General features: G+C 47.7%; 2 protein-coding genes across 3 annotated transcripts; one reads left to right on the top strand and one right to left on the bottom strand.

Moving 5' to 3' along the window:
* Nucleotides 1–904: 904 nt before the first annotated feature.
* LOC125715965 (Hermansky-Pudlak syndrome 6 protein homolog) lies at nt 905–4,113 on the bottom strand. The gene has a single exon (XM_048988137.1). The coding sequence runs from the start codon at nt 3,572–3,574 to the stop codon at nt 1,055–1,057; it is 2,520 nt and encodes an 839-aa protein (XP_048844094.1). The 5' UTR covers nt 3,575–4,113; the 3' UTR covers nt 905–1,054.
* A 97-nt stretch (nt 4,114–4,210) lies between these two features.
* On the top strand, nt 4,211–33,719 carry armh3 (armadillo like helical domain containing 3). 2 transcript variants are annotated; one of them, XM_048987745.1, is made up of 26 exons: nt 4,211–4,345; nt 5,715–5,825; nt 6,241–6,297; nt 6,518–6,664; nt 7,159–7,266; nt 7,768–7,860; nt 8,860–8,934; nt 9,301–9,387; nt 9,792–9,848; nt 10,139–10,182; nt 10,558–10,618; nt 12,431–12,477; nt 13,608–13,683; nt 13,792–13,885; nt 15,088–15,189; nt 16,514–16,572; nt 17,063–17,128; nt 17,992–18,061; nt 18,551–18,611; nt 19,434–19,522; nt 21,657–21,739; nt 22,726–22,852; nt 23,703–23,778; nt 27,750–27,828; nt 32,256–32,372; nt 33,012–33,719. In XM_048987745.1, exons 2-26 carry the CDS (start codon nt 5,724–5,726, stop codon nt 33,102–33,104), a joined length of 2,070 nt encoding a protein of 689 aa, XP_048843702.1. In that variant the 5' UTR covers nt 4,211–4,345; nt 5,715–5,723; the 3' UTR covers nt 33,105–33,719. The 2 variants fall into 2 exon arrangements, with proteins under 2 accessions (XP_048843702.1, XP_048843700.1); XM_048987743.1 differs by having other exon boundaries at nt 4,218–4,353.
* Nucleotides 33,720–57,544: the final 23,825 nt, after the last annotated feature.

Raw genomic sequence — 57,544 nt, forward strand, 5'->3', positions numbered from 1 at the left:
CGAACGCATGAAGATCAAATGATCCGCACCGGACCACAAAAACGATAGCCAGACCCTTAGAAAATGGACACAGTTTGGCCCAGATGTTTAAAAATGTTTTGGAAAGTTCAGTTTTGATGAAGACAGACGTACATAGTACGTACTTCATTCATCCATTAAGGAGGGTGCGTGGCTCAGGGGTTTAGAGTCACCCCTCCGAATCCCAGGGCTTGTAGAATGACTTTGCCATTAGCTCCTTGAGCAAGACCCTTAACCCCAATCGCTCGAGGGACCGACCCTGCATTCTCAGTTGCAAGTCCCTTTGGATAAAATCATGTGCTAATGAAATGCAATAGCCTCCAATGTTTTATTTTTTTGCATATGCAAAATTAGAAACATACAGCCTGCAAGTAATGACTCGGGCAGTCATACAAGCACTGCAGACCACGGAGAGTCATTAAAAAATTTCTCCTGTAACTGTGTTTCAGCCTGTAGTTTGCCGAATCTATTAACAATAATGCCATGCAGATATTACTGCTAGCCAGCAAGACTAAATATAGCATAATTATTCATTTCACAAAATAATAGATTTTACAAAATGAATTCTAAAGTGCTTTGACTGAATTTATTTAAGAATATATTACGCTTCACCCAAATTCTTAAATGTGATTAAAGTAATATACCTTCGGTAAAACTAGTAAAACCCAGAAACATGGAAATTACATGTTTTTACTTTTTAAAACATTTTTAAAAGCAAAAACACAGGTGGTGTTAGAGACCATTTTATCCATCTTTCCCCTCGGCTCCCCTAAAAATCAGTCTCCTCTGACTCCTCCCCTTCATTTTGCGATTGAATAGTGTCAAAATTGTAGCAGGAAGCATTTTAGAATCTTTACTGTGGAGTACACTGCTTTTGGCAACAATGTAGCTATGGAGATTTTGTCTTTAATAAAATGTAATGTAATACAAGGTCTCTCAACTTGGTCCTCGGGGACCACCAGACGGTCCACGTTTTTGCTCCCTCCCAATTCCCCGGCAATGGCCTAAACTTTCTTTATAAGCTGAGGTGTGAGCTCTAGCCATCAGGATTGGCTGCCAGTCGTCCATTTGCACTTTCAGGCTGATAAGTGGCACATGGGTGACCAACATCAGACTCAACCAACACCTTCCTGGGTTGCCTTGGGGGCACCGGGGGGGGATGGCCTCGGGGCCAGAGGACCCTCACACACCCCTGGTTGACCTTGGTCTCTCTTTGGAGCACCTGGCTCAACAGGGGCCTTAGCAGGCCTAAGGTAAGTTGGCAGTTTTGTGTCCGGAAAGGGTCAGGTCCGGACGGGGAAAGGCTCTCCAGAAGCACACCCAGGATGCCGGTACTTGTGATGTCCGTGGGACACAGGGCCCATACTCGGTCTAGGTAAGGGTCCAGGTCACGATGCTGGGAGAGTTCCTGTAGCAGGGTCGTAAAGATTTCCTTGTTCAGCAGTGGGCTCTGCTGGCAGAACCGCTCTGCCAGCTGGAGAACCTGTTCCCACTGGCGTCGGTCCACAAGGAGCCGCAGGGCTTGCAGGATCCCAGTGGGCCTGCAGCTGCACAGCAGCAGTTCCACCTCCAGGCCCTGGGTGTCCCTGCCTAATGGCAGCACCGAAAGGGCCCGTTTGTAGAGAGGGGTCTCGTCAGGACTGGCCTTCTGCCTGGAGGAAGTGGACAAAAGGTCACCACTGCACTGCTGTGCCAGTTCCAGAAATCTGGGGAGCCACTGAGGCTGATATCGAAGAAACATCTGGCAGATCAGCTCAAACACTGGCACTGGCACAGCTGGAAGAAAGCCTTGATGTGTGGGCCAAGCCAACGGCTGAACACTGGACAGGATAGTCCCCCATAACTCAAGTGGAACCTTGGCAGAAAAGGATCCTTCTTCATTCAACGTAAGCTGTAGGATCCCCTGTGTGGCCCGCCATGATTCAGATGGGAACATGTTGAACATGAGGTTCAGGTGGAGCACATCCTCTCTGTCCATGTCTGAACGAAGCAGCCGGCCAACCTCCTCACACACCAACACTTCACAGCAGCTGCTCTGGTCCTTCTCAGATGCTGCAGTCGCTAACATTTTGATGCCATCCAGCAGCATGAAGCGTTTCAACTCAGGCTTCAGGAAGCCGAGTAGCTGGCCGTAGTCATGGTCGCTTCCATCCTGTACTTTCAGGAAGTCACAGAGGATGGAGGACAATAAGAAAGGAGCCTGGAATTTCCTGTCAGCTACCAGCGTCTCCACTGTAATTTGTCTGTCACTCAGGCTCCTTTTCTGGTAGTGCCTACAAGACTCCTCAAAGACAGCCTTCATAAGGACGTCATCTGGCCTGACACAGCCTTGGTCCAGCACATGACTGAAGTCTTGATCCCGGCATTTCACTTGGAATAGCCCAGCTTCTGTCAGGATGTGTGGCACCTGGCTGTCCTGGCAGTTCACAAAAAGCATCCCATCTGTTTTCAGGAGGATCTTCTCCAATTTCAAGCCACACTGGGCATCAATCAAATATAAGGTCCTCCCCACTATCACAGCCAGCCAATTATGGTAGATATTCATGTCGATCCATTTGCCACCTATGGTGCCACAACTGTCCGCCAGTTTGTAGACTTGTCTCAACGTGCCATGACTGTCAATCATGTTGATCCAGCCAGAGCTCAGCAGAAAGGACAGGCTGTCACACCTGGAGGTAGAGGCAGCACAGATTTCTAGATGGTTGGAGGCCAAAGGCAGCACGAGGGATACGAGCTCTGTGAAATTATAACCATCGCTCATAGCACATGACTCCTTCCTCAGTAGAATTCCCCTGGAGATACTGCTGATGGCAAGTGAGCCACACTGTGGGAACCATGTCAGGAAGAAACCAGAGATGTTCCTGAAAGCACCTCCCTTTGGGTCTGGCAGGAGGTGCACATTGTTTCCAGAGGCAACGGTCATGAACCGAGGACTGTTCTGCAGAATGACCTTAACCTCCCCCAAGATGGCTGCCCCCTCCTCCAGTTCATAAGATCTGCTGCAGACACGGTAACAGAAGCAGTTCTGATGAACACTGATAGCTGATGTTGTTTTGGAGGGTGGGGTCTCTTCACACCAGACAATGATGTTGCCGCTGACACAGATGGACCTCACTTTCGCTTTAGGGATCTGGCACAGTTCCAGAGTCTGCAGGAAATGCCAGCCTTCCTGCTCGCAGTATTTCCAAAAATCGGACTTTCCATTTTCAAAAACGACAACGGCTGTATCTCCAACCCGATCTCTGTTACTATTGTTCAAGTAGACAACGTCCACGATATAAACTGATCTCGTACGGCTTAACACTAAAAGTTTTTGGTTGCGTGACTGAGTATGTCGTATATGCTTGTCGAAAGTTAAAAGGCCACTTTTCGGCTCGCTAATAATTATATGGATGTGGTGCCCATTTGGACTAATTCGGATGTTGGATAATCGACTATGAATGTTATTGGTATGGCAGATACTACTGGCGGAGTTCTGTTTTAAAAAGTCAATCAAAACCCTACCTTGGGTGAAGTCACTAAAATCTGTCTCTTGATGCAGAGTAAGTCGCTTCATTATTTGGCAACATTCGCCTCAGAAAGTATCAATTAAGAGAACTGAAAAAAACAAGAGGAAGCATAATTTCCGCATAAAGGCCAATAACTACCTCGATTACATGAATATAGCATTTCGAAGCATATGTCTTTTGCAAACCGCAACTTTTGAATATTTCTGTTGATTCGTTTGCTGGATCCGGTACGAATCCACAGAAATTCCAAGACTTCTCTATCTGACACGACTATTACATTAACGCATAACAAGTACCGGCCAACTCAAACCGCACCCCGCCCCCCCTCCGAACCCGAAGGAGCATTGGGACCTAGCGGCGTGTGCTGTTGTTTTGAAAACTTCCTGCTTTTCCGTCCATTAAAAATGACGTAAAGACGGTGCCCCGCCCTTTGAGGTTTACGTACACAGCCGGATTTCACTGTTAACTCGTTCACTGCCATAAGCCCTGACGTGTCCATAGATGAATTAGTTGTAAGTTCAATATTCATTTTACTAAAGTGCAGCGGCTGCATGTTCCACTTTTCATATCTGTGTGAGTAGCAGTTTACAAACAAAGAAAAAAACTAAATAAAATGACAGCGGTGCTTTAGATCACGGTATAATTTGCCTGGTTTGTAAAGACGCAGACACTCTCCCTAACCGGGAGGCACTAGGACCCAGAGACGGGCTGCCCCGTCGACGTTCATGCGGATTTCCATCGACCCCGCAGAAGTCGAGGCACCTCTTCGTTTTCTTGAACGACTTAGAAAAGACGCATGACAAATATCATTTGACTCGGTAGGCAGGTAGGAACTAACCGTATGCATATTTTTAAATAAGAACATATGTAAGCGTTAGTTTACCGAGGCAAAAAGTCATTTAAGAAACGGCCAACTTAGTGTCTGCCAATGACAACTTACTGTGACAGCGGCGGTAGGAGCAGGCGCTCCCCTGCCCCAGTTTGTGAGGGCAGAAAGCCCAAAGATGAGGCTCACCAGCCGGAAACACCGCAGTAACTCATCAGCTGAACCCCAGCTAAGCGTTTAAAAATGCGGCGAATAAGTCTCTCTACTGCTGATCAGAATGCGCAGGGCAGTCAGCGCTAACACTAATTTTCACAACGCTGTAACATCACGACGTGCTTTCTGTAGGGACGTTAATTACGCGCGTTAAAACTTCGTTTATTGCACAGAAGTAGCAGTGGTAAATACGGGATTCGGGCTCCTGATGTTCGGCAAACAGCAACTGCACCTGTGCTGCACCATCGGCATGTAAAGCAGACAGACAGATCCACCGCCTTTCCACTTTAATTACTTTAAATTGACGGGGGGGGGACACACTTTTAAAAGTGATTTATATTTAAAAATGAAATATAAAAGGTTACCAATTATGCATGTTTAAAATACTTGGTAGAACTTTTATATATAGACCATAAATTCACATCATGGTATGGTGTAAGCCTTTCGGCAGAATGGCATAAGCTACCTGCAGTTTTTGTCACAATGCAATTTAACTACCAATATAGATGACACGGTGTATTTGGGGGGGGGGGGGGGGGGGGGGGTTAACGCTTGGTGGATTTACTCTTACCAGATCCGTGACTGGTTTGTACACATGTTTATTATAATTTAATATTGCAGAAATATTTGTTCATCCACTGAATGGAAATCACCTCCATTAATTATGGGATCTGTTTCTGTTCTATGTTAATGGCTGTAAGTCAGTGCCTTACGTAAATCTTCAGGCGGTGAGTTTAACGTGTCATATTAACACCTTCACTTGTAATTAGAAGTGGTTACAAATAAAGAATCCCTTTGTCGTTGTATCTGCCAGTCTGCGGTTGGTCTTAACTGTCCAGCATATTAATTGCCGAGCTTAAATTAGCTGCGCTGGTCTGCATCTACCAGGTATTTCTTATAATGCATGATATGGAGGCATGAAAGAATATCCAAAAGCAAAATGAAAACAAAATGCAGGGATTACAATAGGGAGCCGGGTGGGAGCAGAGATGGAGAAAGCGCTTATATAAAGGGGGTGTGGGGCAATCAGATGGAGGTCTGTCGAGTCTTTATTGAGGTTCTCCTGAGAGCTGGAAGTCAGGTGTCTGTGAGATGATGACCTGGGAACTGCCTGTTTCAGAGATGACCGTGTCTCTCCTCCATGCTAGGACTGCGCCATGGCCCAAGTGGAGAAGAAGGCAGGCTTGCTGAGGAGGTCTTCGACCCCTAAGAAACCGCTGACGGAGAAGGTGGTGCTGATGTACGACGAGATCTTTGCGGTGAGAGTGCTGTTCCCTCCGTGTTTATTTCGACATGAAAATCTAAAAGTCGTTTCGTGAAGAGGCAGGGCGCCCAGTCTACTTCCTGTGTGGCCGTGTCCAAGTTAGCTCAAACATCAGGTCAGAATCATCTCAAGAACGTCGGCCAGCTTTCATTCAGGGGCAGATTACTCACAAAAAATGCCCAGTTGATCTTGAGTGTGCAAATGAGATTTTCTCCACACTGTACATGTCAAAGGTGCCACAGTGCTTTCACTGCTTGCTTTGTTAGCCAGGCTGCTGGGTGTAGGGTTAGGGTTAGGGTTAGCTTAGTTAAACGCTGCTCTCTGTCCATACTGCACCTGTCTCCCTCACTTATTTTAATGATCTGGCCCCTTCCACCCGGCCGGTCACTCACTCTTTCTGTGACTCCTAGGTTGAAGATCCAGCCAAGGACAAACCGCGCTTCTGGGAGGAGCTCTTCCTCATGAAGGTCAGGTATTCCATATTTTGTTTACAATGTGTCTTCCTTTGGAGGGGGGAGGGGGTCGATCGATGAAGTTTTATGTCCCAAGGACAAAGCTCTGTCCCTGTGTAAGCACATTGAACTGCACCGTGTCTAATGTGGGCCCCATTCCACACCCCCCCCCCCCCCCCCTCAGCTGATTTTAAATCATACGTGACTCTGCGTTTCCTTTGTCTTCGTTTCCCAGGCAAACCTGGAGTACCTGGAGGCGAAGCTAGAGTCTCTGGATGGAGATGAGGTGACCAAAATCCAGGACAACATCAACCGGCTCTTCCACCACTGTGTGCGCACACTGAGCGAGGAACACCAGATCAAGGTGGTAAATGCCTTGCAGGTGAGCACCAGTGGGGGGCAGCAGCGGACCACTTAGTTAACTGTCATTCTTGGTTTCCTTACCTTGTCAGTGGAAAACTTCTCCAGGTGCATGGAGAAGAATCGGCGCTGCATGATAGAGCTTGGAGGCCATATTCTGAATGATGGTTCTAGTGATTGTACTCAAAGCATCAGATGTGAGTGTGGATGATGGTAGAGGCTTAGGGTTAGGCTTAGGGTTAGGCTTAGGGTTAGGCTTAGGGTTAGGCTTTGGGTTAGGGTTAGGCTTTGGGTTAGGGTTAGGCTTTGGGTTAGGGTTAGGCTTTGGGTTAGGGTTAGGCTTTGGGTTAGGGTTAGGCTTTGGGTTAGGGTTAGGCTTAGGATTAGGCTTAGGGTTAGGATTAGGCTTAGGTTTTGGATTAGGCTTAGGGTTAGACACCAGAATGTCTCCAAGGCTTGGGGCAAAGTGAAACCGCAGGATTTTATTCCCACTGTTTGCTATGGTAAATCTTACAGACGCTGTGTGCCCTGTTCCGGGGCGTCCACCAGAAAAATAAACCGTCATCGGGCTTCGACATCATCAACATGCTGATGGGCTTTGACAAGGCGGAGGCTCGCATGAAGGTGGGCTGACCTTTGACCCCTTTGCTCCTGTGTAGTAAGAATGATGTAACGTGTACCCTTACCACGCCCATGTAATTCCAGTTTCTTTTATTTTTATGAGAGCCTGACCTGCGGACAGCTTTGCAGAGGAGAAACCTGAACGGTTTATGTATAATACCCTGCTATATATGCAGTTCAGTTCATTTTTTTTTTTTTTAGTTTCTCAGCGGACATTGTTTTCCAAACCCCGCTCACAGAACCAACAGTTTCCCTCACAAAGAGGCTGTGATGTTTTTATGTGGCAGGATGCTTTCATGATGCTTATTTGCAAGTAGATTCCTGAAGCGGAGTGTTTCCCAATCCGGTCCTTGGAGACCTGCAGACGGTCCCACGTTTTGCTCCCTGCCAGACAGTTACGAGAACAAAAATGAGGAGCGAAAATGTGGAATTTGGGTCCCCGGGGCCTGGGTTGGGAAACACCGGCCTGTGTGGTAAGCGGTGTCATGTGACGTGTCCCTGCAGGACCTGATGGAGAGCCTGGACACCCTGCTGTGTGGAGATGGATCTGACAGCCTCAAAGGCCTCTGTCTCAGGATGCTGCTTTGTTTGGTCACGGTAAGGCTGTTTCTGCTGTCGCTCCGTAACGTTACGACCACCAGCCATGACAAACACAACCGGCAGACAGCCGTCACAGCCGCCGTTTTTAGCGTCACCGCTAATGTTGTTGTTGTTGTTTTTTTTTTTGTTTGTTGTTTTTTGATTGTTTGTTCAAATTTGTTTTTCTTTGTTCGACTGTTTGTAATCAAGTGAATTGGGTTTAGCGCCGCTTGCAGTGCTCAGCGTATTGTAGGTTTGTAATTTTTCTCGGAGGCACTTGAATCATTACTGTCATTAGAGACGGAGTGCCTGCGTTCTGGGGCTCGATGGGCGCGGAGGCTTCTGAGAGCACTTCGGGAAAACAAATGACTTTTCTCCATCCTTTTGTCATGGTCAATAGAGTGATGGACATCATTAGCTAATTTACCGCATCTGTTTTTTGCTTTTAGAGACAATGAGTGTCTCATCGTGGCACCAAGATGGCAAACTTTCAGTCAAGTGTTAGATGTTATCTACTGTAAGGGTATTTTACTAGTCAGCTGTAAGATCGGTGGCGTTCTTCCGATGACTCCTCTTGAATATCTTCCTGTGATGGTGAAAAGATACAAAGGACTCGTTTTTTCCACCTTGATTTGAATATGAATGCATGGCCTTCAGTAACATATAGGGGCCTTTTCCACAGTAGAGACAGACCTTCTAGTGATGGGCCTTCTGGAACATTGCAGAGGCACCTGTAGTGGTAGTTATTGGCCGTCTAGGACATGGGCGATGGTCCCTCTGGGACGCGGGCGATGGACCCTCTGGGACGCGGGCGATGGTCCATATGGGACGCGGCCAATGGACCCTCTGGGACATAAGACAGGTTTCTACAGCAGTAATGATGGCACTTTTAGAACATGAGTGATAGACCTTAGAGTAAACTAGAGTTACCTCTACAGCAGTGGTCATAGGCCTTCCTAAACCTTGTGGAACATCTCCCTGGTGTTATATGTCTGAAATGCTTGTATTCTGTTTTAGGTGACTGATAACATCAGCCAGAATACGCTCTTGGAGTATGTCATGATCAACAGCATCTTTGAGGCTATTCTACAGGTGAGACTGTCAGTCACCGTCATGGTAAATCTTTGCCGTGCTGATCCAGCAGTAGCCGTAGAAACATGGTGAGTAGGTGCTCCCCTTTTCGTTGGATGCGGAATCCAGGGAGTCGGTCTAATGGATGGGCTCCGTTTGTCTCGGTATAATTGCTGATCTGGGTTGACAGACACTGTTATTCTGGGTGATTTCAAGTTCAGTGCTATTTTGTTCCGTAATTTGCTCTCCTGGGTTGTCATTGGTGGGTAGAACAGGAAACCCTGTCCACACACCGCACTGCAGCCTGCAGGTTTACTTTGCCACTGTCACCACTTTATGAAGCGCTCTCTCTAATACCCCCCCCCCCCCCCCCCCGACTGTTGCTAGGTCCTCTCAGGGACCCCCAGCAGACTGCAGCATGGGTACGATGCCGTGGTCCTGTTGGCACTCCTGGTCAACTACAGGAAGTATGAGGTGAGCCCCCCCCCCGTTAAAATAGAGAGATTCCGGTTGCCATGACTACAGTCTCTGCCGTCGTATGTGTTTTTACCGTATATCGTTACACTTCATAAATTACTATAATCATATCAGTGACATGTTAAATTATACTAGGTTGCATAAATACGTTTTTTCCCCCTTATCATGGTAGGAAGGTTCAGCCTTAGTTTGAACAATGAATAATCAGCCTTTAAGTGTTTGAGCTCCTGGTGTCCCCCAGTCATCCCCCGCCAGTGGCGGAGTGTTCTGCTGCTTCCAGCAGTGAGAGCGCTTTCAGACGTGACCTCCCACTGCGCCCCGCCATTACTCACTGCAGCACCGGGCCTGATTATCCTGGCTTTGCTTATCCGTCTCTCTCTTTAATTTTTGCCTCCTGACAGTCGGTGAATCCCTACATTGTGAAACTGTCTATAGTCGATGACGAACCCACCCTTAATGTAAGTCGACCACCATTAAGATTTTTGAAATGTTCATTATTAACATGTATATTGAGCACTACGTAAAAATCATAACGTCTGTCTAGCATTTCCTGTAGACTGGGAGCCTGGAAGAATGGCGTAGTGCTGTGTAAAGACGTTACGTAGGTGGAGCGCTGTGCCTCCGCATGAGCACCCAGCTGAAACTGAGGCAAAATAACGTAGCGCTTTTTTCCGAAGCACCCGTCTTACAGGCAGAGAAGTGGGGTCACATTAACCAAGCTTCTGTCGTGACCCTCGTGTCTTTGCAGGGACTTGGGATGGTGATCTCGCATGCCCTGACGGAATATAACAGGTAGGGGGCGCTACAGGGTGGATAGCATCAGTTGGGGATAGACACTGAGCTGCTACAATACAGGAGATACAGTTTGGAATATAGAAAAACATACAGAATGCACACGAAAGGAATATTTTCAAGGAGAATGGATCATGTCAGTCCGGTTAAACATGCCAGTATCGGCTGGTTCGGGCCACAAATGTAAGTGAGATTACTGGACTAGAGTAGTTTAGATCAAAACAAAACATCTCTGGCCAAGAGGGTGGAATGAGCATGAGATCCTATGAATGCAGCTGATTACGTGAAATGCTGGCACCAATTAAGCAAGATAGGCTGATTGGTTCCTGAAGGCAGGGGGGCGGAGTCGGAGCAATAACAAATGTGCCCCCACAGGCAGTACAAGGACAAGGAAGAGGAAAACCAGGGAGGCTTCTTCTCTGCATTCACCAACATGGTAAGCTCATCTTCTGGGCATGCTCGGTAAGCTCATCTTCTGGGCATGCTCGGTAAGCTCATCTTCTGGGCATGCTCGGTAAGCTCATCTTCTGGGCATGCTCGGTAAGCTCATCTTCTGGGCATGCTCGGTAAGCTCATCTTCTGGGCATGCTCAGTGTGCCTGGTGCTGGAGGGGATGGAAGAGCATTTTCCCAGCAATACTGCATGAAAACAAACCTCTTATTCCTTCTCTCACAGGGAAATTGCAGCTTATGGTAGCCCTTCAGCAATTTTTATATTGTCTGATAATTTTTCCGGAATGGCTAGATGTGCTATACTTTTGCTTTTTATGAATATATATGTCCTGATTTCATCTTGTTGTTACAGTCAGATGGGAGAATAGGATCCGATGTGGTTGTTTGAGGGAAGCTTGAAAATAGGAAGGTTTGAATTAAATTTAATGACTGTTCTTCACAGGGCAAAATAGTCGCTAACTTAGTCGTGACGTATCTTTGATGGTGACGTTGGCCTGTTCCTATGATTATGTGCCTGACAGAGGGTTTGTTTTACTCTATGACCGGAGTGTTCTCATATTTCCACCGGCGATGGACTCTTCGCACTTCAGGTTTCTCTGATGCGTGACACCCCCATATAAAGAATGTGGGGAGGGGGATTCGTCAATTACGCCTTCAACAAAGTGCCGAAATCTCGCTCTTCAGAAATAATTGGCATCGCCGCCCATGCTTGTGGTACCTGGGTGTGTGGAGCGCTTGAATAGAGACGCCGTGACAGACCTCATAAATCATTTAGAGGCTTAGCGGCAGAGCAGGTCTCGTGTGCTGCTTCTGCGCCAGTATCTGAGAGGTTCGGCATGAGCTGTTTGTCAGCCTGAATGCGTCCGAGAACAAGTTGGCGTTGCGTTTGAGCTGTTGGCCGACGAAGCTCTCTGAGTCTGTTAAAGACCAAACACCATCCATATAGGTTGTACTACAAAATAAAAAAAGCAAGTATAAATGTAAACAGATCTCTTCCTTTCCGCAGGTGTTCTTTAACTACAAGTGGAATAAAACTGTTCCAAAAAGCCTTTTTTAGTATGTCTGCCTCAGGCCCAAGGTTTATGGGGGGGGGGGGTGTCCCAGGTGCTTTTAGTCCTTCACCTTCCTGCTATACTCCAGCTGGGCTATGTAAAAACTCTCTATGATGTGACTCAACAGTTTAGTAGGTGTTCGTCTCTGAAGGAAGGGATGCCGCTGGGTTTCGGAAGGGATGGTATCCCGTAGCAACAGTGGAGTTCTGGAATGTGTGGATGGAGTGAAGAGGCAAGGGGAAAAAAACAGACTCTGGCAATGTCAGGACGAGGGGTGGGGGGGGATTAATTTCGGCATGTCATTTATCCTCACAGGACAGCTGTTAGAATCCAGGGGCCAATTGACTTCCATTCTGTGGCTTCAAGCACATTGTCCCTTAGTTATCAGTTAATATAAGAACAAGATTTATGAACTTGTACGTCAAGCCAGTGTCAGTACAAGGTTTCATTAAATGGCTTAATGTTGGCTTTGGATTGTATGTATTTCTCTCATAGGAGCTATCATGCCTCAATTAATATTGTTAATTAGTTATTAATTTGCTTCTCTGTTGAGCTGGGCCTGATTTTGGTGATTAGCTGGATGGTCGTGTTGATTATCTGTGTAACTCATTTATCTTCTTGTATCGTATATGAATTGTCCCGCTTATTCTGTTCAAGTGTCATTTTGGAGCCAGATAAGTGTCCAAAAATAAATTTTGGGTGATGTTTGTTGTTTTCTAACTGCAATACCTTTGTTGTCCACAGGTGGGCAATATGTTCATTGCTGATGCGGAAGAGAAGATATCAGTGCAGTAAGTCCCAGAGTGGAGACTGAGTGCCCGTCCCAGCTCTCCATCCCATCTGTAACCCTACAGACCTCCAGAACATCTGTGTTTTCTTCGCTGGGAGACCTCTGCCGACTTTGTTTTTCTGCTCGCGTTGTCCCTGAAATTGGTTCAGGTGACTCCCATCTGGACCTGATTTATAATGACGCTGCCGGCAGATAATTTAAGAGGGGAACCGTCAGGGGTGAGCGAGATAATGGCGGTTATTCGCTCTCAGGGCCATTTTTTACAAAAAAAAAAACCAAAAAGCATGTGGTAAGAAAGGCGTACGTAATCCAATAAAGAGTGTGCCGTTTAATTTTCCGCAGTGATTTCTCCTGCAGCTCAGTCATGGGCTGAAGGCTTGTCTGCGGAATTGTCAGAGGATCCGTTATCATACTTCACCAGGACACTCGTCACAGAAACTTTTTCACACCCCATGCGGCGCAAGGTCATTTGAATATGCAAATGAGTCCTTCCTGCCCTATTATCCAGGGCTGCGCCTGAGCTCTTCCTTTGTCGGAGCTACCAAAGGCCGTCATACTTGATTTGATTTGATATTAACAAACAAACCCCAGATCAAAGCGCGGTTGGTGCTCCGCCCACCATCCCATAATTCCCGGTTCCTGCTCTCCCTTCTGCTCGCCCTGCACCCCAGCTGCCCGAGAGAACATTTCCGAGGTCTTTTCTCCGCCGTGTAAAAATTGCTCACCGGTGCTCCTTCCTTAAATGCGTTCTTGCGTATCGCATACTAAGCATTTTGCTGTGATAAGGCTCATCAATTAATTTATGCCTTGCTGAGTTCAGGCTTCAGTTATTAAAATTAATACTCTTATTTAGTATAGATGAGTGCTGGTGCTTTCCTTATTCTGAGTTGGCTCACTGTAGCTTGCTAGTCTTTCACTTATACTTGAAAATGCATTAATGATGCCTTGCAGTAGTATATTAAGCGTACTTTTTTACATCATACGATATACGTAACCGCTTTTGTACGCGGAGTGTACTTGCGTGATCTGCTTTTTTCTCTAGCTTTGGAGTGTTTACCAAGTCGCTGCTTCGTTGGAAGGTCGGTGTAGGTGGTTCCGTCGTCTCCTGCTCACTGCTGGTTTTTCCTGCAGGACTAACGAAGCCATTCTCTTGGCCTTGTACGAGGCCGTTCACCTGAACCGAAACTTCATAACCGTTCTCGTGCAGGTGAGTCTGCGGGGGTCGCCTCGCCGCTTCCGTTCTCCGGTCCACATTCGCAGAGGGTGTCTCCCTCTCTTAAGCTGACGTAGCTTTCGCTCTCTATGGAACTTTCAGAGTCATCCAGAGGTCAATATTGTGACCACACCCACCACGCCTGTCCCAGTCACACCCACTACACCCCTAGGCACGACCCCCCCTTCCCTGGACGGTGAGTATCGGGTGTTTGCCACCGCATGCTAAAATAATCTAAAGGCTTATGGGCTCAGATCTGAGATGAAGATAAATAGATTATTACCGTTCTGCCCTATGACCTCAGGGTGCATTACCTGTAGCAGCCTGTTGGGGGATCCTCTTTTCCACAGTTAACTTTATGCATGCAGATTTGCGGGAATGTTCGGTCATTGACATTAATTTCTAACACTCATTTACAAAGCTTTTTTTGTAGACGCCTCTGTACACAGCCGTCCCAAACAGCAGTTCCACCTCTGTGTTCCCTTAAGCATTCTGAAAATACTTTTTCCTTATTTGTACATGATTGGTGTTGATTCAAGCGAGAGATGAAAGTTTGAAGAAAAGGCAAACCTTGATTGATGTTGCAAAAGGAAAAGGGTGGGGGCGTGTGATGGCTGGTAATCTCTCTGGGTGGGGGCTACCTCATGGCAGCTAGGAACGCTGTAATTAAATTGGGTGGGTGGTGGTGATGGTGGCGGTGATGTAATGCGTTTTCTAACACCGTAGCTCCGTTTGGGATTCGGCTAATCCTGGGTTAAGTTGGGTATTTTCCATCAGCTGCGATTTTTAGAATTGCTGAACACTAAGTATTATTAATATTAAAAAAATTCTTTAGCTGATGCTTTAATTCAAAGTGATCCTTTTACCCGCTGGTATTGCTGAATAATTATCAGGGTATTTCTGGTTGAAAGTCGTACCATAGGGTGTTACAGCAAAGTCTATTCTAGGCCTTAAACTGCCAACTTTCCAATAGTAACTGGACGATCTTATCGGCTACTGAACGCTTGAGATTGCTGTTTGATATGACTTATAAACAAATAAAACGGATATACGAAAGTGTTTACATTCCCCAGGTGTTATAAATGAAGCCCCCCTCCCTTTCCTTCAGGAAATTCTTAGCTGTTGAGGGCAGGGTGTAGAAAAATGGTCCTAATGCTCTTTTGAACATTCTTACCACATCTGAGAAATGGACTTCAGCATGTCAAAGGCACCCTCCTTATGTTGGGGTAATCTTCTCACCTTGCCCATCTGACCCAATGAAGATTCCGTAGAAGAGCCAGATGTTGTCTGTACACAGAAAAATTACGGAAATGGCAGTTTTGGGGATTTTCTTCTGAACCTTTTGTGCATGACCGTGATGGGTGGTGCCTTGGTCTCTCCTTCTCCTTCTCCTTTCAGTGATGAACTCAGCTGAGCTGCCCCTTGACCCTAACCTTCAAACAAGCAACCTGCTCATCACCTTCCTGAAATACTCATCCATCGTCATGCAGGACACTAAAGGTAAGTGTGATCCAGCAGAACTGCCGGTCAAAAGTAGCTGCTTATCACTTACCCAAGGGACCTTTGGTGGAGGAACATAGGCTCCAGACCAGCAGTCATATTGTCCAGGTTGCCTGAAAGACATGGAGCAGTGTTTGGCAAGTATCCAAGAATCTGTTCATGTCGAATGTCATGGTTTTTTTGCTACTGTTGTGCTACCATGAAAATTACCGTGTTCACAAAACCAGTGGACTTTTGACAATAGATTTTCATTAGCCCAGCTCCTCAAAATAACATCTCCTCCATCTGCTCCTGACAAACGTGGGTGCAGCATCCGCTTTGAGCGGTTCCATTACGGCTGCCTACGACTTCGGCTTTGTTTCGTTGCATATATTCAGAAGGCCTGAGTTAATTATTTCTTATCCGACTTTCAGTGGAAATGTTCTTTAGGCACCTTATTAATCTAATCTGTCTGTTTTTTTTTCTGTCTGAGTCTTGGTTCTGGTCACCCTTGACACCTTGAATCGGTGTGTATGGGAAATAGGTCGGGTCCGTCGTGCTTTCAAACCACTATGGTCTATAGATCCTGCCAGGTCCTCTCAGGTCCGACGTACCTTCAAACCAGTACTGTCTATAAGTTCTGTCAGGTCCAATGTGCCTACAAACCGGTACTATCCATGGGTTCTGTCAGGTCCAATGTGCCTACAAACCGGTACTATCCATGGGTTCTGTCAGGTCCAATGTGCCTACAAACCGGTACTATCCATGGGTTCTGTCAGGTCCAATGTGCCTACAAACCGGTACTATCCATGGGTTCTGTCAGGTCCAATGTGCCTACAAACCGGTACTATCCATGGGTTCTGTCAGGTCCAATGTGCCTACAAACCGGTACTATCCATGGGTTCTGTCAGGTCCAATGTGCCTACAAACCGGTACTATCCATGGGTTCTGTCAGGTCCAATGTGCCTACAAACCGGTACTATCCATGGGTTCTGTCAGGTCCAATGTGCCTACAAACCGGTACTATCCATGGGTTCTGTCAGGTCCAATGTGCCTACAAACCGGTACTATCCATGGGTTCTGTCAGGTCCAATGTGCCTACAAACCGGTACTATCCATGGGTTCTGTCAGGTCCAATGTGCCTACAAACCGGTACTATCCATGGGTTCTGTCAGGTCCAATGTGCCTACAAACCGGTACTATCCATGGGTTCTGTCAGGTCCAATGTGCCTACAAACCGGTACTATCCATGGGTTCTGTCAGGTCCAATGTGCCTACAAACCGGTACTGTCTATAGATCCTCAAGCCCTGTTCTTACCCGCTCTCGCCATATTCTCCACTGCAGACGAACACCGACTCAATAGTGCCAGACTGTGCCTCATCGTCCTCACCTGCATCGCGGAGGTAAGCGCCCAACCGCCAACGCAGCAGCTCATGGCTGGATCACGACAGGTGTCCTGTTGGTAGTTGACTTCTCCAACTTTGGATGGTGCTGGTGTATCTCGACAAATGGCTGTGCAGGGCATGTTCCTCTGCTGCCGTTCCCTGCTCCTCCTCCATGTAACTTTGGCTGAGACACGGTGCTGGAGAGAAAGGGCTTGAGAGGGCAGTGCCCCAGGGGCCTGTCTGAGTTATGCTCCAGAATGCGAAACGACAGGGAGCCCAGCCCCTCCGTCTCTGCAGCTCCCAGTCGATCGCTAACGATTTCACCTCCCCATCAACCTCTCTGCTTATTCGGTTGTGGGGGGGGGGTGTCCCTCTAGGCTTTGGGGGATCTTTCTTTGGCCTCAAAATTTCTCTGGCTCTGAAATGCCAGGAGTACAAAGGTCTTCAAGCCAACACAACCCAGCCTGCACTAAATCAGCTGAAACTCGTTGCTCCCCCCGTTCTGCAGGACCAGTATGCCAACGCCTTTCTGCACGATGACAACATGAACTTCAAGGTGAACCTGCACCGAATGGTAAGATGATACAGCAAAGCCAAAGGTCTTTTGGGGGTGGGGGGTGCCATGTCTTTACACCCCCCACCTAGGACATTCACCATCATCCTGCAGTCTTCCTTACAGCTCTTTAGACCAGGGTTCCCCAGATATTTTTCCCTGAGGACCAAATTCCATCAACAATACAAAGCCAAGGTCCACTGCCTCGATAAAATTTGCTGATCAGGGGGTGGCAGAGTGCATTGGAGGGGGAGGGGGGCTTAATCATGTGGTCTGGATTAAATTGTTTTGGTCTGGATGTGGACCGAAGTCGGCCAGTTGGGGATTCATAGTCTAGAAAGGAGAATGATGAAAAATGTCAAAACACTTTCATTTCCCCCCCCTAATCCTTTCTTTCCAATAAAGAAATGGCCTGCCAGCAGTGCAGTGCAGTGCAGTGCAGTGTTTGTTTGTTTGTTTGTTTGTTTTTGCACCTCCCTGATGGGAAATGGGCTGTGAGTTTGTAGCTTTCAGCGAAGCCGTCTCTCTGTTCAGGGCCATTGAAGACTCCCTAAGTGCGAGTTTATCTCCTCCTGGAGATAAATGATCTCATATAGTATAGTTTTTTTTTTTGAGGGGGGGCTGCCAGGTAGCATAGCCGGACTGAATTGCTTCTTGCAGCCAGCGCGACTTGTTCCGGATTATCCGTCATGTAATGCTGTATGTTAAGACTCGTGTCATTTCTGTGTGTTTTTTTGCGTGGCTGAAATCCTGTTGGATCAGGCACTCGTGTTTATGAGGTGTTACACACTTATGAGCTTTGCTAGCTTTGTAGGCTTGCATGCGAACATCAGTACTCCTTGGTTAGCTTCCCGACGGTCATCTGGCCCTCGTGTCTCCTTCAGCCCATGAGGCACCGAAAGAAGCCCGCAGACCGGAACATCCCCTCCAGGCCCCTGGTGTGTGCGGTTCTAGGTAAGCCTGTCTATCGTCATGGAGAGAGATGCTCCTGAATGACATGGTTGTATTCAGGAATACCCTACAAGTCCCTCTGCAGGGTGTGACTTGACTCCGGAAGCCTGGTGCCTTGCCCACCCAGGATTGATATCACAGAACGGGCAAAGCTGCCTTAAAGCTAACGGTTTCTCCTGTGACATGGTCTCCGATTGGATGAGACGCTCCTGTTTATATAAGCAGGCCTGAATCGAGGCTCTGAAATCACCCTCTTAGGCAAACATGAGAGATCGTGGCTGGCACAGCAGAGAGAGAGCAGTGATGGGCGTGCCATCTGGTAGCCTAAAACCGTGCATATGTGGGAGGGAAAACAAGAGCGGGGACCTGCCACCACGAGAAACAGCTCCTGACTTCCCTTCTGTGTGTTTGTGCCTCAGTCTTTCAACATGACACGCTTCTCAAAGAGATTGGCTCTCGCTCCTTATGCTCTCTGTCTCCCTGTACTCACAGACCTAATGGTGGAGTTCATCGTCAGCCACATGATGAAGGACTTCCCCATGGACCTGTACATGTAAGAGCCAACGGGCATCCTAATCGGCAAATCACCTTGAAGCACTGTGACCCATGGGCCAATCACCTTGAAGCACTGTGACAATTGGGCCAATCACCTTGAAGCACTGTGACCTTTCACCAATGGCTGGTCAGCGAAGGAGCTGTTGGAGCACTCAGATTGTGCTTGAGGATCTCAGTGGTTGTTTCTCAATATGCGCACCTGACCATACTTGTGTTCTCATGTACCCGTTTTACATCATCTTCCATTGCCGAAGACCCGTTCCAATGCTAAGAACAGAAGTATGGAGGACGGTAAAAATCCCCAGTTGTTCTTGCCTCGTCCCAAATATGAACGATACATTGGATGCATCCTCGCCAAACAGAACCAGTCCCATCATTCATTGTGCCCCAAGTTTGTTCTTAGGAGGCGAATTAGCAAGAACGTTCATGTGGAAACTACAAGCACAGTCTTTGCATTCTTTATATTGAGAAACATCCCTGTGTCTCTGTCAGTGAGGATCAACATTGTCATTGACACTTTCAGGGGAAAATTATGTTGCATTAGATATTATTGTATAAAAGGTGTAGCGGACTGTTTGTAAGAAAGGGTACATATTGGACAAGCAAATCTGAAACCAAATTAGAGCGCGAACCTGAAGTCTAAACTTCAACATTCATCTATGAGGAATAAGAATGATAAATGAATGTTTCTTCCGGAATTGACCAGTTCTTCAGCCCCTAGTCTTTGGTACCTCATGGGCCATGTGGATGTAGTGAGCTTCTTGTGGCTGTGTTTGGCCAGCTCTCTCACTCGATGGTGTGCCCCTCTGCATGTCCCCAGGCGCTGTGTACAAGTGGTCCACAAGCTCATCTGCTATCAGAAGAAATGTCGAGTCAGACTCAGCTACACCTGGAGGGAGCTGTGGTCAGGTGAGCCCGCTGTGGTCAGGTGAGCCCGCTGTGGTCAGGTGAGCCCGCTGTGGTCAGGTGAGCCCGCTGTGGTCAGGTGAGCCCGCTGTGGTCAGGTGAGCCCGCTGCAGTTTGTGGCTGTCATTGACGGCGGTGATGTGACTCAGCCGGTTAAGACACTGTGCCCATGATCAGTAGGTCGCCAGTTCAGATCCCTGGGTCAGCCGAAGGATTTCATTGGGTCTCTGCGCAGAGCCCGCGGCATTGGATAAACAAAGCATTTGCTAAATAAATTGATGTATGTCTTAATCAGTTAATTGTAATGGAGTGATTTGAGTCCCACTCCAGCTTGTAAGGGTGACTTTTATGTTGTAGAAATGAAATAAAAACACTGATTTGCCCAAGTTTGGAATGGATGGAAACCTGACTTCGTGTGCAGGGGTTTGGCTTGTATTGGTGACCACTCAGGCACACATTTATGGACCATGTGATGAGCGTTTTCATATCAGGTCTGAGGTGGGTTTTATTTAACCCAGACAGTCATTTATAATGACGCGTAGAAAAAAAACATCAGAAGGTCCATGAAATGTTAAGGGAGGATTATAAACGTAGAAGCGAGCACAGCGGTAATGTTACAGAACACCGTTACAGAGCACAGCGGTAATGTTACAGAACACCGTTACAGAGCGCAGCGGTAATGTTACAGAACACCGTTACAGAGCGCAGCGGTAATGTTACAGAACACCGTTACAGAGCGCAGCGGTAATGTTACAGAACACCGTTACAGAGCACAGCGCTCAGTGCTGTTTTTGACATGAGTTCTCTGCGCGATTTCCATGTCTTTGCTGTTGTGCTGACTCTTCTCCTTTGATTAGCATTAGCGACCATTAGCATTCAGAGGGTTCGGTCGCCCCAGCGGGGGGGCTGGGGGTATCTCTGCCACAGCCTGGTCCTGCTGTGCCTCTCAGCTTGGCCCCACGGCACAAACGCGCCAAATGCTGCTACCTCTGTAGAGAGTAGCTGTGCTGCTTCTCACCCGGAGATGTTTCTCGTTTGTCATTCGTCATTCCCGCCTCTCGTTAGCCTGAACACATTAAGTGAATGAAAAATGACACGGAAACATGCACGCTAATGGCTAACACCAACGCAGCGAGGTCGCTGTCTGACATAGTATTGATTTGTCATTTATGCGAGTTTCCTGTGTTACAAAATGCCTTGTTTCTCTGCAGTAATGTGTGTGCATTTTGGGTTTTACTTGCAGGCACCATTTAAACAATTCTCCTTGGCTTTGGGGCAAAAGGGATTTTGTCTAGTGTTTCTGAGAAAAGATTTTTGCTATTTGGTGGTTGTGCTGTCATCTTACACTTTGCTGTTATCATAATGACACAAATCAGTTTTGCTTCACCTCGTAATGGAAGCTTGTGTTTCAGGAAGCAGGATTTCTTGCTTAGCTGGATAACTTGTTAGGTTTATGGTAGTTTGAGCTAAATGTCCATTTAGCCCAAGTTATCCGGTTAAACGAAATTCTGTAAGGCAGGTGGGTGGAGGGCGGGGTACAGCAGGTGGGTGGAGGGCAGGGTACAGCAGGTGGGTCGGGGGCAGGGTACAGCAGGTGGGTCGGGGGCAGGGTACAGCAGGTGGGTCGGGGGCGGGGTACTGCAGGTGGGTGGGGGGCGGCCGAGTGAGTGTCATGGGAGCTGTGGGGCCAAGAAGAACTGCAAAAATGGAGCGAAAATCATAAAAACAAATAATCGCTACGATATCCTGCCCTTCCCTGAGATTCTGTTCATCTGCAGTCTGAGTCTAATACAAATCCTTCAAACATTTTATTGCTTTAAAGCTTTGAGCAAATTTCCAACTCGTTACATAATCCTTTACTGACGATTTAAGGAACAAAGCTCAGGGTAACTTATTACTTTTGACACTTTCGGCAAAATGATTCATGAAGATTTGAGGGCTGTCATAGCACAGTGTCTATGCACTAGCGGTCAGGTTAGGCTTTAAATGATTAAGTTAGCTGTTATGAGGCGGGCCAGGCTGCATGCCCAGTCCCACAGGCCGTGGCTGACGGCAGCCGTGTCAGTCTGTGCGCGAGTTTGTCAGCTTAAATTTCTCCATTTTTTTGTACATCTGTTTTTTTGTCTCTCCTCCACAGCGCTCATTAACCTCCTGAAGTTCCTTCTGTCCAACGAGACCAGTTTGCTGTCAAAACACAACATCTTTCAGCTGGCACTGCTGGTGAGAAGCGGGATGTTCTCTGCAGATCCGCGAGGCCGTCCTACAAATACTGTAGTATTCTGAGCTTTTTGAACTTCTGGTGTGACATGTAGGGGGCGCTGTGTGGCTCACTGGGTTACGACGCCTCATTTCATTCATTCATTAACTTTTATTTTACCAGGCAAAGCATTAAGAACATTTACAATGACAGCCCGGCAAGCACCAGAAAGTACTTATAAAACAAGACAAAAAATTATAAATAAATAAAAATAATTATAACATAAAATAAAAGCCATGCCTGAAAGATTAATTAGAGCATCGAAGCATGACGTTCCTGGTTTCCCTGATGGACCCTTGACCCCCTAATAGCTCTAGGGACGTTTCTCAAGCATGTATTTCACTTTGAATAAATGTGTCTTTTAAATAAATTAACTATAAACCATTTTAAAAGTATAACTCAGCCATGTACGGAGTTGCTTATTAACTTAGGTGTGCAGTTAAATATGTCTTTGCACGCGATCTGTCCATTAATCTGATAAAAGCGATAGGGATCCTCCTCTCTTGCTGTGATTAATGTCTTAAGTACAATGAATGTTTTTGACCCCCGCAGTCTGAGCGGGGTGTGGTGGTGGGGGGGGGGGGATTGCGTTATTACCTGCGCGGTAATAAGCTGCCGTTCCTCTTCAGCGCTTCATTAGCGCGCTGGGTGTTCTGTGCGATGGTTAAAAATAACGTGGATCACATCAGCGGCTGTTTCTGAACCCAGAGCTCTGGTGAAAAATGCTTTTCGTTTTCAGGAAGCCACTTGTTTTTGTTCTCGTCGTTCCCGTGATAAAATGCGATATAAGAAGAGCTATTGAAGGGTGACCTGCGTTGTCGGAGTCTTAAATTACATTTGCGGGATAAGCCAGGAGATTACATGGGGGTGTCAGTATGCGGCTGGAAAGCTCTGGGTGTCCCTCACTCCCCCTCAACATCACCGTCTCCATGTCTGTCGCGTCCCACAGGTGGTGAACCTCTTCAACATGTTCATCACATACGGCGACAGCTTCCTGCCCACACCCAGCAGCTACGACGCGCTCTACTACGAGATCGTCCGCATGCACCAGGTGTTCGATAACCTCTACTGCATGGGTGGGTGGATGACATCATCAACAAAAACCTAATTGGCTGAATTATTCATCTGTTGGATTCGCATCCAGATGTTTTTTTCCCCCTTTAATGGGCTGTAGCCATCTGTGCTGGAATTTGTGGTTTTGTCCCTTTCTTTGACATGGATTCTTTGACATGCCTGTCAGCCGCTGGATGGGGCTGGGGTCTGTCGAGTGCATGAGTGATGGCTGGGAGATTTTGGCAGGGCTCCGCTTGGGGCCGGGAGGATCCGGAAGGGGTTGCCCTCGCACTCCTGCCTGCACGATAAAACATCCTGATACCATGACGGTCGGTCAGACACGTGCCAGGCTGGAGAGGTGGCAGGGGAGCGCTTTGCCATGCCACATACAGCTGCTTTAAATTGACAAAGAGCGAAGAGGCTGGGATGAGCCGATGCCAGATAATTCAGTTTGCTTTGCGATGCAGGGGGCCAAGTGATTGCAGCCGGAATTGTCTTTCCCCAAAGGGTTCTTCGCGGTCCCCCCCAAGCGATGTAGAAGCTAACTTATATAGCGCTGCCTGTGTAATGAAAGCAGCTACCACAAGGGGGTGCTATTCAAGCTGCCTGAATGAAGAGGCAATTGGATTCACACCCCCACTTAGCCAGAGGCTGTTTTACACTCATGAGTCACATGACAAAGTTAGTAAGTGCTAATTGGACAAATGGAGGATCTTTCAGGGGAACAGGGTACTGTGGAGCTCTTTTCCTCAGTAGATGGGAAATAGTCTCAATCTCCTAAAGTACAAGACTTTGCAACAAAAAAGGCCTCTTTTGGCTGGGCAGGTCAGGATGGGTGTGGAGCTTTAACCTCATCTTCTTCATGGCTTTCAGTGCTCAGGGTTTCCACCAACACCGGGCAGTGGAAGGAGCCTGCCAGCAAGGTCACGCAAGCGCTCGTCAACGTCAGGTGAGGCTACGAGCAGAACCGAGCCGCAGCTCTCGGCCTCCTCACCAAACACCAAGATCATGCGAAAGAGGCGACTCTCTGAAGCGGTTGGTGTCTTTCTGCCTCATATGTACGGTGGCGCATACGTCAAGTAAAGTCAAACTTCATTGTCATTTCGAGACATGCAAGCATGCGGAATAGTGTTTGCCTGAGACTTCAGAAACAGCAGTACACATATAAGTTAGACACACAAGACAATAATGTATAAATAGATGAATATGCCCCACATACTGTAACTTTTGACTGGGGCTGTGCACTGGGTCTGACTGCACATTGTCACAATTAGAGAAGCACTTGTAAGCTGCTTACTTTGAAAGAACAGTGGTAAAAATTTGGTGATGAGGTCAGAGTAAGGTGATAACTTTTTGGGGAGATATTGAGGGCTCACTTTCATGAAGAGCGTCGTTTCTGATCGAGTTGTTTTTGTGTAAGAGCCCCGTGTGTGTGTGTGTGTGTGTGTGTGTGTGTGTGTGTGTGTGTGTGTGTGTGTGTGTGTGTGTGTGTGTGTGTGTGTGTGTGTGTGTGTGTGTGTGTGTGTGTGTGTGTGTGTGTGTTTTAAAGGTGACCTTTTCTCCCACGCTCTTTCTGCAAAGCGAATGTTCTCCCTCAGACCTTAAATTGAAAGCCGGTCAGGGACTTGGTCACGACCGTTTGTCACCGGTGTTGGTTTGGTGGCAGGTCATTATAAATAGGGGCGAAAAAACACTTTGGATGAATGAGTTTAGGAGATTAGCATAGAAATAAAACACTCTGAGTGGACGGGGGGTGGGGGGGTTTCAGAAAAGTGAGGGGTCTTTAATTTGGTCTCCGCCTTCGTGCCCCAATGAGATTCCCGAAAAACTGAAAACTTCTCCCAAATCTGTGAATGAGAAACACAGTCTGTGTGTTTTGCTGGCTCAACCCGCACCAGCATATATAGTTGAGCCGGCGATCACTAACACAGCTGCATTTGGGACCCCCCACCACACCACCCGCTTCCTCCCTTGTCAGGCTTTTCAAACTGCAGCTTGTCTCTTGTGACGTGGCTAAACTTGCCTCTAGCTTATTTTTTTTTTACCCCCTTGAAGAAGGCTGTGGGCTGGTGACGCGCTTTCATGAAGGTGTAAATATCTTTGGATCATTACAAAGACAAAAGTATAACAATGAGTGTTTAACGTATAAAATAAAATATGGTTCTACAGATGAAACTGAAAAAAGCAGCCGGGAAGGGGGGGGGGGGTTTCACAGGGTATTTTAATGTATTTTTATTTTTTAGTTAATGCTATTTGCAGATTCCTTCTGTAGTCAATCACACATTTCACAGTAGCTATGGTGCCGGGACTGATAAATTGCAAATTTATTATCTCATTAGAATAAACTGTCTGGTTATTAATTAGGGGATGAAATTTGCAATAAAACACATGTGTGTAGACAGAGGAATGGCATTGGGGCAAAAGAGATGAATGACGATTCCTTTGGGGGGGGTGACAGTGTGCAGGTTTCCTATGGGGGGAAATACAGACATGTATTTTTTCACTTGAACACTAGTACCTCATATGGGTGATCAATATCTCTGTCTTACATACTAATTTAGTTTAATTAAGCCAGAAATTACATTTAACACATACACAGAATGGCTAAGGTGCCCCTGAGGAGAGGTTTGGGACCTGAAGCGGTGTTCATCTAGCCATCTAACTGGATACCAGTAACTGTTTGGAGAACAGAAGTAATTTTTAGTTTAAAATGTACATTTTTTTGTTGTTTTTATTATGTCACTCGTAATTTGCATATGTTCTGGCATCTGCCAGCCAATCAGCTGTTCCACTGACAGAAACCCACTAAAACAGACACACTGTATATTAAATGCCAGCGTTGGTCCGCAAGGGTAATCTGTACATAAAATGTACCATGTTACTCTGTTTATTACTTCGGTAATTATGCCTTTTTGGCCGGGAGATTATAATGGCTTGAAGTAATAAAACGAAATGATCGTAAAAATGCTTATTCATTAGATTTGCCGTTGCAGTGCTCTCCCTACATGTGGGAGAGCGGTACTGCGTTAAGTGATCCTGCCTCTGAATCGCGTTAAGCATGAGGCAGGGGTGTGATATGCAGGTGGGGGTGCCTGTCTGTCACAGGGGGGCGCACACGCACACGCATACGTGGCCTCGCACGCCACGGTTAATTTAGAGCTGCCAGTTCTCCCGTGCTGCTAGTTTTTGGGCTGCGGGAGCGTAGGAGACGTGTGACTGTGTCTCGGGGCTGCCCCGCTCGAGAACACACTCCGTAATGATCACCGGGAAGTTTCAGCTGCCCTGAATACCCAGCTAACTGCACCACTACGCTCCCTCCCTTAGTTATCAGCTGGCATCTCAGACCGTCACTTATAACGGTGTCCCCCACCGTGCCTGGACGCCCACTTCAGGCACGGTTTTCTACTTGGCAAGCGTGTTCAGACAGCAGCCTGGGGTAGCGAAGGCCCCACTTCTGTCGGGCTTTGATCCCACTCAAGCACTGGTGCATGCTTGCCAGCCAACTGCAACTTCTGTTACCGTAATAACCCTTTCAAAGACTTTTGCTCAGTGGGTTAGGCCTCTGTGCCTGTGATTGGATGATCACCGGTTCGAATCCCATTGGGCCCAAACAATGCAGAATGGCTGCCCCTGTGATTGGACCATAAGCTTTGCTCTCACTTCTATATGTGTGTGTCAGTCATAAGAAGCAATGCATGCTGGGATATGCAAAAAGCTGGCATACCTCTTCTCATACTTGTCTTTGCGGAAATGGCAGAAAAAGTTTCGGTTCAAATTCTGAGGTAAACTGAATGAAAATGTACATTCTCTTTTTTAAAAGTTGTCTCTGCAAGTAGTCTAAGCAAGATAACTCATTCCGGGGTGAGGTATTCCTGTGACGGCAGGACACGGCCGTTAACGCAGCGCAGGGTCCCTCTCTGTCTCGCTTCGCGTGCTTCAGCTTGCTGAATATGCAGCGTGTGATGCGATTTCGTGCGTTCCGTAGGCCCAGGAAGCACCTTGCTGACCCTGGTGACATTTTTGCAGGACCTATAGCGATTTAGCACCCCGCGAATTCCCCAGATCCGTTTGGCCACAGCGGAACTCGCAGGCATGAAGAACATGTCCAGCTCTCCATCTGCAATCCAGACCCCAGACGTGTCTTAGGTGGTGCTGATTAGCTGATGCCCTTGTTTCATGTCTTTTAAGGATACACTAAAGCTGTTTTTAACAGTGTCCGTTTCATGCGGTCTTCCGTAAAGCTGAATTAACGTCACCGTATTTTATCTAATTTATAGATTATTTGAATTTGTTTGCTTCATCCCTTGCTTCAGATTGTTTACATCTATTACCAAAACCATAATCACAAACAGCGCATTCATGGCAGTTTCGCTATGGGCAGACTGAAGCAAGGCATCCTGGGATATGTGGGCGGAGCCCCCACAGCAGGCTTAAAAATACAAGAACACTGCAGATGAAAAATGTAATTGAAAGTCCGTTCGTCGGCTTGGTGACAGACAGGAAGTGAGTTATTATTAATCATATTAAAATAGCCCAACTGATTCGCTGGGAGTGAAATTGCACTTTGCTGGATGGTTTGGGTCAGTTCTCTTCCGTCTGTTAATTACTCTGGGATGCGTCAGCACTCTGCTCTGAATGATTGGAACTGAGTCTGTGTTTGAATGGGAGTCTGTTACTGATGGGAACTGATTTCAAATGTGTTCGCTGACGCTAACATCAGTAGTGAGCCAAGCAGTTTTTCGTTTTTCTGTACAATCGTTCAATGACAATAAAGAATTCTGATTCAAGTGAATTTTTTTTAGGGAGGTGAGTAAGCTGTAAAACCTAAAGCAATCGGGGGGGAAAACCAGATGATTATTCAGGAAGGGGGGGATTTCTGGGCTGGTGGAAAGTAAGCTTACATTTCGATTCCTGTTCCAGGGCCATCATTAACCATTTCAACCCAAAGATTGAGTCGTACGCTGCCGTGAACCACATCTCCCAGCTGTCTGAGGACCAGGTGAGCGTTTCCGTAAACTTTGGGTCTGGATAACTTTCGTATTCCTGCCAAGCAACACCTCCTGTTACACACTGAGACCATCGGATTCTTTAGGGGTGACACCATATAAATACACCCTAAATACAGAATTAAAACTTCACGTTGAGGTCAGTATGCTGAATGAACTTTGACTGCGATTCATACTCCAAAAAGATATTAGTGACATATTACTTTTATACTTATTCGGGGATAATATGCAGTGATTTTGCATATAGTGGCCTTTGTGTGGTCTTTTCAGCGTTATTAAAACAAAAAGTTTTTGAAATACTCATATAAAATGCAGCTTAAAGGTCGATGGTGTCTTCCCTTTTTATAAAAAATAAAAAGTAATTTTTTCTTCCTCCTTGTAATTATGTGACTTTCCGGAGCTCCTCTTAATTATGGCCCTCGCCAGCCCACTTTTAATGAGTGCGAGTGCCTGAAATATGCGGAATCCGCTGTCGGAACCCCCCCCCCCCACCAGCACCACCCTGACTGTGACCCCTTCTCCCCAGCTATATGTCGCAAAGGTCCGTCTTTGCGTGAGCCCGGTACATTTCCGGAGCTGTCACAGCGAGGGGATCCTGTCCTTTCACATGTTCAGCTGCCCTGATTTGGAGACTTTGCTCCCGGTGTGGGGCACCGTGCTACGGCAGAGCACAGGCTAGCGCCCTTTCCAAAGTGTTCCTGCCTGGCGGCTTTCAGGTCACTCAGCCAGACTGACCTTAGGGAATCGAAGTAGGGGAAAGTGGGGTAGGAGGGGAGGAGTGGGTTTTGTGTTCCTATAATGAATGACTAATGGCTACGCTTTGGTCAGAATGGAACATGCTTCACACCACTGTGAGTTAGTTCTAACCTAGTAGAGTTTTGCTTAATTGAACTATATTTAATGGGCAAAGAAGCTGATCAATAATTATGAGCGATCTGCAAGATTCAACACTGGCGAATCGAAAATAAGATACAAATGATATGCCTTTATTTTTTCGTTTTCTTGAGGTTCCTTAGAATTTCTTTGAAAGGGGCTACCTCGCTTCCTGTTTGTCTCTCTTCCTGTTTGTCTCGCTTCCTGTTTGTCTCGCTTCCTGTTTGTCTCGCTTCCTGTTTGTCTCGCTTCCTGTTTGTCTCGCTTCCTGTTTGTCTCGCTTCCTGTTTGTCTCGCTTCCTGTTTGTCTCGCTTCCTGTTTGTCTCGCTTCCTGTTTGTCTCGCTTCCTGTTTGTCTCGCTTTCTGTTTGTCTCGCTTTCTGTTTGTCTCGCTTTCTGTTTGTCTCGCTTCCTGTTTTGTTTGCTTCTTTTCCCCTGTCCTATCTACCAGCCAACTTCCCTCTTTACTGAATTGCAAAATTTCTCCTCCTCCTCCTCCTCCATGTGGAATTTGATGCCGTCTGACACAGATGTCACAGAGAAAGACTCAGCAAATCCTCCAAACCCAAACGTCAACAGGAAATCAGTCCACTTTCTGATCTGTTGCACAAAGGAGGAAGAAGGGGGTGTGTAGACCCTCAAAGAACATTCATGTTTGGTCTGCAGGATGGCAAGTGACGGGATTTCACTCCTGGAAACAGGAGGCGAAGGAGCTTTGTTCTCTCTCTCTCTCTCTCTCTCCTTTTTTTTCCTTTCAAAAAGCCTTCTTCCCTCTTGTCTTTGCAAAAGACTGCCATGAATATTTCAAGAGTGCAACATCGCCAAACAAGAGAGACGGAGCAAACACCAAAGCGGACATTATCACCTTGAAAATATGAAGAATGTATAAAAAAAAAATCACTCAATTTGCTCCTGTTGCACGCTTCCCTCGGGGCCTCTTCAGAACCGTGTTGTGGACCTACGTTCTCTATTATTCTGCTCTCTCATTGTATCCAATGAGCTGCCACAGACCTATATTATGGTGAAGACCCATCTACACTGGCGGCACATACAGGGGCGGGGCCAATGGGGCTCTGGCCCACACTGAAAGCTAATTGGACCCCGGAATACCCACTCCCATGTCACTCACCTACTCAAAACATACCATTGGCTAATAATAAGGCTGGTCCCTCTATATGAATTATGGCTCCTCTTTTGTCCCCCGCCTTCACAAAAATCCTAGAATTGCCCCAATCTGCATGCCACTCAAGACGCTCAAGTGTGATAAATACTCCGCTTACCTAATGAAAACAGGTGGCCCGTATCTCGTTATTGTGGGCTGTGGCGTGTGCGGCTTTTCTGTCTCTCTTTAATTAGCTGGGAGACGGGGGGAGGCGGTTAAATCGGTTTAATTAACGGGGCCGTTTGTGGATTTTTGTACGGGCTCTCAGACGGCGAGCGTAGAATAATATGGTGAGGGTGAGTGAGTGGGTGTGAACAGCGGGGGTCTCGCAAAACAAAGTGATAACGCAGGGAGCAAACGCAGCCATTTACCGGGTGTAGGATACAGCAGATTGAGGGCCATGTTACCCGGTGTTCCCTCTCCCTTCATCAGAGAAGGACGGGAATGATTGTACCGCTGTCATCTGCCCTATTTTCGGCGCTGGTCTTTGTGACATAAAATTTAAGAGCCAGGTAAGACAGTTCGGGGGCGACTCAAAAGCCAGAGCTTCATCTTCAGAAAAAGACTGTGTTTCTCGCTTGACGGGGAGGGAGGTCTGACGCATGATGTCAGGAAAGGCAGTCCTTCATCCGTAAACGGGAGACGTCCTGTTTCCGAGGGATTGGAGAGCCAGTTGAGTTCCGCTGTCTCCCCTTGTTTTATGGGATGTGTAATGAATTTGATCGCTCTCAGCTCTTTCATTTTATCCCCGGGGGCGGGGGGCATACACCAAATGTCACTCGTCTGATGGGAACGAGGCATGAGTTTCCTCTCTTATTCATCTGAATATGTGTGTGGGTTGCGTAGCATTTCAAAGTCAAGGAATAGTACCTGTTTAATTACCTGCTGCTTCGAGGAATGAAGTTCTCCAGTTTTGGATCACTGTAGATCGTCTGTGGTGTTGTAATTGCATTGTGCTAGGCCATGTATCGAGTGTGCAGTTGGCAAGGGGCAACCCATGGCAAGACTCCCAAGTCTCCATCGCCATAAGCAATGACCCTGAGCACACTAAGGAGGCTCGGGCGAGCCTGGTAGGATGACGGTGTATGAGCTCTATGCTGTATGGTGCAGATTTTACTGGAGGTCGGCAGTGTTTACTGAATAACTACATCGGGGTCAATATGTATCCATTTCACTATCCATAAATGAGGTCAAATTTTGATCATCTGATGACAAATGTTGCAACTCAGCGGAGATCAGCCATACTCGGGTTCGGAATGATTAGCAATTAGTAGGAAAATTATGGTCCACATACAGAATTCTATGGACGCTTTGTCTGACAGGACTGTGCCGTTGGTGCCTGTGCTTTGCAGGTCGAGCGGAAGGGTTTGATGACCTGATATGTCAAAGCTGTGGATCCACGCTGATGAGTTTAGGAGCTCTTGCACAGATGTGGAGCATCTGAGATGGAGATAGCGAAGTCGTTCCAGTGGAGCAGCCAGCCTTAAAATGAGATTAGGGAGAATAAGATGATGGTTAAGATAATGTTATATTTGAAACTATAGTTGTATTGTCTTGGTCGAGAGACCTTGGGCGATTTAATTTTGGAGGTCTAATCGGTCTAGAGACTTTCCTCCAAAAGTGTCTGATGAGAGAGAATGTGAGGTACTGTGAGTGACGCCATGAAGTCTGCCTTCAGAGAACATCGGTCCAGCATGTTCCACAGTGGGTTCCCACGGTCTTCTCAGTACCTGAGCAGCAAGGCCGTCACTACCGGTGCAAACTTTGAGAGGATGCATGTCTGACAAGTATGTGCAGTTGTTCCATGCATTTGATGGAGATGGGGAATGCAAGAGATGGGGCAGAAATGCAAACTGGTCTTTAATCACCTGGTGAACAACATCTACAGTGGAGGCTTAATGGTCTAAAATGGTCCAAACACCCTGGAGGACAAAGCGTCAGGATTTTTGTCAGTTTTCTTGGTTTCATTTATCAAAAATCTCTGCCTATGATCTCTGACGGTTTATTTGATTTGTTGCTGTTTTTGAGCTTGCAATCCACACCCTTACGATAAACAGGTCCATTTTTATCATTTATTCCAGTCTAACTGTTCTGTTATAACACTCCTGTCGGGACCTATATAGACCTGTGTAGGCAGCCAAGTTCTCCTAATAGTGGAAAATAATAGCTTATGGACGGTGAAGAGGGTTGTGGATAGACTGTGTTTATTCTCTTACCTAGCTGTCAAGACCTGTTGTGTACAGCATTTGTTTTCATTAAGAAGAATAGATCACAACACATACAGTACATTTTTAGCCAGAGCACATTTAGAATTAAAATCAATTTAAGCATGTTGACCATGTGTCCCCAGTGACAGCTCCTTAATTGAATTGGCTCCTCCCCCAGGTCCTGGAAGTTGTACGCTCCAACTATGACACTCTGACACTGAAACTGCAGGACGGCCTTGACCAGTTCGAGCGCTACTCGGAGCAGCCGAAGGAAGTGGCCTTCTTCAAAGATCTGGTAGGGAAACTCTGCAAGTGGATTGGCTCCAGGTTCAGGCTTCAGGCCTTATTGTTGCACGTATTTGGAAGAACGCTGTAAAGTTCCTATGTCACAGGCGCAGGGTAGGGGATGGGTGCATGGGGGAATAGGATGAACAGCAGTGCCGCACTGGATAAGTCAGTGCAAGACAATCAGTGTTGCCAGACAAAACGTCCATTTACGTTACGTTTGACATAAGTAGCAGACGCTTTTGTTCAAAGTGGCCTACAAGTGAGGCAAATGACACATTACCAAGATACAGCCATGGAGGAGGTGACTAGGAATTCATGGAAGAGATGGGTCTTGATGGTGGGGAGGGATGTCAGACAACCAGACATGGTTTAATAACTCAATCTACCATCGAGGACCAACCAGTAGATCAAAGATTAAACGGAAGCACCTGCCATGCAAGCTTAGTAGTGGTTGTGATGATGATGATGATGATGATGATAAAGGTTGACCTTTATTAGACTAGCTCTGCCTTTCGGGCCCTATTGATTACTGCTCTCCTCCAAGCCATTCGCGCTGAGAGGTTCGCCATCGGCTGCTGACGTTGTCTGATAAGACGCATTCTGCACGGGCCACCTGCGCACCTAATGCCCACATCTTGCTCCACAGGTACGATCCATCAGCCTGAATGTGCGCAGGAACGTGTCTCTCAGCGCCCTGAGTCAGGACATCCTCCTGAAGGAATTCTCCTCCATAGCTTAAACATGATGACTGGCTTGCCCTTGTCAGAACCCCCCCACCCCCAGCTATCCTATCCTGGATGGACCCATCCCCCCCCAGAAACCAACCTGTCCGACCACCGTATGTCTCCGAAGATGGAGGAGAGTGACACGCGGCCCGTGCTGGGCAGTGTTCAGCTGTGGACTGCTGGTGACTGAACACTACTGAACACTGTACTGACTCTTCAGTCTTAGTAGGTTTATCATAGATTATTATTATGGCTGTTGTTATTATCAGTATTATGTTAATCTCTGATTAATCAAGAAGTTGGTGATGAAGATTTCTTGTTTAATACCTCCTATGGGCTTCATCTTAAAAATGGTGGCAGGTAGGCAGCTGAACTGTCAGAATCGCGTGTCCCCGCTGGGCACTGTCGCCCACCCCCACTGGGCACTGTCGCCCACCCCCACTGGGCACTGTCGCCCACCCCCACTGCGATGGCACCCCAGGGGAAACCGACACAGAGTCCCCTTTTACTGTTGTGTGAATCTCTTCATCGTTTTATTTTCTTTTCCTTTTTTCTCCTTCAGAAAACTTTCTTTCCCTTGTTTTTGATTTAAAATTGGTTTTGATTAAACGTAATTTCTAACAGGGTGATTTATGACCATCTCCTTCAGTGTGGTCACTTAGCCTGACATTCGTATCACCTTCTCATGGCCCCCACTGTGCTCTCCAGTGCTGCACTGTCTCACAGGAAGTTGCTGTATCATTGGTGGTTTTTTAACTTCCATGGAGTCTGAGGATTGAAGAGCAGAACCGCGGTCCTGTACCACGTCAGACCTGAATGTGGTTCTCACAGATGTTGGAGCAAGTACTCATTTACATCCCTAATGCGGCCTGGATTAAAATAATCCGCAGTGCGGACTGTTCCAGATCTGGCTAGGAATTTGTCTGAGGTGCTTCAGTGCCTCTTTCTGGCGCTTGGGTTCTGGACTGCGGTGTTGAGTCAGTGAGCTGTGCGCAGTTCTAGCGATGGGGTCATGAAGGAACCCTTATCCCCACTTGTGTTTTCTCAGGAGGTTTTTCTCTGTGAGGAACGGAGGTCTCTAAAAATTATCCCCTCTCTCACCAATCTACTGCCTTGTGGCTCTATTTGCGATCAACGTGTTCTAGATACCACCCTGTCTGGAGCAGTTGTCATCAGTCGCGTTTATTTAGTCTGTTTTTTGCTCCTCTGAGGCCTTCGGGGGTGGGAGGATGGTCACCGCTACCGTAATCCATATTTAGTTTGTCCTTTGATTGCAGTTCCAACGTGTGCCCAGTTAAAATTGAACGGCCGTCATTTTCACTAAGACTTCATGTGCCCCCCTTGCACAGGAGAACCACACCGTGAGCGTGTGTAAGCTGGCGGGAATCTGACGCCCCTCATTACATCGCAGATCTGCAGTTAAATCTACATTTAAAGCTAGGGTGCGGTTTCCATGGAAACGGGTCTGCGAGAAAGGTTGGTGTAAAATTAGACTGAACAATTAAAGGTAGATTTCGGGCGGCTAAGCCGAGGCAGAATGTGCCGGTGGATTGCGGCCGGCTTGGGGGGCCTCTTGAGGAAGTCACCCGGACGTGGCGGGGGCCAATTAGCCTGCAGGTGACTGAGTGGACAAGGGGCTGTGGTCGTGTGCCCAAGCAGTGTGATTATCATTTAGTGATAGCAGCTAAGGGGAGCCATTTCATTCATAATAATAATAATAACCAAGATAGTGCAGTCCCATAGTCCAAAAACATGTGGGCAGCTAAACTGGTGCCTTTGAATTTCCCATAGAGAGACAGTGTGTGTGTGTGTGTGTGTGTGTGTGTGTGTGTGTGTGTGTGTGTGTGTGATTGGCATCCCATCCCTCCTCCCTATCCCGTGTTCCAGCACACACACCCCCCCTAAAGGGTTCGGGGACCTGAATGGTTGGAGTAATAGTGGCAATGGGACTTAGTAGCCGGGGACAGGGTAGGTACAGACAGGGGCTGTGAGCCCAATGGATGCCTGCGTTGCCACAGTAACAGCAGCCTCTACTGTAAACAACCAAAGACAGCAGGATGGTGTGTGGGGTCATGTCAGATAAGTAGGAGGGAGGGGCCTAGGCGAGGGGACCGCTGGATGGCTGTTGGCATGGCGTCACGTCGCTGCAGATAGGCTGGTGTGTGTGTGTGTGTGTGTGTGTGTGTGTGTGTAGCGCCTTGGCAAGGCGGCCACTGGCCGGCTGGGTCCCGTCGGCATGACATCATGCTGCCCTCCAGAGGCTGTCGTGTGCGGGGCATGGCTCTCCTGTAATCGAATGAAATGCCCCCAGAGATCATTTTCTAATGGTCCCATCTGCCACTTGTTTGTCACAATGTTCCCATTTTCTGCCCCCTCAGCCTCTTTCCTTCTCCCTCTTTTCCCTTCTCTCTGTCTCTCTCTTTCACCCTCTTTCTCTCCCCATTCATATCCCTTTCATTTTCTCCCCCTACATCCTTCTATTACTCTTTCTTTTATCATTCTTTTACCTTCTCCTCCTCCTTTCTTTACTCCTTGTCCTTATGTATCCCCATCCATCTATATCACTCTCTGTATCACTCCCCCTCACCCTATCATTCCCTCTTCCCTCTCCTTCTGTTTTGCTCTTCCCTCTCTCCCTCCATCACTTCCCCTCCCTATCACACCTTCTTTATCCCTCTCCCTCTGTATCACTCTTTCTCCCCTCTCTCTGTGTCACACCCCCATTCTCGGTCACTCACTTCTCCCTCTGTATCACTCCTCTCTCCTTTTCCCTCTGTATCACCCTTTCTCCCAATCACCTCCCTACAGCTCATTATGAAAGTAATTATCCTCTTTTCACTTGATTCATGGTCCTTCCTGCTATGGCCACACACTGGGAACCGAACATTATTGTTATCATTATTGTTAATGATCTTCATCATGCCATTCTGGTTAGACCATCACCCTTAACTGGAAAATAGTAGCGATGGATGGATGGATGGAAAATGGCAAGCTGGTCATGGAGTGCGTGTGAACGAGATTCAGAATCAGTGGCATAGCTGAGAAACCGAAGGCGTGACCGGGTTAAACTTCCACCCCCCTCTGCCAGGAGGGTAACCTTGACAAGTTTTGCTCACCCGAATAGCTTTAGCAAACATCCAGGTATTTGAGTGCAGGAGAACAGGAAATGCTGCACAGTGCAAGTCTAATAACCTGCGAAAGAATAATCCTGGGTGTGATGTCAGGAGGCAGGCGACCTGCGTGGGGCGAGGGCCGTGGAAACCCTCCAGCTTTATATCTCACAGAGAGGGGGGGAGAGAGAAATGTGATACTCACCTCGCCAGGAGGAAGACGGGATGCAGACGAGGCACCATTCATTTGGTAAAACAAACTGCAAATGACTGTAGTCTGTCTTTCTCTGCCACCTTCCCCTATCAAGAGTGAACTTACTTCCAAGGTGCCTTAGCGGATATGATTGGCCGCTAATTTGACGCGTCAGAAGGCCTCATCAGAAGGCAGGCCCAAAAGCAGGAGACGGCTACCAGGAGCCATTTTGGGGACAGTGATGCGGGCCTCTCAGTGCGCCAGGCTCATACGGAGATCCGCCCCATTCGTTCAGCGTATTTTGTGTGTTTTGCTTTACAGATAAAATGTCTGGTCTGCTTTATGATGTTGCAGGAGCGGGGTGGCCTTACGTAACGCAAGTAGTCTCTTAAAAATAAATCGGGAGATGAGCTGATTTGCAAATTCCCAAGTTTGTGCTGGTAGCTAAATGTGTTTGGTTATGCAACGAGCAGAGTGCCACAGGCACCCGTTTGCCTTCGGATTGGGTCTCTTTGTCAGCTTTCCGATCCCCAGCGACTCTGCTTCAGTCTGCTCGACGCCTCTTCCCGACTCGCGCGAACACACGCACCACGCGTCTCTGCACCACGGCAGCCAGGCACCGGCCCGTACACCTGAACCGTGCGCCAAGCTGAGCGCTGGCCTCTTCTGGAATGATTATCGAATACCTACAGTATCACGGTTTATGGACTTTAAGTGTGAACAGAGCCAGCCAGTACCCCCCACTAAACAAAAGCTGAGAATTTTTAAAATATGTTTTAAGTGTAAATAAGGGGGTGACTAGCAAAACAAGCCTCTTAGAGCCTTTCTCCCCCTCAGATGAGCCAAGGGAAATGCTATGGTAATTATAATAAAAAAAGCAGAGCATTGTGGGAAATCATACAGCACGCTCATCAGTGTTACACCCCGTGTCATCATGGGCTCCCAAGCCAGCATAAACATGCCTGCATCAATCCACAAGGTGGTCCCTTCTTTATTAAGGGCGCCTGACACTAACAAGGAATGTGTAATCCGCCCCCCCGTGGGGTGCGCTTGTTAACGCTAACGGGCTGTTCGAGCGTACCGTAGCAAAGGGTCAGTCCTTAGCTTCCATAATGTTCTGTAAGGAGCAAAGGTGGAGGAGAGAATCCTGAGAGAGTGGCTAGATAAAAGGAGAGCCTTTCTGAATCAATACCTGGGGGACGACGGTTCATAAATAGCACAGAAGAAAATTGACACTGATGGCGAAAAGCCTGAGTCTGTTTGGTTGAGGATAATTGGATTTTTTTTTTTCTCCTTGGTCAGACCATCGAGGAGCCGGACCCCCAACTGTTCCACCAAGATCAGCTTCTTTAACTTTGGTTAAAATGCCTTTTGGAAAATCTCCTGCCTGCCGAACAGCGAGGCGCCGTCCATTTCTACCTTCTACCTGAACTTTGACAGAAAGCTTGTCGGCTGGTAGCCGTCCACCTATCAGCTGTTTGTTGCATGTGGGGTTTTGTTACGATGGGTTGATTTTCAAAGCACCGGTACCCGGAAATTCCAGGCGTGGATGTGGTCGCTTTGATTGTGCCCTGTCTGACTGAAATGTGCACTAAAACCTGCCCCCTTTTACTAGCATTTCAGAAGACCCCGTGAAGACGTGTTAGCTGGAGTTCCGGCAGGTGTGTCAGACTGGCGTTTCTTAATCCGATCCGCGGGGGCCCCCCCAGACGACCCCCCCCCTTCCAAACCCTCCCAGCTTCTAGCACACGGTCACCAGGTATTCGGTGTTCTTGATTGGCTAAGAACTGGGGGGGGGCAGCAACACTGTGAAACACTGGGTACCTGCAGGGCTCTGGTGGAATCGAGGGAATCCACACCTTGTGTGTGGAGTCGCTCATGAAGACCGCTGCTCGGTGAGGGAGCCGAAGGGAGCTGAGGACTGCAGCTGTGTTGAAGGAAGTGCAGGCTGGCTTCTCTGGTTGGTGTGGGGAGGCCTGTAACCCGAGCGATGGAGCATTCCATGCTGAGGACATGGCCGAGAGACCGGCTTTGCACTTCTGACCCGAATGCCTTCCAGGATCCTCCTCTCTCGGTATCGCCTGTAGAGCACTGCAGTCTTGTCATTGTATAATATCTCCTCAGGCTAACTGTGCTAATTATGGTAAGCGATCTCCAGTTAGCGGGACCATCCGCTGTTCCAGGAACAGGCCGTGAGGCGCTGTGGAAAGAAACTCTGGCTGGAGCTTTTGGGAGGCCCCCCTCAAGCCCGTGGCCTCGGGCTTCTCTCATTTTCCGATGCTCTGATCCGTGACCAGGGCGTTCATGGGCTTATTTGGAAAGTCTGGGAAAAGCAGTTAGGTGAGGGTTAGCCCCAGATAGCAGGCCACAGTAAAGCACGCTGATGGTTAGGTGAGGGTTAGCCCCAGATAGCAGGCCACAGTAAAGCACGCTGATGGTTAGGTGAGGGTTATCCCCAGATAACAGGCCACAGTAAAGCACGCTGATGGTTAGATTAGGGTTATCCCCAGATAGCAGGCCACAGTAAAGCACGCTGATGGTTAGGTGAGGGTTAGCCCCAGATAGCAGGCCACAGTAAAGCACGCTGATGGTTAGGTGAGGGTTATCCCCAGATAGCAGGCCACAGTAAAGCACGCTGATGGTTAGGTGAGGGTTATCCCCAGATAGCAGGCCACAGTAAAGCACGCTGATATCAGCAACGGCACGGGGGCGCTGCAGAGTAAATCTCCCGTTCGGGATCCCGGTGCTGCTTTGCATGAAAGTGTAGCATTAAGGAATTCTGGGAAGCAGTCATGTCATGCAGGAGCTAATTGAATTAAATCCTATGGAACTGAATCCAAATTACAAGATGGATATTCTCAGCATGGGGGCACTCACCCAACCTGGAAGCTGATTGGCTCTCGACATGTCCCCTCCCCTGTCATTCACAAATCCGAAACATATCATTGGCAAATGGTGGTGTTTTGTATGAATTACGGCAATTCTTATATACCCCCGCCCCCCGCCACCTTAAAAAATATCCCAGAATTGCTCCTGCTGTCGCTCCTCGCAGCAGCCCCCGACTCACTGCTGATTGCGGCGGGACGCGAGTGCTTTGTCTGAGGGATCACACTAACTGAGGCACAACCACTAATGCGCCGCAGAGCCGCGGGGCCTGCCGGTGAAATGCGACGGTAACAGCATTGTCTCCTCCTAGTGTCTTGTGTCATCTCCGCAGCTAATGGGCCACTAAACATGAGAAGGCAGTGAGAGACATAGCTGTGGAGTTCATTCACTAGCAGAGGCTCTTGTCCAAATCAAAGCACAAGTGAGAAAGGCTTGGGGTCCGAGTCAGCCAGCGCCCCCTGGAGGAGTTGGGTTTAACGTCCTTGGTGATATGCTTATTATGCCGACCATGAGATTCAAACCCGCAGTCTTACAGATATGGGCACCCAGTGTATCTGATAGTGGACCTGTGACCTATGACTTTCAGCGCAGGATTTATAAGTGATGCTTTTAGACCGACATATTGTATACGCTACGGTCAGGGGTTAGCAAAAGACAACTAGAACAACTTGTTCCTCAAAAATATTCTAACCGACACTGGAATCTGTGCTCTGCCTAAGGCTAGGTACGGTCAGCTGTAATTTTTATTAGGCCACTGGAGATGCATCACGGTGTCTGGTGCTTCCGAGCGCTCTTAGCCGTCCGTGTGCTGGATCGAGCCCCTGCTGTAAGCGGCGTATGGGGAGGGTGTAGACAGCTGGCGGCGGATGGCGATGAGTTCATCGCAGCCGGGGAGTCCGCTGGTGCGGTGTGGGAGTGACAGCACTGTGCTGGAGCTGCCAGACGAGGTACCTGTCTGTGGGGGGTGCGTGCCGCTCGGGGATTTCCTAATCCTTCCCACCTTTATGGAGTCCTCGTTTTCCGGCACTGTGTGTCACTGTAGGACACTGTGAGCGGGGCTGCCCTTCCAGAGGAGAGAATACCGTCACGTTTGTCACGTCCATATCTCCTCGTAACTTCAGGAGGCTGAGCCACTACATTCCTGCCGGCTAAAGCCTCACATTCTCGAGCATCTATATCAAGTCCCCCTTCTCTCTCTCTCTGCTTTTTTTTTTTTTTTTATTCTTAGGGAAGAAAAGATTAAAAAGTCGGGCTCAGGGGTTGAATTTTAATGTTTTAATCCGATCAGGAATCAGAGCGGAAAGCTTTCGTCAGCCAAAATGTATAAGATTCCCCTGCTGCTTCGGGATGCAGCAGATGTCCGCTATTCATATGTCAGCTGCCTGGTCTGTGTGGAAAAACACCAGTTTTCCAAGTTTTGGCTGGAAATGACAGCACGTTTTGTTGTGTTAGCAGAAAGGAGACCCAGCTTTTCCCCACCAGCGCTGTATCAGCCAATGTGTTTTTGTTTGTTTGTTTGTTTGTGAGAAACATGTGAGACAAACGTAAGTAGGTATTGTACCCCCTCCGGTGCCAGACTGATTTCTCATCACATTCTGACCCATTGGAGAAAACTGGGGGGTAATTGAAAGGAGAGAATGCTGTCAAGCGAATTTTATGGCAGATTCTAACAGTGGGCCACGTGTGACATTTCCGGAAGATTCTTGTCAGTAAAGCTTATTCCTCAGTCTCTGGGGCTGTTCTGTCGGGTGGCCCCGGGATATGTGTGGTTCTCATCTCTGCCCATCTGCCACGACTGACATGATCAATTAGTGCGCTCTTGGGATCAATTAGTGCTCTTTCGTGAGCCGTTAATGCTCTCTCACGCCCGAAGCTGCGGAGTTCGGGAGGAGCGTGAGCAAACACAACACAGCAATGCAAAGGTCATGGGTTCAAATCCCAGGTGGCACGCTTGAACTGTCACCCGTCCTTTAATGTAAGCTGCTTAGTCTGCGTGTTAGGGTGCTCTACCTGTTATCTGAATTGCACATCTCAGGCATTTTTACCCTAACTTTCGCTTTAATTTTTTATTTTGCTTTCAGTTTAACTATTTTTCAGTATAAGTTTCATAATTTTTATGTCTATTCAGGACTGTGTCTCTACTTGAAGTGTCTTTCTGCTGTCACTGTTTATATGGCGGAGCTGACCACCTTACACTGTGTGCGGAGTTGTTAGGCAGTTTCTATTCCTGGAAACAGTATTTAGCAAAACTTGGGAGGAAAGTAATCTCAGAAGTTTGGTCCAAGTAACTTTCTTTCAAGAGAAAGTGTTACATCAGTCTGTCACAAACCAACATTATCAGTGCACACAATTGTTAGGCAGTCAGAAAGTAAGTGGATTTTTCTGTCTTCACCAGCAACAGAAATAATAATAAAAATACAAGCTTAGTTACTCCAGTATATTTACTCAATAATGACGTGTTGGCTGTACTTCACAGCCCACTGTACCAAGCTGCATGTCCTGCACAGCTGCCTTCCTTCTCAGTGACCATCATGAGCTTGTCCATTGAACCAGGCAAGCTTTATCTTCGATGCCATCCTTCCAGATGCGGCTGGATCTGCCTTCCCAGACGCCCTGAGAAGGGCACTGCTCACGGACTCTAAATCTCTTACTTCAGTACGGCCCAGTAGCTCTCAGTGGGGGTCACGTCAGGCAATGAAGGGACACTGGTCATAATTCAATCACCTTTCAAGCCCTTCTTAGCCAATCTATATAATACTTTGATGCATGGGAGGGGGCCAGTCCTGCATGAATATCATAGGAGGGGGCCTGTCCTGCATGAATATCATGGGAGGGGGCACTGTCCCGCATGAATATCATTGGAGGGGGCGCTGTCCCGCATGAATATCATTGGAGGGGGCGCTGTCCCGCATGAATATCATGGGAGGGGGCACTGTCCCTTGACACCATCTACAAGATATAAAGATCCAAGAAGTGCATCACTGATAACTGCAGCCTACACCATCAGTCCTCCATCACCTTGAAGGGGCTTGAAGAAGGTGTCCATCCACTGGCCCGTCCATCTGCTCCATTAGAGTCACTCGCATCTGATCTATCCATAAAACCCGTGTAAAATCAGCCTTGAGACATGTCTATGCCTATCCTTAATGCTTTATCTCGCATGCCTTATTGAGTGGAGGTCATGTTTCCGCCATGGTGACCTTAGCAATGCCGAGCAGCAAACTGCACCTGGTACTTCCGGAAATTCCGTTCACATTGCAGCTTTTAAAAGTGGTGGCATTTGATTCTGAGTCTGATTGAGTTTCTGGAAATCTCGCCTTTAATTTGACACATATCTTTGCCAGTTCATTTGTCTCTTCTTCTCTCTACATGCTTCTTCCATCTTCTTTGGCCGTTGTCCACGAAACACTTGATTGTACGGTGAGCATGTTTTAAAGGTTTGACAGTTTAGATTGTTTTACATCCCTCGGACAGGAACTTTACTATTTTCTTTTTTCACTCTGTAAGGTTCTTTTTGGCCCATTTTAATAGTAATAATAATGTGCTTAATAATTTTACACAAAGAAGCATCTATGGTTTCTGGTTTTACTCCGAACAGGAAATATACTGAGCATGCTCTAATTTTAGATTAGATTCCAGATTAATTAGAGATTAATCTGGACTGGACATATTAAGATGGGTGAGCCGATACAAGCAAGAAGCACATTTGCCTAATAACCCTGCACACAGTGTACGTTTCACTCACGGCCTGACTGCATGCCTCGCATGCGACGAATTACAGCCTTGAACCCCCCAGCTTGGTCATCGGTCCAAATCGCAGGGTCAGCAGAGTGATTTCATTGTTGGGTCCAGGAGGCTCTTAACTCCTAATTGTTCAAGGACCGACTGACTCCACTTTCTCAAAAGCGTTCATTGCTTCGGATAAAAATATCTGCTAAACACATTGAATGTAACACTGACATGGTCACTCCAGATAGATGCATAGATGACTTCTGTCTTTTTTTCCCAGCAGTCTAGTTTTCAAGGTGGATGAATCTGTGGTATACACTGGCCTGATAGACGCAGAATCCCACTGTAATCCCATAAATCGCAGTGTCACTGCCATAATGTTCCCCCCACACACACTGGCAGCGGAATGTGACCGGCTTAACAATGGGACCTTCCGGGGATCACAGGAAATCGTTTGTGAAATCAACGGTAAATGGGATGACCTAGGGTTCACGATGGTGGCGTTATGGCGGAGAGCCGACTGTGCCCCCGCCTGTCCGCGGGGCTGTGGGGGTAATTACACGCGTGTTTGCGGCTCCGCTGACAGCCGTGTGCCGTCACCTTCCCGAACATACGGACTATATAAAATGAGTCCAAATTTATATATTAAGATCTTCAGCCTTCACCTGCACCCATGTGGATTTTGTACTTGATACTTACTATTATTACATAATCACATCATTATTCTCTGACTTCCCTGCATCCTTTATGAATGGGCAGCTTTGTGTCATGACTCTTTATTTGACATTGGGGCAGCAGACGTGGGGGGAGAGAATGCAATTAGTCATTCCCTTCTTGTCAGGTGAATCGACACGGCCTGGCAGCAGGTGTGCAGGCGCTGTCTGGACCCAGACGCACAGGGCCTTTCTTCACCAACCAGACTATTTTTCCACTAGGCACCTAGTAGGCCACCCGAGCTACAATTATTCCACCAGGCACCTAGTGGGCCACCCGAGCTACAGTTATTCCACCAGACTCCTAGTGGGCCACCCGAGCTACAATTATTCCACCAGGCACCTAGTAGGCCACCCGAGCTACAGTTATTTCACCAGGCACCTAGTGGGCCACCCGAGCTACAGTTATTTCACCAGGCACCTAGTGGGCTACCTGAGCTACAATTATTCCACCAGGCACCTAGTGGGCTACCCAAGCTACAGTTATTCCACCAGACTCCTAGTGGGCCACCCGAGCTACAGTTATTTCACCAGGCACCTAGTGGGCTACCTGAGCTACAATTATTCCACCAGGCACCTAGTAGGCCACCCGAGCTACAATTATTCCACCAGACTCCTAGTGGGCCACCCGAGCTACAGTTATTTCACCAGGCACCTAGTAGGCCACCCGAGCTACAATTATTCCACCAGACTCCTAATGGGCCACCCGAGCTACAGTTATTTCACCAGGCACCTAGTAGGCCACCCGAGCTACAATTATTCCACCAGACTCCTAATGGGCCACCCGAGCTACAGTTATTTCACCAGGCACCTAGTAGGCCACCCGAGCTACAATTATTCCACCAGACTCCTAATGGGCCACCCGAGCTACAGTTATTTCACCAGGCACCTAGTGGGCTACCTGAGCTACAATTATTCCACTAGGCACCTAGTAGGCCACCCGAGCTACAATTATTCCACCAGACTCCTAATGGGCCACCCGAGCTACAGTTATTTCACCAGGCACCTAGTGGGCTACCCGAGCTACAATTATTCCACTAGGCACCTAGTGGGCCACCCGAGCTACAGGCAGCCATTTCATTAGTAGGTCCGACGGTGGCAGTCGGTCAACCAATAAATAGAGAGTTCACATGGGAGCCAATGCGTGATTCCCGTAAAACAATATTAATAATCGCACAGAAGGCAGCGTGCTGTACAGTCTGTCTTGGCTCTCGCCTTGGCTGCAACTCTGCTTGTCAGATCTAATAAAATCTCGGTCTTCCCCCGGATTTTTTCAAGTTTGGCAACATCCAGCCTTAATTACAGGCGATCTTCGACGGGAGTCGGTGCCGGAGGTTCGAGACGAAGCTGGAGACGGACACTTTAAATGTCACATCTTCAAGGCTTCGGTGTCGTGGCAAGAATGTGCAAACAAAAGCAAACAGGCTAAAAACTCTGCCCTTTGATCACCGAATGCCAGCAAATCTATTCTTTGCTCTGCGGTATCAATGGGGACCAGCGATGAGGAGCCCAGAGGCGCTTTATTACCTCGTAATTGTGTCGGCCGCAGATCGAAAATGCCAGCTCTAAATGGATGCCGTCTCACCGACGCACGCCTGTGGAAAGTTTGTCAGAAATGCTTAAGCGCCAGGGCAGGAGGACACACTGATATCGCTGGGGGTGCAGGCCTGAGTACCGGCGTGAGCGCGAGGCGTGAGAAAGGCAGGAGAGTGACCGGCGTGAGCGCGAGGCGTGAGAAAGGCAGGAGAGTGACCGGCGTGAGCGCGAGGCGTGAGAAAGGCAGGAGAGTGACCGGCGTGAGCGCGAGGCGTGAGAAAGGCAGGAGAGTGACCAGCGTGAGCGCGAGGCGTGAGAAAGGCAGGAGAGTGACCGGCGTGAGCGCGAGGTGTGAGAAAGGCAGGAGAGTGACCGGCGTGAGCGCGAGGCGTGAGAAAGGCAGGAGAGTGACCAGCGTGAGTGCGAGGCGTGAGAAAGGCAGGAGAGTGACCAGCGTGAGCGCGAGGTGTGAGAAAGGCAGGAGAGTGACCAGCGTGAGCGCGAGGCGTGAGAAAGGCAGGAGAGTGACCGGCGTGAGCGCGAGGCGTGAGAAAGGCAGGAGAGTGACCGGCGTGAGCGCGAGGCGTGAGAAAGGCAGGAGAGTGACTGCATGACGGGCAAGGAAATTGCGGGCGCTCTCCCACTTACGTACAGGAACTGAGCCGTACCTGAGCCGTACTGTGAAGAGGGGCTGGTTACAGGGCATGTGTGGGAATCGCCGTGTAACGTTACCATCAAACAATAGAGATATTAGCATTCGCTTGTGTGCATTTGCATTACAAATCCATTCCATTCAGCTGTTATATGGTCCTTTTTGGTAACACTTTACTTAAAGTGCCCATGTATAATGCATTATAGATACCTTCTTAATGCATTATAATGCATTCATAAAGTATTATGCACACAACTATAAGTATTTATAGCAAGGCATAACACATTATAGCCATGTTTATTATGCATTATGAATGGTCTATGAAGCTCTATTTAAGCTCTATTTAATACTATAAATACTATTTTCTGCTTTAAGTACATAAAGCATTACAATCATCATATTGTCCATTATAAAGCGTTATGAAGGTATCTATAGTGTAGTCATACAATTAATCTAAATAATTTAGAACTCTTCCCTTAAGAAAGTTGGGTATGTTACTAGAACATCTAGAACAAGCATTTTGATCAAGGGTACAGCAGCAGGGTCCCTCCCAGGACTTCAGCTGGGAATCTGCAGGTGTCAGTGCTCTGAGCCTTTCCCCACCACACCATCTGCTGCTCTCTGGCAGACCATGAGATGCTGCTGCTCGCCGGTCCTGCCTCTCGCGTCGGCTCTGCCAGGTGGAGTCTTATTTACCGTGGGGAGCAGAGTGACCGAAATGGTCTGGGAGGCCGATTCCAGAGGAGATGTGGAGGGGAGATGTGGAGAGGAGATGTGGAGGGGAGATGTGGAGGGGAGCTCCTCCTGACGACCTGAAGCAACTTTTTTGTCTGGGCGGAAAATGCAAGGGAGACTTAAAGTGACAACTCAGTGCTTCAGTAGAGATGGAAATGAAGAGCAACCAAGGTCAAGATGCTGATGGGAGCAGGCAGATGGAGATAACGGGTTATATGCAGTCTGGCACTCCTTCACAGCAGACATCTACGCTGCAAATTTCTAATGCATTTCTAATGCATCTGAAGCATTCTTTCCAAAACAGAAACAACACAAAGGGGCTGTAATATATTTCCTCTGTAGCTGTTTACAGTTTAGGCCGTTGAGTAAATAAGTTTCTTGCTGTCACGAGCCCCTTGAGATACTTTGAGTTCATTGACGCCACTTAGAGTGGGGTTTCTTTTGACCTGCCCTCGACTGTAGTCAGGGGGGTCTTAAAAGCTGTGTCTGTGTATCGTTCATCTTGTAGCTGCCGATAGCCGATGCCATTAGACCAGGAGCCTTAGATGAGCTGGGGGAGAGCAGATATCATTTCTAGTAGTTTCGTAGTTCAACTGATAGAGAACATACAGACAAGTATGTCCCATCTCGAGGCCCCGGGGGACATCTCCCTCAACTGATGACCTCGTTCCAGCGAGCCCGGACCACTGTCCTTGGCTAAGTGGCTAAAAAATAGTTGTAGGACAAATGGGCTCCCTAATATTCCTGGGGGAGAAGGGAGTAATACTCTAAAATATGAGTCACAGAAGGGAGTTGGACCTGAAATGACCCCATTTTCAGACATTAACGGAATAAAGCGGCTCAGTCCGACAGGCCATTGACTGGATGTTTATTTGTAAGATTTCATTTACAGATATCAGAACTCATCAAATATTTATTTTTGGTGAAATTACCTACTCTGTCTATTGGTCCGCATGTGAACAAAGCCATCAGCAGTGGTGTGGTGACTATAAGTAAACTGAGGATTGCATTGTAGTTTTAATAATATGCCCCACGTTCCCCACAGAGCATTGTCACGCCCAAGTGCATTCTGGGCTTTGCAAAATATACCCCAGAGTTTACTTATCTAGCGAAAGTATTTGGGTTGTGCAGCATTTCAATGGCGTCTCTTAACATTCCTGAAACGAAGCTTTTCTTCGTTTGTTTATAATTTCCTGACATCAGTCATGCAGCACAGCACAACACTAGAGCGACTGTCATGGTGAGAAACTCACTAAGAGGAAAGGTCCCTGTGCCTGGTTGGGGAGTGGCACTACCAGCAGGGGGAGCTCCGGAGCCTGTGTGTGTCGGCAAGCAGAGAGGGTGGCCAGGGCTGTCTCTGACTATCACAGCGTCCTGAGCCGGCTGCACGAACGCCTTGAGATGCCCTTCCAGACATACAGAATGTCTGTCATACAAGCACTCGAGCACAGAGACGTAGCCTCAGACACAACTCGGTAAGACGAATGAATCTTGGGTTGCTGAAATCACACGGACTGTCGAAGTATGTTGTTTGGCCCCCACGGGGGAAAGGGTAATTGCAGAATTTCAAAAATGCAGATGAACCTGACAACGACGCTTACCACCAATCAACGTTTCAGTGGGGCCCCCTATTGGTCAAGGACAGTCACTACACTTGGGGAGGCAGGTGGATCCAAAGTGACTTTTCCAGTGGGGCTTCACCCAGGCAGCTGTCGGTCTCCAAAATAACAACATCAAAGCCCTCGTTGGCCCCTCTGATGTGCTCGTCTGCTTCATTAGTAGGTGCATCCGCTCCATCAAGCCCCAATGGGGGCTGGACCGTTCGCCTCCATACCGGGGGCAGCCCACACAGCTCTGAGCTGTTAGCTGCTTGGGTGTCAGCCTGAGATCTTTTTCGTTCAATATCATTTCACTTACCTGCCCCAGCACTGTGCTATCAATCCTGTTACGCCTTTACGGCCTAATAATAATAATTGATACTTTATTGATCCCATTGGGGAAATTCTCTTTTCGCCCCCCCCCCCACCCCCCAACTTGCTCCCTGTAGGTGAGAGCCAGCTAACTGTGAAGGGCAGACATCAACAGCAGCACCCAGGGAGCTGCGGGTTAAGGGCCTTGCTCAAGGGTCCGCAGATGTGTCGAGGCCTGGCTCAAACCGGCAACCTTCTGATCGCAGGCATCGCACCCTTAACCGGTTGAGTGTTAAACAGGCACTCTGATGGAGTTCCGGTTCATTCATGCAGTACCCATCCTGCCATGTCACACGTTTCATGTTCCATGTTCTCTATCCTGACCGGAGCTGGTCTGAATGTAATCGTAATCAGAGAAGCTAAGGATGCTGTTTGTTGCCACCCAGTCGTGCTGTAAATTCGACACGACAAACATGTTGGGCTGCCTTCAGGTTTGTGTTCCTGCTGCTGTGTTCGGCTGTAGGAAACAAAGAAATATGAATTTCAAATTCAACCTACAACAAAACAAAAATTCAAAAGCGCGGCATGACTTTGAAGTGAAACACTTCAAGTTGAAAGCAAAGCAGGTGATTATCGTGGAAAAAAAAAACAAAACAGAATATGACTGAATGTCCTTGTGACATTGGCTGCCTTCCGGTCAGAAGTTATGGGCTTCTGGGGGCCGCTGAGCATCCTGGGATTGGACTAATCACCCGCGACAATTTGGTCATTGGTCCCCCAAGTCCCTGGTCGATTTCTGCTACATTGTATTCCCTGGGGACCAAGGGGTGGGCGCTCCACCCCACATCCATCTGCCTCGTGGCCTATCGACTTTTTCCAAACGTCCCTTAGGCCCCCCCTGCTCCATCCATCACCGACAGCCCCCACCCTCCTTCCTCTCACTGGCCGACCACTACTAGCCGTCCGTATCATTAATCTATCTCGACGCTGGGCTGTGATTTGCCATTTTGTTTTGCTGATAGATACTCCGGCTGGCCCGTGTGCTTTCATGAATGTTCCTATAAAAGACTTATGCATCCAAATTGCGACTTTGTACATTAAATGTTTGTACTTGTGCATAAACAAATCATCAAAACCGTTAGATTAAATCATATTTTCATCTCATCTGAGGAGTTTTTGTGTACACCTGTGCTGTGCACCTTTTGGGTAGACTGTGGTCTGATGTTTTGTCTCTATCAGCCATATGACTAAGACTGTGTCCTTCTATGTCCCCTATCTCCCTCCCCCCCCCCCCCCCCCCGGTAGGGCTACTGGGGGGTGGGGGTCTGTAAGGTCTTCTGTCAAGAGAATTGCTGCTTCATTTTCACATTGACGTGCGGCGAGTGAATTATTCCTCTTAATGAAAACACAAGTCACTGACGCGCTTAACTCAACCCCCCAAAAATGAGATCATAACAGTTTTTTTTGTCACCGAAGGAAATCAAATGCATTATTTATTGCGAGATTAAGTCTGTGTGTTACAGTGGCATTGCCCCACCCCCTCCCCCGCGAGGTGAGAGGGCTGGCAGACATCTTTTTTAATGTCCGGCCTTTCTGTAATGCGATGCGGTGTGAGGGATCGCCACCGCCATACGTCGCCATGCCGACAGACCGAGAAAGTGGGTGTCGGCCTCTGCGTGACCCCCTTCAGCACCGATTCCTAATTGGCGAGCTTTAAATGCTGTAGTGCGCAGCGTAAGAGTATTAGGCGGGTAGCGGGTTTTAGTTTTAATCCCCACCTGCATTGCACAGCGCTGTCGTCAACACCGGGCCGTAACTGTTAAGCGTCCCTCCCTTGTTTTTCTCCTCTCGCCGCCCCCCACCGGCTGTGAACGTGAGCTGCACTCTACCCCATAACCAAACCACATAGCTTTGTGCTGAAATGTGCTTTTCCTTCTGAGATGCCCTGCAGTCTGCAGTCACCGAATTATCGCCGTTTCCATGTTTGACCCCCTGGTTTGTATGAAAGGGCAGAGAGAGACATGGGCATCTACCGCATGCTGGGGATGAGGCCCCCCCAGGCTGTGAAGTCTGAAATATGCCTTGATGCAAGACCGTCTTCTGCTCAGCCCCATGTAGCTGGTCATACAACATTTATTCCCTCCTTACATGGAAAACTGACAGGGCGCGGGTCCATCTGGGCCACTCACGGCTTAATGCGGCGCGGGGGCTAATGTGTCCCCATCGCTCACCCTGTCCCCCCACCCCCACATAACAGTACCCTGGTTCTGCAAGCCTTTTCATCTGGGCGAGCATAAACACCGACGCCCGCTCGTCTTAAAGGGACAGAGCTCCACAAGACGCCCTGGCTGATTCCTGGCTGGAAAAGGTCTTGCCATCTTGCCTCCTAAGGAGGAACTTGGGAAGCAGTGAATCGTGGGATTGGTCTCGTCTGATGGGGATGCAACCGATGTAGCCATGATATTTGGCCCATAGCAAGAATGACGTCCGGGGATTTTTACTGTCCTCTGTCCTGCCGTTCTTAGTACTAGAACTGGAAGATGGATTAAAACAGGTGCAACAGAGTCAAAGAAACGCTCCTTGATTCTAACCCCATGGTACGTTTAGCCATTTGCCGCACTGCAGGTTACGTCCTCAGTGTCTTCTTCCTGGACTTGTGTCCCCCGCCTGTCAGCCCAGAGGACCGCAAAATACCCAGCAGCCCCCCCCCCCCCCAGGTCCCTGAAGTGTACCTCCAAAGACAGCAGCATGGTAACATCCTCTTAGGGACTGACGATGTCCTTCGAGAAAAACGTTCGTCGATCAGAGCGTAGTGCCCGGTGCCATGGAGCCACACCGGAATCAGAATCAGAATTCACTGTATTCACTGTATTCGCCAGTTACAACTGCATGTACTGGGAATTTGTTTTGGCAGTGTTGGTGCTTACAGTCACAGATACCATAGAGGAACAAGAACAGAGTAAGAAAGTAACAAAGAATAAAGTAATAAAACTGTGCAGAGCAGTGCAAGGTGTGCGACATACAAACAATAATTATAAGGACAATAAAGGGAACAGAGCTGTGCTGAATATTGGAATATGAAAATATATGATGTCCAGTAGATGACAGAGATGTACGAAGATGGGTGCAGAGTGAGTGGGGGTGTGGCAGGGGAGGGGACCGTGTCGGTAGGGGTCAGGGGGCTTGTTGATGAGGTCAGCTGCTGAAGGAACTGGTTTTGCGGCGTGTGGTTCTGGTCTTCATTTGTGGTTCTGGTCTTCATTTGTGGTTCTGGTCTTCATAGCCTTGCTGTAGGTTTTCTTTTTTGATCAATCCATGTCTTAACCTGAAACGGGCTTTTTGATCTTTGGTATGTATCTAATGTCTAATTAACGTCACCCCAGCATGTGAACAAACGTTATGAACGAGTAGAAAGACTGTGACTGCAGCTCACGGAAAAGCGGATTCACGCGGAAGAGGGTCCGTCACGCGGAGTTCTGGGCTCTCAGACACGGATAGAAACAGGCAGGTGGGGGCGCCGTCTCCCTGCTCCGGGGCTCCGGGCTTCAGTCCAGCTCTGGAGTTCCTTTTCACGCTCATGGTGGGATTTCCTCCCACTATCCACAGAACCCTTTGTTCGGCTGAACCTGAGACTCAAAATTGCCTCAGTATGTCAGTTTGTTAGCACGAGTGTCCTGCGATGGAGCGGTTTAGCGTCGAGGGATAACCTCCTGCCTTCTGGCATTTCCAGGCAGGCTCCCCATCACTGTGCTTGGATGAAACATCGGTAAGCCTTGCACAGCCATCTCCACAAGGCAGAGGCGACGCAGGAAGATGTAAAATGCCGGGTCATACTCGGTACCCTGGTGGGGAGCAAGCTGAATTTGATCAAGGACAACTGCAAAGTCTAGGGAGCAGGCGTGACAAATACGCCCCCACTCCCTTCCCGCCCCTGCCCTTACTCCCACCAAAGCCGTTGGTGTTACTGATTGATGGAACACCTACCAGTCTCTGCAAAACAAGCCCTTGGTGAGCTTCTAATCACAGGCTTCCTCTGTGGCTGCATTATCTCGTTATCCGGATTGCTTTCGTTTAATTTCTTTTCATTTCTTCCACCAACAACTGATGCTTTATCCAAAAATCACCGAGGATCTACTGTTTGGGACGAGTGGCAGTTGAGTGACACTGATGGTGAGACATTTGAGGGGCAAATTCTAGAGAATTAAACTTTAAATAGATAAACCTCACGCCTGAGTTTCCCCAAAGTATCTGTTTGGTAGACTGTATTAATAAAGAACGCTTCCGGAACGTTCTGTCCTAATATTAAGTCATTTCCCCTAATGGGAGGTAGTTATCCAAGCAATCCTGCTATGCTAATGGCTCTTATTTAACTATTAAATTCTTGCTCATGTCCCCTATAAAAAAATAACATCAGCCTTACCGACGCAAAGCCCTTCTCTTGGAAAGCATGGACCACGTGAGTCTGCAGACACCTGACCATGTTCAGATGAGTCCAGGCTGGCTTGAGGCTTCACCTTGGGATGGAAGTTTCTCAGTTTGACTGGGATCTCATTGTCCTGGAGATGTGCCCCCAACGTTATACATGGGGCTGGATCGTTCTCATTAACATTCATACAGCCTTGCTTGCTCAAGACAAGCAGGGTGTGAAATCAGAGAAAGCTGACCGACTGTGAGAAGGAATGACTCAGGAACAAAGACATTAAACGGATGGGGTTGGAAAGTGCAGCATATGTTTACATTAGGGGGGGCATCAAAGCCGACCTTCCCAGCATCCTTGTATCTAACTTCCCCTCTCAGTTATCAAACAGCCAATCATCAGGTTCATTCCCTGCTCTCAGTCAGTAGTGACGACTAATCGGACGCCACTTGACAGCTGATAAAACGATTTCCTCTGTGTGGTCCACGTTACCTGCTCCTGTAGTCCACGTTACCTGCTCCTGTAGTTCACATTACCTTCTCCTGGGTCATGAAGGCGCAGAGAGAACAAACATGTCAGTCACTGCGAGTTGAACTTCAGCTTTTTGGTTATAGATCTGTCCTCATTGTATATCCCGACTACCCCGTCAACTAAGGGTTAGTGGATTATGGGTCACTTATCCCAAACATGGTTTCATTCCTCCTGTCTAGCTAACTTAACAAATTACCTACTTGATTCGACATTGTATAAATACACGTCAGCTTGGAAAAACAAGCTATATAAAATACCTTTACAACAATTGAAATAGGTCAATTTGAGTTTCATCGGACGTTTTGGCTTAGAGAGTTGAGTAGGTTGAATGTCTTGCATGTTTTAATATCGTTTTTACTTCCTTTGTTTAGCTGATACTTTTGCCCAAAGCGGCTCACACTTTCATCCATTTATAGACCACTTTGCTTGCTCTGGGTATTTATATTAAGGTTCTTGCACACAGGGAGTGTTTCTGGACTTTAGGTCGCTGCTATATATTCAACCATTATGTTTATGTGCAGCAAAGTGATACAACGCTGACGTGTAGGACAGACGCAGCCCCCATGTCCCCCGCTTCGCCGTCGTCTGGGTCGTGTTTGGGTGTGTGTTCCCATCGTAACGCTACACAAATCACCGGTACGAGGTGAGCAGCGGCACACTGCTGAAAGAGCAGCCCCCATCCAAACTCTGGAAACAATCAAATATAAAATTACTTGTAACACCAGACTCTGAGCAGCTAAAAAATGTACCTACATACAAAGACGCTCACTTAAATATCAATCAATTCATTTATTAATACTTAACATTTTATTACATCATTTTAGCTGATTATTAAGAATGACCAAATAGGTTACGGCAATGTCCGCTTTTGGTGACAGTAGTTTGGGGCTGGATGCAAGTCGGGGTTTTTAAGGGGCCAAAGAACTTGCTGTTCCTCATGTAGCCCCTCCAGGAAAGACAAACCGATTCACTCGGGGCAGTTTGTCTACTGTTTTCTTCGCCCTCTCCCATAAAAGTGGCAATCACGCTGAAGTGCTTAGCAGGCCCCCTCCAGCTTCTTACATTCTTCCCTGGCGCCTAAGACAGTGAGATGTAAACACATGCCCCGGTGGGTTATACACTCACGGCCTGGACGTAAACATCAGCAGGGAAGGGAGACTGCGGGACTTGCGTCATAACAGCCCCCTGGGAGGATCTAGCTGTGGTCCATGTGGATGGCCTGTTCTCCACTGAGGTTTACTTCACCTCTACACCGTCAGAAAATAGGGAGCAGCCCTGGTACGGTTTTGTCCCCCAAGACACTAACAGCATTAATGTACCTCAATGTTCCTCAGAGTCCATTTCTGTACCTTAAAGGGCACATTTACCTACAGCCATGGTACAACTGGCAGACGCTTGAGGGTACAGCAGCAGTGACAAGTGATTGTACAAATTGACGCTTTTTTTTCTGACTGTGCAGGGTCACACTCAGGGATAAGCTCTGCGCCTCGTTATCACGCTGTGTTTCCTTTGTTTGACCCCCCCACACTGCCGCCATTATCTCAGTTCCAGTTTCCACTTCCTGTTACAGCACTTCCTACAGAAAACACTAAGCTTTGGGTTGTTGGTTGTGCTCAGTCGATATTGTCTTGGCCAGCCGATTTTTGGCCACGGCGTCTTCCGGAGGGGGTGTCGGCGGTAAGAGGCCCAGGGCACGTGGTCTAGGGTCCAGCACCTATTCCAAGGCTGTCACTGATCCTTGTTGTCCAAACGATGATGGTCAGATGAATAAATTAACGAGAGTGGCGTTTCCCATTAAAGGGCTTAAATCACGACAATGTTTGGCACAAAAGTACCACCACGAGATTACTCATAAAAAGCGGAACTAGGACCCCACAGAAGGCATGGAGGGGCCCCCAGTAGCAGATTTCCTTCAGCTAATGTATGGTATTATTTTCCTTATGCATTGCGGCTCCCTTGTTTATTGACTATTGTTAGAACAGAACATTCCGGCAGTCCATTCATTCGTGTTTGAACCTGCCTGTTGCCATGGAGCCAAACTAAAAGCGAATCATACAAACCCTGAAAGCAGCCGCTGCGTAAATGTCATCTTACCTCGTCTGCTTTACTGTAGTCATGAGCAGGGTGGCGAGGGGGGGGGCGACTCAGTAGGGCTGGGGTTTTGTGTGTGTGTGTGTGTGGGGGGGGGGGGGGCATTAATATCCCAATCACATCTGTTTGATTTACATGTGTTCGCAGCCCTCCCCCCCCCCCCCCCGCCACCCCCCAGTGTGACATGCATGAAGGAGACCCCCATGTGCCTGTCACCTGCTTCAGTGGCACTGCCAGCAGAAGCCGGAGATGCCCCCCCCCCCATCTCCCGCGGTTAAAACGCCGATGAGGCTGCCGTGTTCCATGAGGGAACAGCGGTATTCTTAGAAACACACATTACCATCTCCCGCCTACACCTCTTTATTCTTCAACTTTTTTTTTCTCTTTTTTAACTTCTGCAAGCCGGGGAGGGGCCGGCCCCTTTCGCAGTGTTTCTGCCCCGCAGCTGTGTGTGTTCCCTCATGGTTCACTCGCGTTCATGTGGGAACACAGTCCGGAAGCAGGGAGGTCATGGGGACACCTGCCTGTAAACGGCCCCTAGCCCCTCCTTGGGCAGCCGTGCCGTCTGTGGAGTGGGACCAACATCCGGCTCCGTCCCCAGCGCTCGGCCGGCACCACTGACGCCTCAGCTGGGATGACTGACTGGGAAATTAAGTGGAAGTCGGATTTCCACTTTTACGGCATGTCTGTAACAGCTGAATCCGAACAGCTGAAATCGACCACTTACATCAACACTGGCTGAATAGATATCGCCTCACCTTCAATGGACCTGAGAGCGATAATTTGATAATTTCAAAAACTCATAAATGGCGAAAACCATCCCCTCTTATCAGATAGATAGATAGATAGATAGATAGATAGATAGATAGAGATTGATTGATTGATTGATTGATTAAATGTTTTATTAACCCTACGGGAATTTACGCTGCTTTAACTCTCCTGTTCTAAGACGGGAGAAGACAAGTGATTAAAATAATATTCAAAGCAAAGCAAAGCAAAGCAAAGCAAAGCAAAGCAAAGCAAAGCAAAGCAAAGCAAAGCAAAGCAAAGCATAGCATGTGAGAGAGAGCCGTTCACCTTCGGTCTACGCTGTGTAGGACAGCGAAAGGTTTTGCGACTACCTGAGACAGTTTATGATAAACTGTCCAAATAACGTAAGTAATATGGTGGTGAGAGTAGCTCACAAGCTTCATTTATTACTTAAGTTAAAGTCAGAGAGCTGAATTTTGCTGCTGCCCAGACATTCAGTACAAGTAGCCCCCCGACCAAACTGCACTACTGAGCCCTCATTCATTATCAGTCTGGTCACACCTAAAATGCTTAATTTGAAAATAACCCGAACTTCTGAAACCCAAATTTATTTTTACACTTTAATGATCATATTACACTGCATATCACCAACGCATGAAACTTTAATCCAAAGAGAAAATTATAAAATTCACCTTAAGTCTCTTCCTCTCCAAAGAAACTTATTACAAGAAAAGGGCTTAACTTAGCTTAACCTGAACAGCCAGCGAGGAGAACGAAATTTCTCTCAAAGAAACTCGCAAATTAAAGTTTCACAGATTTCATCCAATTAAAAGATTTAGCTTAAAATTCACATTTCGAATATTTGCTGTTTCTTATTATATTTTTGTACTGAAGTCTCCAGGGAGGAAAACTAGACACAAACGATTGTTATGTACAACGTATTGTCTTCTCCTTGTAGCAGTATAGGTTATATCCATTTTCCGGTGTTGTAATTTTGTTTTTGAGTTGCACTTTCATGAATTTGACAACAGCCGGCTATTTATGACCGGTAACGTGTGAGAGAAATTTGTTTTTTCCTGATTTGTTTATTCCCCACATTGAGCCACGTTAAGCTATTTTCACATATGGGTTTCTAATCGAGGAAACGATTTAACGTCAATTCTATCATTTTGTCTTCGGTCTACAGTTTCATACAATTGCC

The sequence above is a fragment of the Brienomyrus brachyistius genome, chromosome 20 (assembly GCF_023856365.1).
Source record: "Brienomyrus brachyistius isolate T26 chromosome 20, BBRACH_0.4, whole genome shotgun sequence".
Classification (NCBI taxonomy): Eukaryota; Metazoa; Chordata; class Actinopteri; order Osteoglossiformes; family Mormyridae; genus Brienomyrus; species Brienomyrus brachyistius.

Coding starts and splice junctions, on each gene's coding strand:
- LOC125715965 (XM_048988137.1), bottom strand. CDS start 3,574: ATGAAGCGACTTACTCTGCATCAAGAGACAGATTTTAGTGACTTCACC.
- armh3 (XM_048987745.1), top strand. CDS start 5,724: ATGGCCCAAGTGGAGAAGAAGGCAGGCTTGCTGAGGAGGTCTTCGACC. Junction 5,826..6,240: donor TGTACGACGAGATCTTTGCG/GTGAGAGTGCTG, acceptor TGTGACTCCTAG/GTTGAAGATCCAGCCAAGGA. Junction 9,388..9,791: donor TCAACTACAGGAAGTATGAG/GTGAGCCCCCCC, acceptor GCCTCCTGACAG/TCGGTGAATCCCTACATTGT.